Here is a 66,029-nt window from a genome sequence, read left to right on the forward strand (position 1 = left end):
AAAAAAAAAAAAAAAAAAAATAAAAGTGAAGAAACCCAGATGGGGGAACTCCTGTCCTCCAGGCAATGGGTTCACAACATATAAAAAAAAATCTTCATTGCTCAAGGCCCATCTTCATTTTAACCACTACATCCACTCAGAGGATAAATGTATCATTTTAATCCATTTTTTAAGCTTTCTGGATAGAGAAAAGTGGCTTCATAAAGTGACTCATGCCACTTAACACTGTCTAAGAAATGTGGAGAACTTGCCCTCTTCCTTATCACAGGAAGCTGGCTTTTGAGTATTAATACTATATGGCTGTAAGAAAAGAATACAGTGTGTGTATATATATATATATATACATGCATATATGTATGTATGTATGTATGTATGCATATATATGAAACAGATGTATCTGTTTTTAAAGTTAAGTGTGAACATTTTATAGTTCTGGAAAGAAGGCATTACAGCCATAAGTTTTGGTGACTGGCTAAATTAACATATACTGTACCTATTTAGAGGTTTGATGAGGGAGTTTATTCTTAACATAACTTTGCTAGCATTGAAATAATTCAAAGGGTCATTATTAGAAACAAGCAATAAGGTTAGTGTCACAGTTTGATTCAGGATTGACCACTCAATCAGTGACAATAATGCTCTCAATCCCCTCTCCCTACCACCCAGGTAAGGGAAGAGAAAATAAGGAGAGGGAGTTTCCAGAATGAAAACTGAACTAGACATCTTTAATTAAGCAGTAACAATAAAAGAATATATATGTATTTCAGGAACGTGCAAACCCCTATCATTTCCCCCACCCCCAGCAACTCCCCTGGCATCTCCTGAGCTGTGAACAATCCCAAAATGTCCTGGAGCTGCTGGAGAGAGTGGCAGAGCAGACAGGAGCTGAGGGGAGAGTGATGGTCAGGAACACACGGGCCTGGGGAGCAATGGTGAAGGACAGACAGAGTCCTCCATGGATGCCAAAACCATGAAAGGAAGAGACAGAGGAAGGAGAAGAACAGCTTGAGTTCTGTGATCCTTGACTTTATACCAAGTATTACTTACATACATAGTTATGGAATATCTCTGGCCAATTCTGCCATCCAGCTAGTCCACTGCTCCTACAGGAGGGTTGTAGCAAATCCAACAAGTAGAGCAAAGTGTCCTTGGTCTCTAGGTACTAACTATAAACATCGACATATTATCAGTCCACTAGCTGGAAAATGTGTGTGCTACTTAAAAGGGAGTTCACTGAAGGAAAAAAAATAATCAGTAAAAAGAAAATTGGCTTCATCCTATCTCAAACCAGGACAGTTAGGTTGATACAAAATCCATGTTTCAACTTAAGGGCTAAGAGAACTCATTCCATATGAATGTGGGTGTTTTTTGGGCCAAAACACGGGTCCTAGCCCTGACACACTTGTACTCACTGGAAAACCAAAAACATCTATCATGAGCATCTAAGCCTTTACATTAGAATTTCCTTGTGGTGTCTCAGCATTTTCTGTACAAGTTCAGCTCTGTTTTCTGTGTGTGGCTTTTCTAAAATATTCTTTCATCTTCTTGTTTGGTTACTTAAGGGGCAAGACATTTGTCCGTCTATTTATGTCATTGCCTACTGGCCTCTCTTGAAGAACTGTAGAAAAAGTGAAGGCTGAGTCATTCTGAAAATAACTCCTTTTCACTCACAGAGGTGATGCAGAGGTCACTCTATCCCAAAAGCGCCAGTGAAATGTACCAAAAAAATAATTTTGGCCCACTGCACTATGGGATTGTACAACTAAGGTAACAAATCTGAAACTTTAATGCAAATCCATTGACTTCAAGCAACACAGACTAGTGCAACTGAGCAGAATTCAGTTTATGGAGGGAACTGGAAGGTTAAGGTCAGATGAAAAAGGTACATGAAAACACTTCATCATTCCCTCTCCTTGTACTTCCCCAGTGCTACTCAATGATTTGCACCACTGAGCACTGAAGCAGGCTGCTAGTGTCTCTAGACAAGGCTGGCTGAAGATTACCCTGTGAAATGACATTAAACTGGTGAAGCATTTTAGTGCTTATGGGATTGGCCAGGGAGTGCCATACTTTACTCCTGCTGCTAATTTCTCTCTTCTTTTGTCATCTTTCTTACAGTTTTCATGAAGAAAATGCTCTGTTCAGACATTGCAGATAAGATTAGACAGACCTTCACGGGAAGATGGGAAGGACACTTGAGCATGGTCCCCCACATGTCACAGCAGTTCAGTACCTCTGTCCCAGGACCAGGTCCATAATTTCATTTTGAGTTGTAGTTTTGTCTTTTATTTTCTTTTTTTTTTTCCAAAAACATGCCCAGTTTCTGCTGCTGCATCTTTTTCCTTGTCAGCTCTTACTAGAAATTTCCCTGACAGAAAGCAACACAATCATGGCCCAAACTAACAGCTTTCAGTGTCATAATGCCACTGAGGTCAGGTACTTTTGGGCTTCCCCTGCTAGCAGTGCTGAGTACCTGCTGCTAATATAGACAAATGTAAAAGAAGACACACAAAAACAGTAAACCAAACTAAGTATACGTTTTAAATGAATCAGCTCTATCCATCTTTTACAGGGAGGTTTGCAACAGCTCCGGACTTCACTATTGTTATTATTGTTTGTTTGACTAATCTGATAGTCTTCCAACTCTCTAAGCTGCTTTTTGTACTGCTAGAGGTGTCCTAAGCAACACAGGAACAAGTTGCTGTAAAGGTGCGGAGCGTGGAAATTACTTGGGTTGCCCTGTGCTTGTTGTCTTGTGTCTGCAGCAGCTGGAGAGCTGTGCGTAGTCCTTTGCCTTCACAAAGCCCTGCCTGTCTGCTCCCCCCACCTGCAACAGGGCTGTAGGAGCCTCCATCAGAGGTGATTAATTCATTATTGCCACCAACAATAAGATAGATCATGCTTATGAGTCATATTGGCCTTTAATATCTGCAAGCCAGAGAAAAGAAAACTGCATTAATTTATACTCATTATAGTAAATTAACAGACTAGAGCACTTCAGTCCTTTGCATCCTTTTTCTCAAGCCCTGGCAGCAGCAATCTGCACTAGGGAAATGGCAGGAGCTGCCCAGGAAAAGTGAGCAAAAAAAATAGCTGCCTCCAAACCTCTGGGCCTGGCCCCTGGTTTGTTTTCCAAATTAAAAAATAAAAATAAACCATTCAGTGTATCCAAGGAGCTGTTGTAGCCCATTGGCTGGTAGCTTTGGCATAGATATGCATGTGTATGTACGTGTATATACACATATTTATATATATTTGCTTAATGACTCCATCCTACATGCTGAATCACAACACTGGTACTCAGTGACCCATCAACTCCAGTGCCTTCCCTACCAGAAAATGCAGGTACAAGGCTCTATGCCCTGCTGTTTAAGCAGCAATTTTACTTGCATTTAGGCTGGGACTGCCTCTGAGAAAAGCATTGTTCCCTTTGTTGTTTCCTGCCACATCCCTCACCCTGCACGACACTGGCAATGGAGTCCAGGCAGGTGCCCAGAAATGCAAAGCAGGAAAACTGATCCTGCCGAAAACCTGGTCACCTTTTCTTTCTCTTTTTTAACCTAGGATATTATTTCAGAGTAGGTCCAAGTGCTCGTTCTGGTTCACCACAGAACCACACATGCACTTGTGCCAACACAGTGCAGGGGTCAAAAATGAAGGCAGGCAAAGGGACCGCTCTGCATGGTGACAGTAATGCTGCAAATGCAGGTCCCCTTGCGCCCTTATATCAACACATCAGCACTTGTGTCTAGGATGATTTGTTGCCACCATCTTCCTGCTGGCCCCTTCATCACCACTGGTTCCATCCTGAGAACAGCAGATGACTCTCATCCAGCTGCCATGCAGAAGGAAGGGGCTGGCAGGAAGATGACAACAACAAATCAGCCTTGTCCCAGGGAGTTATAAGCCAGGGAAAAGCAGGAACCAAAGCAAGGCCTATTCCCAGGTGCTTCTTTCGAGGCTTTGGGAAAGTCACATGAATCTGCTTTTTCCTCCACATGAACAATAAACACTGACCTATTGTTGAAGTCTCTTTACAAATGTTTGTGCACTGTAAGGACTAGACTAGCAAACATAAAACTATTTTTCCCCCACACTCAAAGTGAAGTCAAAATCTGCTGCCAATTGATTAAATCAAATTAAAAATTGAGCTGATCTTCTCTGTCTCACTTTGTGTACATCCCCTCAGAGACATGGAGCGGGGAATTTCCTTCTCTGTGGCTAAGAACCATCACCTCTGTAGCCTCCTGCTTAAGCACCAGTGGATTCTGCCTTTCCCTGCTCCCATCTTGTGATATTGCATTTATCTGTCTCTCTTCTCATCACCCCCAAGTGCCCTGGAGCTGCCCTGGGGCATCCCCAGCCCCGCAGAGGAACTCTTGAGTTCATCTGGACCCTCCAACAGCACATCCATGTCTCAGCTCTGGCAGCAGGTTCCAAGGAAAAGGGGAAGTCAGCTGAAATACCAGGAATTAGGAACCCTGATAATAAGCAACCAGCAACAGCCAGTGTTTGTGAGCGAAAGCCAGGATTTTGGAAATGCTGATATAGATGGGCTGGACATGAAGCCCAAAAAACAGGAGAACCAACCTTGCAGCCCTTTCTGTCCCTCTACTGAATGTGTCAGGGCATTTCTTGGGCAAGGTTGAAGATTTTTATCCCTAAAAATACATTTTTATATCTAGGCAAGTTTATTGTTCCTAATAGACTCATATTACCTGTAGTACATCTAATACATCCCCTGTCCTTACCAGAGGAGTGAATCATAAACAGGTTTTTGTTTGGAAGAGACCTTTAAAGGTCACCTAGACCAAACCCCTTGCAATCAGCAGGTACATCTTCAACTAGATCAAGCTGCTCAGAGCCCCATCCAACCTGACCTTGTGTCTCAGCACATAGTTTTTATGCTGCCCTATTACTGATGGGAAACTGAGGCACAGAGTGTCAAGGTGGCTGTGGCAAAGTCCCACCAGTGAGAAGTGCCTCTGCCAGGCCATGGAGCCTTTGGAAGAACAACTTACCATGGGCCTTCCTGCCTCCCCAGCATGGAGCCTGTGGGGGAGTCTCTGCCCTTGTGAGCCAGAGATGGTGTGCAGTCCTCCTATGCAGTGGGAGTACCATGTTTCCTTTAATTGTCCTCAGGAATCAATTGCTTGGGAAGGCTGAGAAATCTTGTCCTTGCAGGACTTTGAGCATAACCTGGACAAGAACCTGTGAAGAGCACAACACGTGTGTCGGACTCAGCCCAGTGGCAAGTCCACCCTGAATCAGCTGGTACTTTAATTCACCTGAGCTAAAGCAGCAAAATGTTTCCTTTCAATACAAATGGATCCAGGAAAGAAAAAAAGCATGGCAGCTAGCGGTGGTTTAAAATAACACACATTAAAATACACTGTGGAATATTCAAATGTAGGACTATTACTATGTCATATTGTGTTGTGGTGTGTGATAGCCATAGCACATTAGTAACATGTATAGACACATGTAAACGCACATATTTTATAATGGACAAAAATAATAATATACCATGATGCACCACTTGATGAAACCTGCATTTTTGACACTTTAAAAAATAAGAATAAAAACCCATAAAGAACAAGTTCCACAGAGCTTCTTAGCACTACAGAAATATGTATCTATAGAGTTATTTATTTGTAGCTAGATAAGAACAAACACCAACTAAGAAATGTCCCAGTTTCTTCCCAGTGGCAGTTCAGCACTTCAGCCACCCTCATGCAGGTGAGCAGTGGGGAGGCATCCAAGGTGGTGGGAGCTGGGCTTGGCTCTCAGGGGTTATTCAACACTTCTGTGCTCAGAACTTATATAAAATGAAGCTTCTGGGTATATGTCACTTCCAACCTGCCAGGGGCTGTCTGGCATCCTCCATGTTTCACTGCTTGTGTATTTAGGTGCAACATGTATTTTTTCAAAACTTTCTATCCAGCCCCCATAATGTGTAGCTGGAGTGTTTGACTCCAATACATCTACATGGTAATGAAATCATTAGCCTGGGGGGGCATAACACATTAATGACCTTAGAAATGTTGGTTAAAGTCCAGTACTGATCAAAGAGACCAAAATTTATTGTTATTCCTCTAATAGCCATGTAGTAACCAAAATGAAATCAATTTGATGAAGATAATTAAGCTCCCATCTCAATCACCACATGCTTAGCACATTAGGTGGAATGAGCTTCCCCTGCTACCAATATGACACCATTAGCATAGGCTAAAATACTTCAACACCAGCCAGGAAACACTGAAAAAACCTATTTTTTCTATTAAAAACTGCTGGTTCATCAAAATCTGAATACTCCCAGGAGGCCCCATACCACATACATAGGTCCTGGGTACAGCTCACATGCAGATGCTAGTAGAGGCCTCCCCTAGAGCAGAAGGCTTTGCCTGAGCTGTTGAACAGGCACAAACAGGTCCTGGATATCCCTCAGGAGCCTCTTCCTGTTCCTGGGGGGCAATGGAGATGGACCCCAACCCTGGGGCACTGCTGGTCCCTCCCTGCAGTGGGACCATCAAGCTACAAACACCCACTGCAGGGAGTGGGGTAAGTGGCTTCTCAGTGATCCTGCATGCTCTGTCCAAAGCAGGTGCAGGAGGATGCTGACATGAAGGTCTGCAGGGAGGTTTGGGGCAGGAAGGTGGCTGCTCCCAGAGGGTGATGAGCCTGGGGAGCTGGATTTTCTCCTAAGGCATTAGCCTCTCCTACCAGCTGGGATGTTTGCAGACTTTACACTCTGCAAATCCATACACTGAGCCCTAAGTACAATTATTTTTTCTGAGAGTCCTTTGTATCAGCTTGGTGCTGAGCAGGAAAAGCAAATTACATCTTTGCAGAATACAAAAAACTTCTTCCAGTTCTGCACTGATTGGGCTCAACATTCCTCCTTGCATCAGCTTCATAGGCAGAATATATTAATGCCCACTTTAATCAAATAATGGGAAACCTGATTTGTTAACATATTCATTTACAAGTGGTCAAACTGCATTTCCAGTCTTCTAAAAATTAAAATATTCTGTTTGTGAATATTCAGCTGTTACTCATTGAATTCACTCTGAATGTTTGAAAACTTCAGTAATTGCATGGATTTTAGCAGAAATTACCCATATCTTTCCAGTGCAGACCTTCAGCTACAAAATAACTGTTGCCAGCACTTTGAAACAAAGGTAAAGATTAAGTGACTTAGGAACCTAAGACTGCTTTTTGGTCAAAGCTTTTGAAAACTGCTCTCAAAGTTTCATTTTCCATCTTTTAATAAACAAGATATTTTGTCCCTTAAATCATCTTGCCACTTGGAAATAAAAGTATCTGTTTGCTCAGATTCTAAAATCCTGCAGTGTCCGTATCTTAAAAGCCAACTTTCCAACAGAAAATGATTGCAACATTTCTACACAATTTCTCTCTTCAGATTTCCAAAAAGACCCTTTACAGAGTTGTAGCCCTGTGTGATGCAGGACATTTGGCACAGGTTTTCCAACAGCAGCCATTGACATCAAAGTGAGAAGGATTTTACAGATGCAGCAAAGAGAGGCCCAGATAAGCTATTTGCTTAAAATTAAAGCTATTTTATGTCCTCTCTTCCAGGTGCATCCTCCTTTGTTGCACTCAGAGTCCTTCTTAGGCACAATTTGGATTAAAGTAACCTGTGTGTCCATGTCTGCAATTTCCAGTAGAGCAGGTCTGGCTTTTGCAGAAAGATTTTGAGGTCAAACTAATGGAAACGGGTGGGAGAGAAAGACGGGGAGAAAGGAAAGCAGAAGCACCAGGTCACCAATCCCACCCAGAGATAGTGGTGGAAATGGGTTCCACATCTCCCACTCTGCAGGTTGGGACATAGGTAGAGGATCATATTGCTCCCTGTAGAATTGAACCTCCTAGAGCCCACTCCTGTCCTCACAACGGGCTATGGATTACTGCTCTCACAATGCACACAATGAAAATATTAATATAATAAAAATCCACCTAAAGCTATGAAATATGAAGAGACAATATCTGGCTCAAGAAGGTCCTGCTACTAAAGGCTGGAACAGTATTATTGAGAAATATCAGTACATTCTTGTCCTGTTCTTACACTCTTTTCTAAGGGTATCTGTTGTCTGTTGTAAAAACCAAACAGTGGGGTAATTGGAGGGGTGTTGTCCCAATAAAGCCATTCTCTAATGTTTTATATTAATCTTATGCATCAGGACCAAAGTAGGTATCCCCTTGGGTTTATTCTGGCTTGTTTGGTGGTTCTCATAATTTATTAGACCTTGCTAGACCTTGAGGCTGTTGCTTTGAGGTTTTTTTCATGTTGAGTGACTGGTCTGTGGTGCAAGCAGAAAATGACCTTGAGCAGAAGCTGAGGGACAAGACTTGTGTGCAAGACACTGTGCAGATCTGCCCTAAGTACATCAGGAATGAAGGCTGTAAAACAATTAAACCCCAAAAAAGGTGATCGAACTTTCAAAGAAGAAACTGCATGAATTATTCCTGTGCTTAATCACAGTCTCTGGTATTCTCACAGGAAATACTGTGATGAATAAGCAGAGCAAATTATCAAAATTCTTGTGTAATGAGCCCTGTGTTAATTGCCCCACTGTCCATTGAAACACAAAAGGTACTAATGAAGCACACAGTCTCATCATCCCTGGAATCGCTTTTCTTAGGCCTCTGTCTAAAAGTTATATATCCAGGAGAAACCACAGGATCCAGGAAACTCCAGTAAAAGGACTCATCTCCCATCTGGAAGAGAAATGTCCTTCAGTGGGACCTGAATCAAACAGGCTACATCAGCCAGACTGAACTGTTAGCACGTTGTCAGCCAGGAGCCACAGGTATGAAATCAACCTCAGCAATCTCCCAGGTGTAAAGGTGGTGCTTAGTGCCCCCAGTCCCTCCCCAGCCATCATGCCCTTCCCACCTCATATTCCACACTCGTTCAACTTTTCACAGCAGCTGGAGGGATAGAGGCTGGAATTTTTATCTGTTTCAGTGGTAAAAGTTGTTATTGCTGGAGCTCTGGGAGGGTTTTTGCTGGCTGTTAGTGAGATTTAGGAGTTACCTATCCTACTGAGTAAATTAGCTGTAATGCAGAAACACACCCCATGTGAAGCTCACCAGGGTTACCACAACCAATGACCAAGGTGAGTGAGGAGCGTGTACTTTCAGAGCAGAGGCTGGGCAACAGAGAGGTTCTGCCAATGCTGAGTGTTTGCTATGTATTCACCATGCAGGGGAGTAGAAAGGGGGCACCTGGGGTTTTTCTGGATCTGCATAAAGGTTACGTTGGTCATCTGAACTGAAGCTCACTCTGATTGAGAATTCCTTAATAAACCAATTGTTATTTTGATACACCACCTCTGGTTCTCCAGCCAAATGCCCAAAACCACACAACAAACCTTTCTAATTTTTCCACATCACAGATTTGAGCTGCAGTGAGAACTTGCAGGAGGGAGGAGGACATGGGAAGCATGTGTGGCTGTGCACACACCAGGTCATGGGATGCACATGCCCAATCCATCCCCTCAAACCACAGTGCAATGGAATTGGGTCTGGACAAAAGACTCAGCTGTCTGCTTTTAGTCAGCAACAAGCAGTAACAACACTTCTCCCTTTCCTTAAAACACTTCAAGATCCCTAGATTAAAAGGTACTTCAAGTGCCAAGTGTTTTTGCTTATAAAGTATTTAAGGCACATCAGTTCAACTCACAGAACTCATTTCAAACCAATGAACAACCTTTGAAAACATTTTATGGACATTATTTCCTCTCCAGCCGAACATCATCTCTTGAATTTAGTCTTATATTATGGTCTGATTATTTTCAGAAAGAATTAAATTGGAGGAGGGAAGAAATGAAGGTATTCCCTGGAAATCCTTTCATTTTATTAAAGCCTCTGTTATTGCTTGTGTTGTGTTTGTCCAAACCACTTGTCAAAATTTCATTACCCCAATTTAAAACAGCAGCACTATGTCTAAATGCAGTTATGACTGAAAATGAAGGTACCCTGCAATATTCCCTGAGAGAGCAGAGAACACTGCTTTTCTGGGCTGAGCTCAGAGAAAATAGGCTAGAGATAACAAACACATTCATCCATCCATCAAATATCACGCTACGGAGCAGCGCTAATGTGCTAACAGAGAATTTACAGTCCAAAACATTAGTGAGTCAGATAGGAGTTACTCTTTTTAAGCCAGAAATGACCAACACTAATCACTACAGAATTGATCAAATGCTATTGATCATTAAGGGCCAAGAGTGAGCCTGACCCTCTACGAGGTTAATTAGCAGAAGCAACTTCTCCAAAAGTGCTTGTAAAGAAAGACACAGTAAGAAATCAGCCCTAAAATGCACTAGGCCAACAAGTCACAACATCTGCCTGCTGGCATTACTGGCACCAACCACATGGGATCAGGAGGCCTAGGCCTGGGCCTGGGAGACGAGAAAGAACGACAGAGCCCAGATTATTACAAGGCAGGAGCAGAGCATGTACAAAACCTGGAATATTTAGGAACAGAACAGAAAACAAGCTGTATTCCCACAGATGGCTTTCAGGAGCAGAGCTCTGCACCTTTCTCCTGTGTGATCACTCACCTGAGATCTACAAAAGGGAGAACTGAGCAAAGCCTGTCACCTTAGACTCATGGCCACGGGCTGGGCAGAGGTGTGGTGACCCTGCACCAGCTCCTGGACAATACACATGGGAATACCACAGGATGAATTTCATCATGGTCTAGCTCTGTGCTGTGAGAGGGTCTCATGTCATCATTGATGTAATGAGATGCTGCACAAGAAGTCTGGTAACTCAGAAATTGGGAAAAGAACACTTCAGAGAAATGTTTTGTAAAGCCTCATTAATTTAGCTATAGCAATTGCCCTGAAATAAAAATACTGCTGCACATTTTCAAAATATACTAGTTGTTCATATTTGATCTCTGCAGGCCAAGGTTTATATTTCTTTAATAATCTTATGCTTCAAGACAAACATTTAACTTAGATTTGACACACAGGTATACAAAGTTAAACTCCTTCTTGGGATGATGCATATTTCCGTGTTATTATTCATCTCCAGTAACTGTGTGTTCTTGGTACCAATCAAAAGCAAAACTCATGACTGCAATTCTACTGTCCCCATATAGTTCATCAAGTTTAATTCCCACTCCCCATAATTACTGAGTCTGCTATCATTCTTTCTCTGTAGGAACATATCATCTGTATTAACCACTTACTAGAACTGTATATATAATTATTCCAGTTATTTGAAATACACTGAAAATGCGTGCCAGCACAAAGGTAACTACTGTGAAATTCTGAACAATACATAATAACCAGAGCACAGTCAAGTGTTTCATTCCCACCTAGTGACTTAAATATGCATACTTCTACATTCTGTTATAACTTTTGTTATTGAAATGTGCTGGAGCCTGGTGTTGGTTCCAATAGGAAATGTTCAAATCCCAAATCACCTGAAGCCAGCTCTATCCTCCTATAACAGTAGTTTGGCCCCATTTCAGAAGATTAAACCTGCTTAGCATGTACTTAAATTGATGCTTGAATACTGGTCACTGAAATTGAATAGTTCATGGACTCCTGCTAGCAAAATCATAGGAGTTAGATAAACTAAGAAATAAATATATTGGGGAGAAGCTAGGGACAGCTACACCACAAGGGAAGGTCACAGGGCTGAAGGTGAAGGTGACAGGCAACAATGCCACTGATAAGGGCACAACCACACACCCCTGAGCAAGGAGAATGACTCTGCTCTGGTGATAGAAATGAGAAACAGTGTTACCCATCCTCTCTTCTTTGCCTGAAACCCGGAAGAGGAAAGCTCAGTCCTGCCTAGCACATGCATTTCTAGCACAAATTGTGTCACCATTTCAACCCTCATCCACTCAGTGTCCAGGACAGGAAGGAATGGAGGCTTCATTCTGGAAGGCAACAGAGGGTTGCCCTCTGGGAACCAGTCACAACCCCATCTATTGGACTTCAAAAATGTGACTTTCTGAAGACTGAAAAGCGATTTAGAAGAGACTACATTTTTCTCTTTCTAGGACCTTTGCATAATTTGCCAGTTAGAGGAGCACAAAATAGACCTAAAGACTGTATTCCAAGTTTTCTAAGACACTTCGGAGGTCTGTCATCTATAACCAATATATGATAGTGAAGGTTAATAGTGTCGAGTGGCTGCCATTTAGCCAGGACTAATTTGTGCTAATCACAGACCTAGCTCACAGTGAAGAAAATAAGTATATTAAGGGTGGAAAAAAAGAAATAATTATAGGTAGATATAGGTGGTTTTTCTAATCACATCCCTTTTGCTAGGAAAACTATGATAGCTTCCTATACTTCAGAACTGCCATTTTGATGAATATTTATATTTTGCTGAAATGAATAAAGATGTAAAAATACGAGAGGCATTTGAACTTAACTGTGTGATCTTGCACATATTTTGTGAAGCTCTCCCAGATACTCCTCATTCACTGGGAACAATATTCCAACTTAAAACTTTGCATGTACACCTACAGAGTTGATGTGGGAATGTATCTCCCGTGACACTGACCTTCCACAAGCTACACAAGGTCGATGTAAGCAGGGTGTAGATGTCTATAGCCATTTCAATGCCACCTTTTTGAAGGCGGCTAGAGGGAGGTGAGTTGAACTTTGTTAAAGCAGCATCATTACAACCCCTCGCTGGCACGTGCTGTCAGCCCAGGCAAGGCCTCATGTCTCCAGTGCCAGACCAGAGGCATCCTGACAATGCGCATGGATGGGATGTGAGGGACCAGCCCTCAGAACCCAAACTTGAAGGACGTGGTGTTGAAACCCCAATGTAACCCCTCAAGCAAAATCTTGGTTTCATCCTAAAAGGCTTGCCTGACAGAGTGGAGACAACGATGATGGTCTGTGGCCTGCATGTACAGCGACTGACTTTATAAAACAATTGAGGGGCAGAGGGGGCAGGTCCACTCCAGCTGCTCAGCCTCATGACTCAGTCACAATCATCCTTGCGAAACAAGGTAACTATCCCTATAAAGCAGGAGGCTGCAGTGGTGGGCTTTGGGAGCCTCTGTGACACCAACTTTCCCCAGTGGCTGGCCCAACACTGGATCCAGGACTGGTGATTCAAATATTCAAATACACCTAATATTCAATATTCACCTAATATTCAATATTCACCTAATATGCAAATATAGACCTTGACTGTCATTTCACCTTAATGCCACCAAGGGGTATTGGATAGTCGAGCATTTCCTCTGACTGTGACCTTTTAATCACCCTCCCTAGAAGGGCCAGGTCTGAGACAAAGGTGGGATCCAGCTGCATCCAGGCTCCTCTGGGTCTAATCTGAATCTCCCTGGGTTGCCCTACCCAGGTCATGACACGGGGGCACACAGCACAGGCAGCAGCACAGGCTGTTTCCCTGATTACTCCATGGATTACAATGGCCACTGTAGGCGGGAGGGGAGTGAGCTGCAGGCACGGCAGCCAGGAAGGCCGTGGGATGCTGGATACGCTCAGCTGCAACTCCTCTTGCTGCTGGCTGAATGTTTAGGAGTTTATCCTGTTTAGGGAATTACAAAGCAAGAACTTGGCAGAATAGACAGCATGAGACAAAATTGGCCCATAAGTTTACAGGGCAAGGTTTAATGAACTCTTAGAGTCTGCAGAGGGTACCAGTGCCTTAGGTGCTAAACATGTTGTTTATTGCTCCACCAATTCTCTCTTATTTAGAATTTATACATTCTTTGGCCAACCAAAACAAGTTTTTGAGGATTTGTTGTTGTTGTTCTAATTCAGTAGAAGGGTTTTTATGGAAGATTGATTTGGTACCAAAGGCAGTATTGGAAATATTACTCTATCTATATCAAAGAAAATCTTCTCATAAAGTACATGATGCTTTCCACCTACACACTGCTTTTACAAGCCCAATTTGGACTATCCAAATGTATCTGTCAGATTGTTTTCTTTCTGAAGGGAAAAAAATAAGAAATTTTTGGCTGGATTGAAAAAAAGTGTTCTGGTTCACTTCAAATTCCTCATTTTGTTTGGGTATCTTTTTGGTGCTTAGCTAAAAGAATCCAAGACTGCTTAGGATTACTTAGGTACTTAGGAAGACCATGTTACTTCAAAGCAACACAACTTTTCAGGGGTACAAATTACCTGACGGCTTTGCAACCCCAATACATACTTCTGGGTGGCAAAGTGTTTCTCAATATTACCTGAAAGGCAGCAAAGAGAAAGGCTTCATGCTGTACTTGAAATAAATCCTAAATCAGTAACAGCAAACAACTTAGAGCTGCTTTCACCCATGGACTTTTGCCACTAAACTCCTACCTAACGATTTTTTTTAAAAATTCTGATAAAATCTAAGTCAGGTGCTGCTATGTGCTTTGTGTAACCACCATGTCTTGGCAGACCCCACGTGCAGGCTGTTTTAACTGTTTGCACATTTATAACTACAACAGTTCCTGTGGTAAAGTGCTTGACTCAAGCCTCTGCCCACCACAGAGGTACTCACTGGTGGTGTTGGAGCTACCACTTCCTAGAGGAGCTTGTGTCCAACTGAGCACACAAAGCTTTTCTGGTGAAGAGCTTTCACCTCACTCCATGAAGAGCACAAATGGATAATATTTTTCTGAATGAGGCTCTTCCCATGTAAATCAGGATGGTTCTAGTAACCACTTTTTGCCTAGAGCTCAAAAGGCAGGAGTACCAGGCAAGGGGAGAGCCACTATGCCTTTCTATACAATAAGGAACCTTAACTACTCTGGGAGTGTGTAGAAAACATGGCTCCTGAGGGAATTTGAATGCTTATATGGTCTGTTCTCCCAGGACAGAGGACTGTCCTTAGTAAAGACCTGTACTAAACAGGAACCCCTTCCTGTGGGGTCCTCTGGGCAGAGCCATCCATTGCATAGTTTAAAATTACAGTAATATAATACATGTTGTTCATATTTCTTTTGGAGGCAGTTGTATAATGGTGCTAGCTAGCTGCTTGCATCTACTGTTGGACAGGCATCTAGGGACTGTTTTATTCTCCAGAAATAGTCTATATTTAATTAAATATGAAAATGAGAGATACCATTATTAAAAACATATGAAAAAAAAGCTTCTGTGCTTTTAAAACAGCAAAACTCCACTTACATTTTTTCTAACTATTGTGGGTGAAAGATTAACGGAAGAGAATCAGGTGAGCCAGGGGAAGGGAGGCTCTTTTCTTCCCATCACACACCTAAAATCATGCAACATTCGTAGTTGTTATAAGATATTTTGGTGATAGCATTTTTCAAAGCAAAATGCCACCACTGGCCTGACAGACCAATTATATTCCCTTACAATGTCCTACAGGCACATGAATTATGAACCAACAGAGTTTTGCCTAACTCCTCAGACAAACTGAACATACCTAATTTTATTTTTTCCTGTCTGCATATCTTGGCGTGCCCTCTTCTGGCTGTTGTTCCTAATGACATGTCGCCATGTGCTCAAAGCTCTCTTGCCGGGAAATACTCAGGCCCAGCAGCTCTGCTCACCCAGGGAGAGTTTTTGCTAAATGCAGGTGATATGAAACTTCTGGGAAAAAAAAAAATAATAAAAAATTTAAAAAAGGCAGGCGTGTTAGCAACAGTGCAGAACTTCAGTAGAGTTGTGAGATGAAGGCACATCTCATGCAGATGCTGGAACCTAAGGTGGAGGCTCCAGGAATGGTTGGTGGCGATTGCTGCAGGTGGTTGTCCCAAGCGTGCCCACCCAACTGTCAATGAGTCTTGACACCGGTAGGCAAGATGGTTTGGAGGCCACTGGGCACTGACAACCACCATCTTCTGGCACAAATCAAGCACATATCTGTTGTCCTGCCACAGGCAGAACATTTTCATTCTTCTCTGAAGTTTTTACATAGTTAGGTGCTGATTTACACTTTGAAAATCTGTTTAAAACGATAAATACCAAAATTAGCAGCTCTGCCTTGTGTGTTGTTTATTAAATGATGCAGCTCTTAGGGAAGAGACTTCCTCATTCAACTTCTTTTAAGTGCGAGTAGATTCCTGAAAAGCTGTTCATTTTTAATACAATGAGACTTTCATGTTGAAAGGACCAGGAAACATATGGGCTGGAAACTGCAATCTTTTCCCTGCAGAGCCATTCCTGACAAAGAAGACTTGTTTTCTTCCAATATAAGAAAAAAAAAAAATGTCTCTCTACTCTCAGATACCCTGTGTTGCTCGTGGAGCTACATCAGTGCAAAATCAGTGTCAGAGAGAAGGGATGGGCTCTCTTCTGGGGAAAAATGGTGTGGCCCTATAGTAGCACTCTTGGCATGCAGCACATTTTGTGTAAATGCCTTGGACAAGAGTTGTTCTGAAGATACAAGCAAAGGACTAAGCACTCATTGAGCACATGACAGCCCCAGAGCTTGCAGGCTTCTGGTGGCCAGAACTCACCTGCAAGTCTGGCAGTTGACTGGTATCTCATAGATCCAAGAAACAAAGGACAAGCCTCATCACTTCAAATCCCACCAGTTCAAGTAGTCAGATCCTCCAAGGCATGAGCTTCCTTCCACAGCTCTTGGATACTAAAAAGCCCATCTTATTCATCTTCTGACTGCCCCTCCACAGGTCCCCAGAGAAGGATCCCAACCAGGTCTTCATGTTCCATCACCTCCACAAAACTGGGCTGACCCACATTTTCACCAGCTGCTGGAGGTAACCCCCAAGACCGATCCCTTTCTTTGCTGCACCATGGGAAGCACTGATACCCACAGCCCTGCTCCCTAGAGATGTGGAGCCTGTACTGGAGGCTCCAGCTCACCAGCCACCCTTCAAACACACAACAAAGGAGACTCCTGCCTCTTGTAATCAATAATAGAAAGCATGGCCTCTTTGATAAGAAGACCAGCCTTTCTTATATTTCAATTATGGAAACCTTCTAGGAGTTTGGGGAAGTGGGCCCTTTTTTTTAAGACTTAACCTGATTTCTCAACCTGTGAAAACACCAGTCAGAATCTGCCTGAACTGAGACACTCGCCCACAGCCTCAGCTGAGTCCTCCTGAGATACTCCTGCCCCCGGGTGTCACTGTGCTGAATCACACCAGCTCCTGCAGAAGAAAATTGGCAAAATATGATGTCACCTTCCCTGTCCCACAGCCCGTTCCTCCTCTTCTCTCTCAGGTGCTGACTTTATTCAGTTTTTTCATCTTCTCTTTTTCTCACCTTAGTGATTCAAACCCACCACCTTCCCACCCTCTCACCCTCTCTTGTGCTTTCCATGACAAAGTCAACGTGTCCTTCCTTGGAGTCCTTGTCCCAGTGCCCTGCTCAGCCACTCTCTGCCACCAGCCCTAGCTCTGCTGCTCCTGCAGAGCTTCTGGGGGACATTGGACACAGTCCTCCTGTAGCACTGCAGGATCACATGGCTGGTCTTCTGCTGGGTGACCTCCTTTGCAAACATCAGCTGAGCTCATACACTGATGGCTCACAAACCACTCTCTCTCCAGAGCTTTTAATTCTATCTCTGCAGAGATACAGCACTAACTAGCTCTTGGTCTTAAATGTTCCTTTAATGCACTGTTCATAGATGAGCTGTTTATTGCTGCTTCTTCTGAGATGTTGCCAGTATGATTTTCAAAAAAAAACAACTTGTTTGACAAAATGAATCAAATCATTAAAAACACTATTGCAAACACACACCTGCATCACATAAGGGAGACGCTGCAGTTGAACAACAAAAAAAAAAGAATTAAAAAACAAAGGGTTTAAAAGGCAGATACAGGAGCCCTGCCAGCCTGGTTTTCCTCTAACTGTAAAATCAAACCTTCTGACAAGGGCTGCCATGAAGCCCTAAGCACTAGGCACACAGCACCAAGGTTTTAATGTGGGAAAATCATGTCCAAGTATTGAGAGTTAGACTTGATAAATATTAAGTGTCTCTTCCAACTCAAGATATTCCATGATTGCATAGGAAAGAGACTGTGTAAAAATCCTTGAAGGCATTCTAAAAAATGCCTCTCCCAAAAAAGAGGAACTCCTGAGGGATAGTGCACCACCAGCTTTGCAGACAGCTTGCCAGAACCCTATTTCCTCCACCAGCCTAGTGTAAAAACAAGCTCTTTCTCCCTAGTTTCTACTACCTGGATTTATTTGGCCTGAGCTATAGTCTAAGGCAAAGCTCTTCAAGTCATCTCTGTGTGGCTTCATCTCTCACTGGCATATAAGTTACAACCAAATTTCATTTCACTGCCATTTCAGATGCAGTAATTGACATTCAAGGCCAAGACCCTGTGCTTGCATCAAAGTAAATAAATCCTGTGCACTTGCTCACTTCAAAGAAGTTGCATTTTATGGCCAGAACCACTTGGAGACAAGTATGTACCTCCTCTCTGTCACTGCCTGCTGTTAGTTACACTTGTTTTTAGACATAGAAGATGGTAGCTCATCTGCAGATGAGCATCCAGTGCTGTCTTCAGGTTAAACACAGCAGGGATCTAACTGCAATCCTACTCCTCATACAGGTGGTTTCTCTGAAATATGGCATCCGTTTGAATGGTGAGGGCCCTATAAATGCATGTGTTGAGACTTTATTTCCTCAGTTATGCTAATATTGGCAGAACTGAGAGATTTTATAGTTATATACACACATATAAAAATGTATCTTCACCTAAACCTTCAGTTTCCTTTGTTAGGGAAAACTTATACCATGACTTCTGCATGGGTGAAAAGATGTTATGCAAGAGGAGAATGAGCATCTGAAAAAACATGTTTATTCACTGGTCAGTAAGTAGTTCTATCTGAAACTGATGCAATGAAGCTTCAGGTTTCCAACAGTAAACTCCCAAGTATCCTTCTATGATCTGGGAAGGAAAATAATCTATCTGGTTTTCTTATATTTCAGTAAACTGTACATCTGTGTCCAAGAACTTTTCAGTACGTTAATTCAGCGACAACATAAAAGTATGTATAAAATTAGGGTAAAGTTTTCAAAAGCAGGCACCTAAAAATTAAGTTTCTAGATCTGTATTTAGGCCCATGAATCTGATTTTCCAAACTGCTAACCACCTGCCAGACTGCACAGAACGCTGACAGGAGCTCAGCACTTCTGAAGGTGGCACCACTCAACAACAGCATCCAACTTTTTGACAGCCTTCTGGCAGAGACAGTTTTAGCAAGCTTCATAAAACATGAAAGGTCAAAACAACACATCCTGCAATTATCCACACTGAAAAACAATTCTAATTAATAACGATAACATCACTACTCCCTCTACCCTTAAACTGCAGCTGAAAAGTTTTGCTTTTCCTTAATTTCTCTCTCTTTTCCCTAATACTTTCATCTAAGGCTTTATCACACTATCAATGAAATTTCAGTAGTGTTTGTTGTATACTCTGTGAGATTTTACTCTGTTTGTTAGGATCGCTCACTTTACTGTATGCTCAGCAATTACAGCCTCACAGGACACACGTTGTTCCACAAAAACACTCAGACATGGCAAAGACTTAGATAAGGTTTAAAAAAACAACAAGAAAATTAAAATCAGGTTTCTGCCTTTATCCAAATTAAGCACTTTAGGGGAAAAATATTCATTAGAAGTCTTACATACTAAATCTATATATGCTTAGAACATTAAATTGATGAAGTTAACCAGTTATTTGTTCTCCTTTCCATCAGGTAATGGTTTTGATGAAGGCAAAAAATACCACCTTTGTGTAAGACTGATACTGTCTGGATTCTTAGCTGTATATTTTGCCCAAAAGCCATCGAGGCCAGCTGGAGTCAGAAGTTAGATCACTGAAGACAAAAATAATCTTTCTACTTACTTGGGTTTGTAAGGGAGGGTTTCAAATTTTGACATCTTAACAAAGTGAAAATGTGAAGGAAGGGCCAGTTTCACCTTTCCCAGAACTAATCACTTTTGAAAATACAGCAGCATCTCCTGGGCATAATCCATAGATTTGGATGCCTCTATTTTGGCTTATCTAAAGAGATTCCCTAGCCAATTCAAACTAAATTGAAATTAAAGCAAGTGTTCAGATCATTTTGCTCTGTAATAATGCTTAAGCTTAAAATGCTGAACCGTTCTTTGTAGACTGGCCACATATTGTCAAAGGAACTGTATAACATTATCTCCTTCTTCCAAATCAATTGTTCATTCAAGGCATTTCCAGTCCAGGAGCGACTCCTAATAAACCACATGCCCTGCTGTCACACCTTGAGTTGTAGGATGAAGCTTTAATACTTGCAATCCCCTACTAGGACTATGAATCCTAGGTGTGAATGCATCAGCTACTTGAGTGATCTCAGCACTATTACAACACTTGAAATTGAGGATGGGATATATGTAACATTTTGACTATATAAGCCAACAATTTTTTTCCCAAAACCAAAGGTATGGAAACCAACAACCTATTCTTTAAAAAATGCAAAGGAGATGTTGAACTTCCAGCAGTTCCCGTATCAGCCTCTAGATATAAGCACATCCCAATATCCATGTTTCCCAGCAACCTCAGTTGCTGCTGCTCTTCTCTCTGCATGCTGTCCTTGCCTTGTTCCCATCCCTCCTTTCCCTTCCCCTCACCAAGTCACAGGCAGCCACTAGGCTCTGGCTTCCCATCACAATTTATCCCCAGCTGATCAGCGAGTTTCATCTTTTGGACGTGCACCTCCTCCTAACAACTCTGCTCTCTCAACCTACCTTACTCCCTGAGCTGTCTCATTTTTATTCTTGTTTTTCATTCCCCTTTATTTTTCTTAATTTATGTTCCTCAGCAGCAGTCTAAACACTTTCATCAAAAATTTGCCACTCTAGGTTTCTTGTACGAACATTATTTCCTCTCAAATCATATTTCAAATGCTGGCTCACCATTCTTACTTATACCACAAACTTCAAACTTCTTAGCCTTAGTTTGGACCTATTCCCTGTAACTTTTCTAGCATTTGAAATCATTGTCTACTCCTTTCTGATGTCTCAAGTCACCTACAGCATCACTGCAAATCTAGTTTCTCTCATCAGTTAAGGTGCACAGACTTGACTTGGCCTTCAGTAACCCCAGGCCATTAATATATAAAGCCTTCAGGAAACTTCATTATTAAAAACTGGCATCTTAGCAACTGAAAAAAACAAAAACAAAAACAAAAACAAGACGTCAAAATGCACATTCACATCAAAGTCAGCTCCAAATATCAAGCCTCTGCTCCCAGCACAAGGCTGTTAAGTGGTCTCATTTCCTCAAGCTGCACTCAAGGGTTTCTGTTCATTGGCATCATGCACTGAAATAAACAAATAACTACATTTGTTCTACCCTGGGGAGAGGAGAAAGATGACAAATGGAAGTGGGAGCGGGGAACCACACAAAATCAGTATTGAGCTCTAAAGCAAACACCAAGCATGGCAAGTTTTTGTGGAAGCAGGGGGAACTGTGCAGTTACCAGCAGCTGGAAAAGAGGCCCCAAGTAGCATTAGGCAATATGATTAATTAGCAGTGCTATCAATCCAGTGGGCAGCAGGAACCAGCCAGGCTGAAAAAGGGGTTCCATTTTCAAAATAGTTCAAGCCAGAACTTTTTTCCTACTTTTTATCTCCCTTCTATTTTATTTGCCAACACAGACACTTGGCACCGTTTCAGTTTATTGGAAAGTCTGAATGCTTACATTGAGCTCTAAGCCACCCTTCAGAAACCCCCCAAAATTGTACAAGGAGCTTAAAATGCTAATTCAGGAACTTGGGCTAGATCCTGCAAGTGCTCACCAGCCTTACCTCTACACTACTGAGAAATGGCACCTCCCGTACTAGGGAATATTGTCACTTGGAGGACACTGACAAGCAGCATCCACAGTACACCTGCAAAACCCCACATCTCTCCAGTGTGACACCTCTCCCAGCCACTGGTACATTTTCACCAGGTTTAGTCTGAATTAAACAGGATTTCTTCTGTAAGCTCCTGCAAATGACTTATGTTCTGAAAACTATGACCGGTGGGAATTGGAAAAGGTAACAACACTCCTTTAAAATAAAATATCAGAAGCCCCAGTAATTTTTCAGTGTCACACTTTGGTCTCAATGGAGCATTAAATAAAATGTGTACACCAGTTTAAAGAGCACACCGTGATACATGACAGTGGTTCTCCTGCAGCTCTGCTTCAGGTTACAGCACAGACATACTCCTGAAATTGCTTTCTGTGCACGCTGTTTACAGGTTAAAAAATAATAATATGGGCTTCAACACATACTCATCTTCAAATCCCCTGCCCTCAAAATACAAACAGAAATGGCTTTTAAAAAGGGCATATAACTTAGGTTGTTGGAAGATTTACAGAGGTTACAAGCATTACAAGTTTAAAGTGGTTGCAATAGGCCCTGGCTTGATTTAAATCCCTCAATTAAAAGCAACTACAAAGGAGGGTCTGGTGTTCTATTTCAATCCAGCCCTCACAGCAGTTGTGCCACCTTACAACTTTAGCCTCTTCTCTCTGGTCCATATCAACAGCAACACTGATTAATAATAGTTTTCCAGAGCACTAGCTCTTGAGGACTCAAAACGTGGCAATAAGGGATCCTAAAGCTCACTAAAGGAAAAAACACAGCAGGCACAAAGCCATGTTCTGCTCTCAGGCACTGGCCAGGCAGCACTCTGCCTAGGCATCCAAAACCCAGTGACATGGCTTACTATGACACTGAGCTCTTTAGGATTTATTTCAACATTGTAAAGCTTGATGTTTTGAACAATATGGGTGCAATAAGCAACCAACCTTTACCTTAACCTAGAGAAAAAGTCATGGTAAGGTTCTCCAACCAGAGAAGTTTCGCAATATTTTTGCTGTATTCTAAACACTTAAAAACTGGTTTAGATTTCATACCAATAACAATTTATAGAGCACTGTGAAAAGTTACATGGAGACTTCTGCATAATCTACATAGCAAAAAGTAATTACCTTTTTTTTTTCCATACAAAACTCGAGAAGACAGTATAAATGCAGGTCTGAGCACCTTTTCAGTCTACTCTACTGGCAGCATGACCATTTATGTGCACCACAGAAGTCCTACTACAAGGGACAGGCCTTGCCTTCTTTTAGACCTGTGCCCATCAATCCCTTGGAAATCAACTTTTTAGTAAAAAAGAGTAGAAAGTGGATTAGAAGATCCTTTGACTAGTGTCAAAGCGAAATACTAAGATTAACAGCAACCTTAATGCAACACAGCAGAACAGCAACTTCCAAAAAAAATCCCAGTTGTTGAATGTTTTAATGCCTTTTGAATCATAATAAAGAAAAACATTTTACATCTAAAAACAAATTAGCAAAATAATGAAAAGTGGTTCCACATAACTTAGAAATTCTTTTTTCCAAAAAGGTGGTTTTCACAGATTTAGGCAACAAGTAAGACTTTTCATTTCAGATCCTTCTGATTGTAAAGTACACATAAACTTTGTGAAAACTGACATACGTCGCCTGACACAGGAGCTTGATTATGCTCAGTGATGAGTTTTCAGTGAAATTCTGCACAATACTGAAATTGGAACTCTCTTCCATCTTATGAAATGCTGGACATGGCTCAGTGCCAAAAAACACTCTTTAGAACATTCAAAGCCATGAAATGTTTTCCACATATTTAGTCACTAATATTATTCACTACCACTGCTCATGTGTGATTTGCTTCAAGGGGAATAGCAGCTTCAGCTTAACCTTCAGTACAATATATAAAATTAAACTAGGTGATAGCTAAGTGTTTTGCTGATTTAAGTATTAGCCTGCTCATAAGAACATGGCCCTAGCACCTTGTTTGGTTTATTTTTTTCAAAGTGAAATTGTGTGATCAGCTCACTCCTGGTGCCAGAGGATGGTCCCTCTGGTGATGTTAAAAGGGTGCAGCAATGATGTTTAAACCGCATAGAGTTCAGTGGTTCTGTATTACGTATGTATTAGAGTAGCTTAAACAGACAATTTAGTTTAGCAGGACCAGAACCAGCAACCCTCACCCCTCAGGTAATAAAAGGATAGTCATTGCTCAAGATACTACACATGCAGGCCATGCTGGAGGAAGTGCTTGCATGGGCTGGAGAGACATTTTCTCTTTTTTAAACAGCATCAATCTGGGTGAAGTTCTCTCGGTCAACTAAGAGAAAAAGTGGGTCTTTTTCTTAAATAATTGAGCCAAACTGTGACAACCTGCAACCCAACATCAAATGGTTTTACCCAAGAGCTTAAAAGCCAGAGGGGAAAACAAAACAAAACAAACCCCAGAAACAAAAAACAACCAAAACCAAACTTTTATACCATCCTTTACCCCTTGTTATTAGAAGACTTAAAACTCTGCAGCAGCTTTCTCCAATCACACTAGTTTTGGTATTTTAACATTACTTCAGTACAATTCTGTATATATCTTGTATCTTAAAAAAAAAAAAAAGGAACAATGAGAAAAACACAATGACCTGTACTATATAATACATACATTCTCCATTAAACACTTCAGGCTTCCTCAGTGTAACACTCCAAACCCATTTAAAAAAAAATCGATACATTCACCATCTCATCCCATTGCACTCCAATGCCATTATATTTTACTTAACAGGAGAACCAGTTAATCCATCTGTCTTCGTGTCATTCTGAACAGTGCTGTAGAGGACCTGAGCACACCTACAGCTTCACATGATCATGAGCTAGAGTTCCTAATACTTACTTTATGCCAACCCACCATAAACTCCATTATTCTATTTGTAGAGTCCACCCTGGGCTTACTATCACCCTTCATCTTCCTCTGTGATATGTCAGCGATGGGGCAGCATCCCCCCTTAGCTAAAAAGATGTGTCTGTCTGCAGCAGCCCTTCTGTTCTTTTGAAGATGTCAGCTGCCACCTTCATTTACTTACATAGTCAGCAACAGAGGTGTAACACCCTTCTGCTGGTGCTAAACAGGCTGAGCACAGTGAGGAGCAAAACCAGAATAAGATCATTCGGGAGAAAGAAGGGAGACCTGTGTTAATTATCCCATTTTGCAACAGAACAGGGACTGCAGCAGCCCTTGCCACGGCTGGGACCAGAAAGGGGAGAGATGATGTTTACTTATCACATTGCTCCATTAGCTTTAAGTGTTAATTATCTTAAGGATCACATTTAGCATGATTGTCTTTCTTCTTGTATCAGAGATGGTATTTCAGCCAGGGACCAAAAGTGCTTTTTTCTTGGCTACAGAGAGATTCAACTTATCTTGATCAACATTCATTTTTGAGGTAGTACTCATTTACTTTGTATTGCTGGCTCAAAATAAAAATATGGGAAGTGAACACAATTAAAAGTATGCTCACAGAAGGTATATTAGAAAAAAAAACAACAAAAAAACCCACAAAAGCAACACCAAAAAAACCTAACAACAACCCCCCAAAAACCTTTTTCCTTTCTGGGCAGATCACCAAGAAGAAGCAATCCTTCTTACAAAGGTCAGCTCACATTCACTGGTAAAGTCAAACTTTCATAAATGGTTTATAACAATAGCTATAAACTAAAGTGCTTCAAAATTTGCTTGACTGGTTTTCAGTGACTAGAATCATAATATTCTGGAATTTGTTAGTATGAAATGTTATGATTTTAGAATCACATTAAATAAGAAGGGCAGAATGAGTATTTTTCTTTTTCAAAAGTACAAAAAGCATTCCAAATAAACCTGGCAGTCTATACTCACTACAGTTTGCTTGCATTTTCCTTCTCAAATCTACTATTTCTCCAAGAGCTGGAACAAGAATGGAATTGAAGTTGCACTATATGGTAGCACTAAAAAAAGTATCCCAAATCAGATGCAAACAGAAAAATGTTTACAATCATACAACCAGTGACATTTACACTTCATTTCAAAGTTTTAGCCCTGCAGATTCTTTTTAACACAAGGCAGAAATGCAGAGTCATGGAAAAATGTAACAGACTGCTATATACTCTCTACATTAATTACTTAAGTTTCACATTTATGTCACAAACATAATGCCCTACTGTGTATCTATTAAATGCTAAATAACTTATGAACATTCATGTGCTCTACGCAACAGTGAACATATTGACCAGTGGATGCCAAAATATAAAAGTTCATACACAAGACAAACTAATTTTTTAAAAAATCACATTTTCTGTACAATTCATGCAAACTGTGCACAAGGTGGTAACAAGAACAACATTTGCTGAAGTCTCCACTTCAGGAAGAGCTTTTACAGCAACTGCAGACCAGTACTCAGGGAAGTCTGCAAAAGTGTAGGTGTCCATGGCAACGTAAAATACAAAATTTCTCCCAGCATTTCATTTTTCTTGTAACAAAGCAGGGATGTTGATGTTCCAGCCAATAGCCTGACGATCAAATCCACATGTGAAGAGGTTACATATGGGGTGGTCCTCACACCATGCTGTGCAGCACACCATCCTTCTGTGGCCCTGCAACAGGTCAGGAGACAGCAGTCATCACTTAGGATATATTTGGAAAGCCACTATGTCAACAAATTAGAGCAGCTCAAAATGCAAATTTGCTAATGCTCACACTAGTTTTTACAAATGGTGCTTGAGAATCCCAAAGGTCATTATTATTTTCATCCGTGAGGTAAAAATCTTGGTAACAATGAGACTCATTAATACCAGCACTGGATCCATAACAACAGAAACATACAAACACATGCAGCAAAACTTTTGAGTTTCCCAAAGTATGTTTGCTATCTAATTACATTTTATTTGCAAAAGCAAACTGAGTTTTGATTTTAGCATTTTTATTTATAAAGGCAATCTTAAAATACAACTACTTTGTTATGAACTTGCAAGATTAAGTGTCCACCACATTCATAATTCAGAAAGGGTAATACTATAACAGGAGGAATGTCATACTAAGGAAAAGCAATGCCTTATCTGTTTTTCAAATTTAATACTAATAATGATTTTGACCATCATTTAACTGAAAAAATAAATAAATAAAATTTGCTATGATTTCAGCAGCGTCAGCCTGAATGGAAATATTAAAGGGAAAAAAAAAATACAAGACTAAACCATAGATTTTAATTAAAAATTAAAAAAAAAAAACAGAAAAATATTTAAAAATATGAAGTTTCAAAACCCATTCCTAAAATCTGTCAAGACCTGCTGAATCCACCCAAAAAAGCCTATTGAAGTGACATAATCCAATTAATTTAACTTAGTCTACTTTGCTCTGTTACTGATGCCTGCCATGCCAAATAGCACCACAAATGCACAAAACCTGCTGGCTGCAGCAAGGATAGGTTAGTACTCGCTACCAAATTTCAATAGTTTATGCTCATAAACATGGAAGAAAAAAACCCAAAATCTATCACCAAACCATAAAGTTAGCTCAGAAAACTGACCTCAACTTATTCATCTTTTTTATAGAAAAAATTAAACAGGTGCAACTGAAAAAATGCCCCACAACAAAAAAACCCCATTAAACCTCATACTCACTTCTCTGGTATAATTCATATCAAGACATTAAAACACATTTGAAACACTCTTACTTATGTTTTCCATGTCATTGAGAAGGAAGACATTAGTTTCACTTCAGTTTCACTTTAGAAAAATTAGGACAAAATCCAGCTGAAACATCATTTCCAATGTCCGTAAAAAAACTTCGCAACATGTTACTTATTTGCACGATGGTTGTTTTCAATAACTAACAACAGCATATTTATACAAACAAGCATCTTCCAGCATTTGTTCAGCTTTTAAGCTAGAGAGACCAAATCCTAGCTTTAACCTTGCACAAAAGAACAGACATACTTTAAGGCTATGAACATTCAGTTACCTGTCTATTACTGCGAGGGAGGCGTGCTAATCGCACTCCTGACATGTCAAATAACCTGACCTGTCGGTTGTCGTGCGGGAGGGCGATGATTCTTTGGCCAACACACACATTAATCCTGGACAGAAGAGACAAAAGTAGGTTATGTACAAAACAATGAGCCTAGGAGACAGACAGTGCAAGTTTAAGCTTATGAGAAATGACACAGGTGAATTTTTCCTGTTTAGAATTCACAGGTAAAAAAAGTATTAAACCATTGAGGTGTTTTCTATTTATTAGATGCTCAAACAGCCTTAACATCTGCAATCTATGCAAAAAAATCTCAGAAAAGCAATTACTATACACTGAAAATGATCACTGATTACATCTGCATTTTATAAAAAGATATCTGACCTTTTTAAAAAATCTACTAAATCTCAACTTAATTTTTAGTGACTAAAATTAAATGTGTATTCCGTGAATTAACAGAATAGACTATTTCAGTTCAAACTGCCTGACCAATATCAATATCAAAGCATGTTATGAAGGGCATTGTCCAAATGCTTCTTATACACTGACAGGTTTGGGGCATCAACCACCTCTCTAGGAAGCCTGTTCCAGTGGTTGACCATCCTCTCAATAAAGAAATGCCTCCTCATGTCCAGGCTAAACCTCCCCTGATGCAGCTTTCAACCATTTCCACACACAAAAGAAATAAAGAATTTAAAAAGTGTGAATTAAGAAAAATAGGAACTCAGAGATCTGCTTACCTGTTGACTGCAGAATCTGTACGGATTGTTGCAATAGGAGATCTCATGTTTTTCAAATCCCAAACTTTTACAGTACGGTCATCACTCCCAGAAACAACATTGTCTCCCACAGTAAAAACTGCAGATGTCACAGTGCTAAAGAATCAGGAATGAAAAGAAGGACATCATGCTCTAAAGTTCTTTGTTAAACTAGCATCTGATTTAAAGTTCTATTTTCTGTTCCTGTGTTTCCTTTATAACATGTAATTTGGTTTGTGGGGCTTTTTCTGTTTTGATTTGTTGGGTTTTTTTTAAAAAAAAAAAAAACAAAACAACTTGAAATATTAAAACTCCAAGTGGGTATTTCAGAATAAAAAATATTCTTACAAGAAGCCATGCTAGTGACATCACAGGGCTTGACTGGCCCAAGCGCTAAGAAAAGAAGCCCAACAGCAGTCAGTCACTCTGGGGGCATCACTTCTATTCCACTAATCCTAATATGAGCTAAACATGTCTAGTCTTGAAACCGTAATTCATTTTGAAGTTCTGTATCAATGTCCAGTGAGTTCAACCAACATTTAATTAGTAGCATGCAGCACAATTCTTCCTCTCAAGTGTTCTGAGATTAGTAGTCAAGTTCTGTTTCTTTCCAAACAACTTCTGTAGAACTGCCTCAAGCAGTTGTCATTCACAGCAGATACCAAGAGATCCAAAATGCCGGAGATGTACCTAGAGCTATTTTGTGCACACATCTGAACACGCTGTAATACATATACAGAGCCTCCACCAGTAAGATCTACAGCAATCTAGTAATTTCTAATTGTTAGTTCTATTCCTATTTTACAAGTAGCTAAAGTCTGAGAGTCAGATAAAAAACTAACAATGAGTAGTAGTAAGAATGACCAGACAGTTCTTCAAATTTTACCCATTATAAGGGCAGCCAGAGAAAGACTCCCAAGAATATTCCTAGCAACTGGAAATGCAACATGTTACTTTCCAAAGAAATTATATAAATTATTTTATTTTAGAATTTTATTATCTTTGTATTTTATACTTTGTGAGAACAATATACTCCTGAGCTCAAATGAACAGTTTTCATGATGATGAGCTGATTTTTTTAAACCTTTTACCTGTTATTTCATATTAACCAATTAAAGTTTTAGTACTACCATATCCATTTTAGTACCATGTGAATTCCCATCTCATAACCAGTTATTTCCTGCCCACACAATATACTAACAAAGCATTATTACTTCTCCCTAAAATCATTAGTGAAAGCATCTCAACTCTGTTTCCACACATTTTGTTTAATGACCTATCTTGTAACTTGGGTCATGCACATCAATTTCTCAGAATTTAGTAATTCTAATTTCAGTTGTCAGTTGGTACTGTCACTCTGCTTGTTCTGCAGAAATTTGAATTCATGTCCTATCCAAGCTGCTGATTGAGATTAGCACTACCCAGGCCACAATGGACCAGTTTATGCAAGCCTCTTAATTTAAATTGACACCGAATTAAGTTTTAATTAGGATGAAGACCCACTTTATTCATGATACCAAGTTTCTTAATGCATTATTAGAATGCAGCCAAGCTACCAGGGAGATGATTACAGTAAGAACTGAGAGGTCTTCACCTAATCTTCTGGACTTCATGAACCAAGAGTCAAAAAGTTAAAACACACATGAAAACCACAACAGATGAGTCTCTCATCAAGCACCTCCACATTTAGGAAAAAAACTCATCCACATAGCCAAATTACTGCAGAATAGGGTTGGTATGCTCTTAGAACAGAACTTTTCTTCCACTTGCCTGATCTCCATTAAATTTACCAAAGTCTGCATTTCTCTCCTCATTAGTTTTTATAGAAGCTGCAAAATACCTCAATAAAATTATTCAGACTTTCACTGAATTCTATACCACTGTATCACATTTGAAACAATGTTTGTAAGTTTTAAATTCACTATTGTATCTCTATACTTTGCACAAACATTGGGAGACTTCCCAGTCTTCCAAGTACAAGGAACTGAAGTCATAGAAAAGCTCCAGGTGAGTGAATATACAGTCTTTTAGTATTCTGCTGCCAGCACAAAAGTCTGATCTGTTTTCCCATCACACATTTTATTCCAGTTACAGTTAGAATATGTTGTGAAACTGTCTTGAAATAACCCTCCAATATTGGATGCTATTTTTCCATAACTTCCCAGCTTCTTTCATCTCGATTGGTTCTCTTTCATCACTTATCACTGTCAAACATAGTTACGTTTCTTCAACCACGAAGTTCTCTCATTCTTAGACGTATCATTTATCAAATGCAAAATTTCAAAACTATCACCATGAAAACAGAATGCTAACTCTAAGTTAACTCGTCTCTTACTGGTCCTGTAAAAATAGACTCTCAAAAGAAAACAAAATCTTTTTCTGTACTGTATCCAGTCTAACCATTTCTTCCAATACTATTCGGTACACCAAGAAAGAGTTTGTACAATAAAAGTGCAATGAAGTTCTGCAGTAGCACTCTCTGGTGACTGGAGAGTGGCAGAGAGGCAAAGGGAAGGCTGCTGGGCTATTTCCAGTGATATCTTTAAATGTGCCTTGCACAAAACTTGGCAACTCGGGGGAAGGTTATTGGCACTTCATCATCATCTGAGTAAAGACCAGCTGTGGGTTTTTTGTTTGTTTTCATTTTTTTTAAGTTGAATATACTGAGTTAATATTTTAAAAAACACATATATTTAAACTCAAGAGCATGTTCAACACTACTGACTTAAGAAAACATGGGCAAGGTTTTTTTAGGCATCATGTTTTGTCTCCTCTGCTGTTCCAAACTGGGGAATCTCTTAAGGTGAGACAGATGCATCTGGTCTCTTATTATTGTCTTTTTCTAACTGAGACAAAATATCAAGAAGAAAGGCCATTTCCTACTTAAAAACTAATACAAGATTTCAGCCCAACTAAAGAGGGAAGGCGAGAAGAAAGGGAAGCAAAGTTTGTGTGGGAAGAAAGCAGCCAATATATAAATAACCTTTTGAAAGTATTGCCTCCCTAACCCCACCCACACCACAAAAATTAAAACTTCTTTCTGCATTTTCATGGAGCTATTTTTACTTTCTGTTAATACTACTCTTCAGTTTGCTCTAACCCATCTGATACCGTGGTTAACATCCCCATGGCTAAATTAGTAAAAAGTGTCAACAAAAGATCATCAGACCCCGTGTTAATGGAATGCTAGAAGACATTAGGTTTTTAATAACTCAAAAAGATGACAGGTATTGTAGGACATTAAAAAAAAAAAAAACTGGCAAAGAGGAAGCAGTCTTATGACAATTCAAACTGTAGGTCCCTCAGGGAGTTTGGTGCACTACAACTATTCTCCAGAAAAGCTTCAGCCTCCGCCAAACCCCAGCAAAACTCATTTATCTTGTCATAGGGAGCAGCCGAGCGTGTACTTCCAGCTGACAGTGTGGCACTTCCTCACCACACACCACTGCCTGGCCTCGAACATCCTGCTCCCTCTGTGGGTCTCAATCAACAGAAATACTGTAGAGCTAGCACTCCTCATTAGGCCGAACAGCTGTCTCCCCAGTCACACTGAGACACAAAACTGTTTTGCATAACAATCTGCTGAAATTTCACACATCGGGGAGGATGAGGGGAGAAAAAAAAAATGTTGAAAATGTTGGACCATGAAATGCTGATGCAGAGCCCTAACTGGCAATGCACCACAGGGAAAAAAAAAAAGTTAACACTGTTCTGTCCATTTTGATTTGCAACCTATATTGGGATTTGCCACTGAACACTTGGAGATGACACATTTTCATACCTGTGGAAAGGCACCTACTCAGGAGCATTAACCTGTGCACTGGATGAAGTTCTGGAGAAAATGGACTAAAACACAGCTTCCAAATAAATGTATTCAATATATACCAAATTGTAGTTAAACAGCAAAATTTGAGTGCCTAAATAAGCTTCTCTCATTTTAAGTAGTAAAACTCAAGAACAAAACCTAAAGGATGCAGTATTTGGGGCAGCTTTTCCTGCACAAGAGTTTACTTTCTTTTAGGACAACAAAGCGTATCCCCACACAGAGCAGTTTGCAGCCTGCAGGAAGCCAGGACCTGGGTTTAAAACCTCGAGATCCATACAACAGTTAGCTCATTTTAAAGGGCAACAACTGTTCTGGTCACAGGAGTGTCTGGTCACAGGTGAGGGGCACAGCAATACCTCCATGTCTGACTGTGCATTCAGGTTTCAGAGGTACCAGACACACTTGATTCTCAGAAAAGCGAGACATACAATTCTCTAAGTCTGTCTGCAGATTTATCTCCCATTATCAGCAGAGCTTTTTTTTTTTTCCAAGTGGAGAAATGTTAAGAACAAACCATGAAAGAATTAACACAGAAGGGGGTAAAGCAGAATTCAGAGATGACTGTTAGCACTGAAAAGTCTTTTTTTTAGTGTTTAAATCAACAATGTTTATTCCAGAGATCTGTGTTCCATGACATTTAGAGAAAACTGCCAGTATCTCCTTTCTTCTCTATCTGCCTTAAAATAATAAAATTATACAGAATTGAAAACAATCACTAGCTTTGATGAAAATTACTGAATGGTAAGTTAGTAAATTAGTTAAGGTGCAGGTATCTTTAAAAATCAATTCAATTACATTTATGGTGGGAGAAAAAAGGTTCATTTATCCTTGCATTATTGCTCCCTCTGTTATGTAAGCTTTAGAACGAAAACACACTATAAAATGTTTTGCTCTCTGCAATTGGACACAAAGGCCACTTATTCTTATAGCTTAAACAGTAGTTTGTTTTTTTTATTTATTACTTAGGAAGAAATTTTTCCATGAGGAAATAGCCAATGACAACAGAAAAGGTTGAAAAACATAAAGGAAACACAACTATCAAAGATTATCTTTCAAACTGCTTCTTCATCACTTCAGCAGCTCCATGGTAGTGCTGTAATTTTCTTTACTCACCAAACTATTCAAATACTAACACATAACAACCATCATGGAACGACTCACTTCCCAGAATTTCAAAACAGTGGTTGCAGCATGTTTCTTTCCTATTCAAAGTGTGCATAGTTGGTTAGATAGTAGAGAATTCAGTAAGAGTAGTTAAAACTCCAAGGAGTATTTCCTATAGCAAAGCCTCCTTGCAACTGATTTTCTCTATATCTCTGAATATTCCATTTACAGGAAGCAGGAATTAAACTTCAGGGAGTTTTGGTTATTCTATTAAAATAAAGATGGCAAAAGTTAGTTCAAAACAGAGAAAGTCTAACTGTTGTCACTTAAAAAAAAAAAAAAAAAAAAAGAAAAAAGAAAACGTGAGTAGTTACAGAATCTCTCTAATATCATACCCATAACATCACATTCCCTCTTGGTTTGATGATAGCTTTTGCCTATAAACAGTTTAATACTAGCTTCCTGCAGCATACAAACCCAGTCATGGTACATTTATGTGCACATGCAAGAGCCTAGTAAAATCTTTTTCTTTTCTATTTTCTTTCAAGTAATTCTCAGCAGGTGAAAAGAAGAAATGCATGAATCTACTGAAAAAAAAAACCAAATAACTACCACCAAAAACAATAACAAACATAAGAGGCCATAAACCACACACACACAAAACCAAAACAAACTAAAAAAACCCACAAACCACAAAGCCACATACATCAAAACCTTCCCAAGGGTAATAAACTCCTTATGACCTTACCACCAACTTAACTCTATCAAATGGCAACCAATGATTTGTCAAAACTGGTATAGAGAAGACAAGACAGCCTACTTTTGAAAGCCAACTGGCAAGTAACAGCTTCAACTGTTAGCTTTCTATTCACTGTAACTACAATAAAACTTACAGAAAGTGGTATGCCTAGATCTATACAGAAAAATGGGATAAATATCTATTCTTCAAGTTTATATACATAGATATATGTAGGTATATAAACAAAAATAAAGGAAGGTTTGTCAGAAAGTGGAGAACATCCATAGCATTTGTTTTTCTTGGTACTCATTAGGACAAGAATAGTAACAAAGTTGCCTGGACAACTTTACAATTATAAAGTACATTTTTGTACAAAAAGTTGCATTGGGGGAAGGTTCGAACAGAAAACTGTGTATTCAAGCTGTGAGAGAGAGCAAAGACAGGTAACTTGGATTAGGCCCCAGTCTGTCCTGAAACAGATTCACAAAGAAGCTATCAACATTGGAAGTTAGGCAAATTCAAAGCTGTCTGCTTCAGCTATCAGCTAATAAGGCTGCTAATAATTCTATATAAAACTGTTGAAACCTTAATATGCACTGTTACATGTATTTAATACATGTAAACGAAGAGGTTTTTATACATATATGCTTTGAAGCACAACATAAAAAACCCCTAACCCTAGAGCTTAAAGCCCAGGCCATAATCTTCATTTAAAGAATATGCACGTCAGTGAGGGATCAGAACAGCATCTGAAAGGCAGTTTGGGGGCATTTTTCAATGAAATGCAAGAGCAGACAGAACAAGGTAGGAATACTAACAGTAGTATCAGAATAATCTATTTAATCAGTAAGGCTTGGGGAGAAAACAGAATGTTTCATCAGAAAAAAATTGCATTTCTTACAGAAGCTGGACTGAGAGATCTACGCATGGTGAATGCCTAAGGCATTCATGGATTAGAAACAAGAGAAACACGGTAGACAAAGCACCACTGATGGCATTCACAGCCAAAGCGAAAACGGGACTCCCTTTTAAGGGAGCTAACACTCACTGAACATGCATCCAACTTGTGAAATTTTCTTTGGCACGAAAGTCTCCCTTTGCTGGCACAGCTTTCAGCCAGAGGTGCAAAACTTGCAATTTTAGGACTGCATCTAGTGATGTTTTACCTTCACCAAGAAGGCTGAATCTGAATACCTACCAGTGACCTCCTAATATTCAGACTATCTAGAAAAAGACCACTTTCCAACAGGGATGTCTAATGACATTGCTGCCTGAAGAGCAGGCATTTCCCCCGTCATCACTTGGTCTTTCAAGAACAAGACAGACACATATCAGGGAATGAGAATTAGATCTTGCAGAATGATGTGGGAAATCCAGCTGACCTTGGCAAACTCAAGTGCCCACAAAACTAAAGCAATTATTAGACTTTTGATACAGAATGCCATTTTGACATTAACTCTCAATTCACTAAATGTCAGAATTCAGCCCAGCATCCTAATCAGCTGCTGCTTAAGTATTTTTACATTTTTTAATTTAGATTTTCCAGTAAGCACAGGAGTTTGACAACAGAAAGTCGAAGAAGCAAGACATGTTTGCAATTCTCTAGCTTATAGTCCTCAAGATGAAGGACTCACCATCCAGCTGCATATTCAGAGCAATACAGACAGCAAATTAACAGGAACTTTCTCTTTTGTCCTCCTATACCCCCCTACCCCACTACCAGAGTGAAAGGAGAAGGAAAATGCTGAAAGTGCTGTAAGCCACCCTGTTCATCACTTCATCAGAAATAACATAAGATACCCTTTCAGCAATCTTTTCTCCAAGTTTGTCCAAAAAGTAACACAAATATATAGATTCAACAGCTAATGCACAGTCATGCTTGATATACTCATGCAACTGAACTACGAAGAGCAGTATGTTTGAGATATCATAAACAAACGTAATTTTTCCTGGCTAGGTCAAAAATACCTGCTCAATTATTATTATTTTCTTTTAAGTTAAAAATTTATTTAATCACGACAAGCTGGTGAATATACTGAACAATCAAGAAGCATCAACAAAGGGTATTCACTTAAGGATAGCACCCCAAAGCTGCTTCTGAAGACATTTTACTCTCTGAATGATGGCATTTGCAAGTCCAGACTTGGAAGTCCTGAACATTTTTATTCATGCATTTCAAGAGATATGTGCCAAAGCACTTTGTATCTTTGACAGTCACTAAACAAAACATTTTAACATTTACCAAGGAACTTTTCATGGCATATAAGTATCTACCTACTACTATATAACAAAAGCAGTGTATGATTTAAAAGATGTACATGAACCCACTAGCTAACATGCATCCTGCTGCCAACAGGTTACTCATTTATTTCCCATGTTACTAAATTGTCAGCAAATATTATAAAATCTGTGAAGTATCTGACTAGGTCTGAATAGACTTAAGGTCGTTTTTAAGCTACAAATGGTAAAGATGTTCAATATGAACATTTTAGAAAGCTCCACACATCAGAACACTCGAAGAGACAGGAAAACTCATCAAGCACACATACAAGAGAATGTCAATGCAAGAATTTCAACTATGTCAGCAGGTTGGAAAAAGAATGGCCTCCAGAGCTCTGACAAGACACAGATGTGCTGGGGTCAGCAAACAAAAGCAGAATGATGCAGGAGTGAAAATCACCATGTAAATACCAGTAGCATTTCACTCTTCAGAACGTCATTGCAATTCAACTTGCAGAGCTCTAATCAATAACTTCTAAATTCAGTACCTTTTCAATAAGAGAACAACTGGTGATATTCATTCCCAAACATATATTTTAAAGCGGTATCTGCTGGGAAACAGGCATTGGAATTTGATAGCTCAACATAATTTTTGGACGCTTTAACTCAGGAAGTAAATTCAATTAACATGGAGCAAGTAAGTGTCTAACTGATAATATAAATACAACCTTTTCCCAGGGCCCTGTTAAACATCTCATAGAGGGATTGACTGGGGATTAACAGTACTAGTAATATAAATTCCTACTCAGCTCATGCAAAATCAGACCACAACAACAAATATTTATATTTAAGCAAAAAATAATTCATATTTTCACACCATGTCATTTTTTATCAGTAAGTAAGTAGGTGAGACAAACTGGGCACATGGGAAACCTAAAAGAAAACATGACAAAATACTCTAAACACTCTGGGAGCAGGGCACAGGCAAATAAGTCATGTACTAAACTGATACAGTCATATATAAGAAAAACGTAAACAAGCAATGTTTATAGATTTGAATACTTCCTTAGGAACTTAAAAAAAGGCCTTAATGCACTTTGAAGACTCAGCCAAATGCAGGCTTGAAATGCAGCAGTACTACCAATACACTAAACTTGGTCTTCAGATATATAAATGTCAAAATATATTGGAAAACACACTTTGAGGCAAAACAGGTAACTTGCAAAAAAGAACAAATAAGTTGTAGAGAGGAAAATAAAGGAAGTTTTTATCGTCACCTAAGTATCTATTCATAGATTTTACTCTTCAAAGTAAAATCCAGTAGCTAGAAACTGAAGCTAGACAAACTCAAACGAGGGAGGCACAAAAAGTTTAACGTTTTGACAAACATCATTTTATAGTACAATGCAACACACAGCAAGTGTTTCCCAGTTCTGGATGTCAATTAACTTCATAAAATCATAGTATAACAGAATTCATTTGTATCTCAACACATCAGCATCATTTTCCTATACATTTTATAAGACAATGTGCCATTTTGACTAAATTTTGAATCTAATTCTCTCTTATTCTGAAAATAAAGCTGAAATTACACTGTCCACGGATGCCTTTAGTACTTCAGCAAGCAGAAAGCACAACACTGCAGGGAAAAAACACCTGCCTTCCGGAGCAGTTTTAAAGTCCCGCTCCCCTCCCTCGCATTTCCAAAACTAGAAGCTCCTCTTGGAAGCAGGATTCCCGTGCCGGACGCAGCTTCCCCAGGCAGAAACCGCCTGCCCCGCCCCGATTTGAGGGTCGGACCCCAGAGCCCCCACACACTGTGCGCGTTGGGGGGACCATGCGGAGCGCGGGGCGATGGCGCCACCTGCTGGCGCCGCGGGGCAACGCGGCCCGGGCCCCGTCCCGCCGGCCCCGGTTTAGCTCCGCCGGACGGGACGGCCCGGCCCCGGTTTAGCTCCTCGGTGCAGTGAACAACTCTCACCTCCGGGAGTTTTCCAGCATTCGGAAGAGAAGCGAGTGGCAGGCAGCGCCAAGCAGGGTGCGAGGGAGTGAAACTTAGTTCTGAGCATTGAAGGATTCGGTCAGGATTCCCGTGCCGGACGCAGCTTCCCCAGGCAGAAACCGCCTGCCCCGCCCCGATTTGAGGGTCGGACCCCAGAGCCCCCACACACTGTGCGCGTTGGGGGGACCATGCGGAGCGCGGGGCGATGGCGCCACCTGCTGGCGCCGCGGGGCAACGCGGCCCGGGCCCCGTCCCGCCGGCCCCGGTTTAGCTCCGCCGGACGGGACGGCCCGGCCCCGGTTTAGCTCCTCGGTGCAGTGAACAACTCTCACCTCCGGGAGTTTTCCAGCATTCGGAAGAGAAGCGAGTGGCAGGCAGCGCCAAGCAGGGTGCGAGGGAGTGAAACTTAGTTCTGAGCATTGAAGGATTCGGTGATGGTTTGGATCTGTTGTGAGAAGGGATAATGGGATGGAGGAAAATTTTGGGGGCTACAACACAAACGCTGTATGTTGGCCTCATGATTGAGATGTCTGGCATCTAATTATAGTGGTTTAATGCATTAGGAGTTGATCTAGTGAAAAAAACAGCTGCTCTACGAGCTCTAGACAGCTATGCATCAGGTACTATTTAGCAAGAGGCTGTTAAAGCTTATGGTTGAGGACTTTAAATCATCAGTGTTAATGACTGTAATATCCAATTCACAGAACTGATGCCAACAGCCTATTAAAATATTAAAAACTTGGCAAATTATTCAAATAGACATTGAGGAAAGCCAAAAAATGTCTTATGTGTGCACGTATTTTCCAGTCAACAGACAAAACTGTTCCTTCCATGCTGCTTAACATGAAAATATTGCTATAGCATTGCATCACTGAAAACTGTTTTGCCAACAGGCAGTACAACAGTGGGCCAAAAATAAAATCCCTCAAAGTATGCCTTGACTGCAGAATACCAAACTCCTGTCTCCCCCCTGACTGTATTCTTCAGTAAATACTCATCTTCCATAACAGAACCACCTCTCCAACAAAATGGAGAACTGAACAACCTCAGCCACTCAACACTCAGGTCAATTTTGGGACTCTTAGAAGTTAAGAGTGGTTTTGGTGAAAAGCTTGTGTCAATACTAAGAATTCATAAATTCAACGAACGAAACGGAGACAGATGATACAACAGACAAAACAAAAATATGAAGACAATTAAAAGCTGGAATAAGAGTGGCCTAAGAGGTTGTTAAAGGTCTATTCCAATCATAAAAAAAATAAACTCCCTGAGAGTTTACAGGTTCCAGTGACAGAGGCCAAAATACCAGCTAACAGTTTCTACAGTATGCACCATCACCCCAGACCAACATCATCAGGTCTCAGCATGCATATGGAAAAACACTAATGTCAACTGTGTTCCTTTCTCTGAAAAAATGTCCTGGGACAAAGCAATTAATGAGCTCAGAAGAAAACAGAGGCACCAATGGGCACAAAAGCTTTCATGAGTCGTTCTAGAAAAAGCAACACAAGAGCACAAAAATGATGGCATGAAACAAGTCTAAGATGCAAACCACAAAATGAAGCTTACTCTTCTATCAGGAAGCTACTGATAAGGGATAATAAGGAGGAGGTTACTTATATATAGGTTAGCCAAAAGCTGGAAAAATGAGAAAGTGGATACTGAAACTCAGTCATAAAGCAAACTACACACATGAACTAACAAAAACCAGAAATGTGAAAAATATTTGTAGTGTTTGTTTTGAGCTAGGGCTAACAATCTTCTTTTATTCTGAAGATGGGAGGTGAAATTTGTTTCTGAAACAGTGAAATTCAAACATTCAAAAATCTTAGATGTGCTTCCTTGGGTAAAGTATTTCAAAATGACTCCTGCATTTTCCATTAATCAGAGCCTGATTAATACAAAGGTAAATCAACACCATAACATAGATTTTCATTACTACATTTGCCTATATTCAACAGTAGCCAGTGTAAAAATTTAAAGCCAAAATAACATTAAACATTAACATTTAAAGCTAAAATAACATTACACCCAAACCAGTTTTGACAGGACATGGTAATCAGTGCCCTTACTTTAACTTCTTACGTTATGTACAAATTAGGAGTTTTAGCTTAAAGAGTAAAAAATAATCCTGTTTTGTGGTTTTTTTTCCAGGGGTTCCATAAAATTAACCTTTATATCACATTGAGTATCATGACAAGCAGAGGTAATCTGCTTGATCAACTGCATTACAGCAATATCACTAAACTACAGATCTAGGGAATGCCAGAAAAGCAACCCTCACATCTTAAATTACCTCTAATTGTAAGGAGTTTTATCTAGACTTACCATATAATCAATATCACACCATGAGCCCTGGCTGCTGCTTTGGAAATTAAGTACTGCTGTGTTACATTTGAAGGAGGACAGTTAAGGGTCCCTGTGAAAATCAAGTCTCATAAAACAGAGGAATTAACTTAGTACCTCAAAAAGAGCACAGGAATAGTTTTGTTCAGATTAGCAGCTGAATACATTTATACTTTTGGAACTTGTAAAAATCTGTGAAGGAACTGTCACTTACTCTGTGTGGCCCTGAAAGACATTCACAGAATGGATAGAAGGATCTCTGAAATCCCACAGACGGAAGGTTGTATCGCGTGATGAAGTAACCACAAGACGTTGGGTGGGATGTGTACAACAATGTGTTAGCTCTTGGTCATGTCCTACAATCACAGATGAGAACATGTAAGGTAATGAAAATAAGACTTTTCATTTCCACATACACTTGGAATGAAATGCTGATGATTTTTTTTCCCCAAACAGTAAAAGAATAATAATAGTAACTCTGAATTCTAATTCTAATTCTGCTGTAAAAGTCTAGAACTATATTTAAAAGCAAAAGAGCCTGCTACTCACTTCATTATTAGGCACCAATAGATTAGTGCTACTTAATATATCATAAACACAGCAAAAGCATTTTTTAAGAATGGAAATTTAGCTACTTTCAGTCTAAAAACAACTACTTCATAGGATAGGATATATCACAAGCTTAAAAGAATACAAATTTATGCTTAGAGAAATAACAAGATTGGAATTTTAGAAACCGTTACAATGTTGAGCAGCAGCTCAAGTCTTGTACACACTCAAATCATACTCCAAAGAAACAACTTACTTTTCCCAGTGTTTCTACATCTACAAATAATCCCACATATAAAAAGAAACCAATTTGTCTTTTTGTGAGCGAAAAATACCTGTAAGAGAATGGACAAGTTCGGAAGTCTCTACATCATACAGATTGGCTGTCCTATCCCATGATGCTGTCACAGCCTGCTTCCCCCCAACCAGCCAGTCGGCTGCTATGACCACTCCTTGATGGCTTTTGAGTGAAGTTAATGGGCCTCTGACAGTGGGACAATCAGTAGAACCATCTCCATCTCCATCAGGTTCATCTTTGTCTGAGACCTCAACCTCATCTTCTCCAGACATTTGCTATAAAATGCAAGAGAAAAAAGACTTAGAATAAATGGGAAGGAATGTCTCTAAATTCCATTTTACAGTACAAACACTTCCCACTCCTGTTAATGTGAATCTAGCCTATTCAGGTATTCACTATCAAAAACTCAAGTTGAAGGAGTACCACCAGTAGTTAAATGCAGTTTTAATAACTACTTCATTTTTAAAATTTGTTTCAAACTATTTAGCTCCAAATATATGTCCACTGGACTATCTGTTAAGTCTTTTATATTCCCCTTACTGTGTTTCACAGTATTACTGACATCCCCCTTGAGTTTCACTGCAGCACATGTATCAAGAGACTTTTTCCCTTTACATTTTTACAAGTAGGAAGCATCTAACAGGAAACTGACTACTTTAATCTTTGGAAGATAATTACTGAGATATTTTTATCCATTAGAATCAAAATTACTACATCAATATTTATCTTTTGGTCAATGCACAGTCATCACACAGTGCTGATGTAAACTGGATGCAAAAGAAATTATTTGGCTACCCATGATGCAATAATCTCTAACCCTATTTCATTTACATAAGACAAATACACTTTTCTTTCATGACATTTGGATGTGAAAAAGACAACATTTGTACTGCTCTTTCAAAATGGAAATGCCAAATCAAATAAACTGAATCAAACAATTCCGACTCAGAAAGCTATCTTGTATTATACAGCCATCTCTTGCCCCTACTCAGCTTACTGAGAAGCTCAAACTATAAACTATGTTTGTCTTCACAATTTAGTAAGCATGCTTTTAAGTAAAATACAATATTTGAAAATCAACAGTAAACACTGACAAAAAAAAGCCTGAGGAAAACTATGACTATGATAAGTACTGGCAAGGGTTGATTAGAAATAAAATGTAAAAGTACAATTAAACAAATGCCAAAAGTACAAGTCTTTACCATCAGTTTTCAATTCATAGCAACAGGTGCTTCAGTATATTAAGCTACAATATTTCAGCTAGTTTTAAAAGAATTTCATTTTTTATTTATTAAAATAAATTACTTGACAGTTCATTTACTTACATGTTTATTACCTTGAACAAAAAGTCAATTAATGCACTTACAGCTGCATATTCTATTCTGCACCATAAACCTTTGAAAACATGAAGTGAGTTTATGTTGAAAGAAAGCCTGAAATATATCTGTCAAACTAAAACCTTAAAACCCCACCTTTCACAATCCAGAAATCATGTAATTTTTTAATTATGTATAAATTTCACATTCAGTCTTATCAGAAAACCTGTATCTGATGAAATTGCTGTGCAATTACTTCAGCTGCAGTAAGTTGATTGCTTACATTGCAGTCTGCAGTTGGCTGAGGTGTAGGCAACTGTACTATGTACCTCCAGATGTGAGCTGTCTGGTCTCCAGATGCTGCAGAAGGGGAAGAAGGGAAAAAGAGAAAGAATAAATAAAAGCATTTCCATGGACAATAAAAACAAGCTTTAACATTACATTTGCAATACTGTCCAAGTTGCATGCATTTTTAGCTGACACCATTGCAACCTCTTTGGTAAGCAAGTCTCAACATCAACAGTTGCTCTCCTTGCTTCAATCCTGATAACAACATAACTTGTTATGCAAAATGTAAGTAGCTACTAAATTAATAATTTCTACAGTGAAAATACCCACTTAATACTACACATCAGAACAAATATCACTGCTGTCCTAACATGTAACACTCAAAGAAGGCATCTAATACATGAACAGGTGCTATCGTTTAGGTCATCAACCTTGTATGATTTCTGATGACAATATTCTAGAGGAGGGAAGAAAGTTTTTTATTTTAATCAACTGCAAATTCATCAAGTGACACCAAAGAACAGGACACACAAAAACTTTCAATGGAAATATTTTGCAGAAAAATAGCAGAACAACAATGATCTAGCTATGGGCTGCTTTGTCTGGTTGGTTTGGTTTTTATAAGTCAGTTTAGACAGCAACATTGTTGATGGTATTGAAACATTGACTGAAGTTGGCATACCACCGCAGGAAAATACAAACAGCTGAACTAATCCCTGTTACCCTAGATAGAAGGCATTCTACTCCCTACTTTCCTTTAAAGTAGTCACTGTAGATTAAGAAAGAATCTCTATTTTAATTTCTAACCTCAAAAATAACTATATTCATTTTACAATGACTTACCAATACCAGTAAATTTAACCCAGATTTCTTTAATCCCAAAGTATGTGCCCTAATTGCTGGACCATATGAACCACAGTTACATCAGTTTTCAAATCTGAAGCACTACTGATAATATTCTAAGTCTTGCAAACACCTTTACACTGTCATATTTTTGAGCTCTTTTTTCTGCACACTCCACAACATTATTTCCCCTTACTGCTGGAAATGTTGCCCAGGGAAGCTGTGGATGACCCCTTCCAGGAGGTGTTCAAGGCCAGGTTGGATAGGGCTTTGAGCAACCTGACCTAGTGGGAAGTGTCCCTGCTCACACAGGGAGATGGAACTAAACGATCTTTAAGGTCCCTTCCAACCCAAACCATTCTATGATGCAATAACAAGTATTTCAAAAGGGTTAAGATGCATGACTCCAAGTGTTTGTTTTGGAGCAGACAAGCACTAATGACAATGATACGACAAACACAGATGGAAAGATTTAGCTCTCATTTGCTATGGCTTAAAATATAAAAAAAATTATATCAACAATGCTAGCAATTTACACCTGTTTTTCCGTTATGATTAATACACTCAATATATGAAAAAACAGTACATACCTGTAAGAGCCACTTGCTCAGTTGGATGAAACTTGATGGAATTTACTGTATAAAACAAAGTAAAGTTGTAAGCTAGTGTACTAAAGTAAGTACTTCACACTACTTTATCATTGAAAGTATTGAAAAATCAGGAAGTATTCAGCTTTCAGTAATTTTTTGTAAAATAGAAATTTCTCAGGTGAGATAAAACACAGTGGTATTTTATTTTAATATATAAACCTATGTAATATCAAGGAAACCAGCTATAATTGACTGTACTACATATTTTCTAGCAAGTTATTTGCCAAATCAAGTACAAGTGCTTCATGTTATAAAGGAATAAACAAGCCACATTTAAAAAAAAAAAAAATAATTTTTATAATGCCCTGGACTTCCACAAAGAGAATTTAAGTATCCATAACTATTTCTAACATAATTAAAACTTACTCTGTATGACCATTAACTTTCTGATCATTGTGTAAAATTGCAAGAACAAATGCCTGAAAACCTAATTACACAAATTAGATTTTTCTCTGGAGAATTTAATTCTAATTGGATCTTTGCCACAAAGTTCGTGTGATGTGCCAGCTGAGTTTCTTAACCAAACACACCAGGTGAATAACTGTGTCCCTCATTTTCTGGGCACATGACTCTACACTCCAGGTTATGATCACTCAAAGTGCTGAACTCTCAATAGCAAGTCAAAGCTATGGGGAACCTCTCCACCTTTGGTCTACAAAACCCTGTATTGTTACCCATTTTGAGACAGAAGGGTGCAAATTAGGTGCTTGTCAAATTGGATACCAAAAATTAATATTCACATCAAAAACACTTACTACACTGCACCTCTCCACCCAAGAAGTGCTTTAAAGACACTGTTTCTGAAATATTCTACTGGTATAGAGGAAGGCAAATGCCTATATGGAATAAATAGTTTTAAATTATTAGCTGTCTTCAAGTTTTTAAATACTGTACAACACATTATACATGGTATCACACTAAACAAAGAAGTGCAAATAGATGGTCACCCAGCATCCATACCTTGAATCCCAAATACAACACAGATCCTGCAAAACAGCTAATTTCTTATTATATAAGCTTCTCTTGTTCTGCATATGCATCAAGACCTCAACACATTCTGACATTTAGCTTCTGAGTGTCGTAACTGTGCCTCTACGTTTCTTTGTATGGACTTGTTTATTCGTTTAGCATTTATGGAACTGTCTTAATACACCTCTGCAAGAAAGAATTGTATGACAAAACATTCTCTAGTGGATCTTCTCAACTGACTTGCTAATGGTATTGGCAAACCTGCAAGTGAAACTGCCATAAACATTTTAGTAGTTGTCCAAAACACATTTCTCCCTCCCGAACACATTCTTTTTCCAGTTTTCACAACATACCCTTATCTTACCTGATCCGACATGCCCTACATACTTGGTAAGGCACTTCCCTGTTTCTATGCTCCACAGCAAAGCAGTGTGATCTACAAAGATTAAAAAGTAGCTGTAAACATTGTTACAAATGTATCTTTTTCCACTTGTAACCCTTTCAAAAAACAAAAAAAATGTTTGAATGTACAGCATACCATACAAGACAGACTTCAAATGCAGAACCGACCCAATCCTCTTTATTACCAGCTTATATATAAAATATAAAATCTTTCTAACATTACTACTTAAAACACATCTCCCCCCCAAAAAAGTAAAGGTGCTGTCCCAAGATTGATTTGCAGTAAGCACTGAAAGGCAAATTCTACTTCTGATATTTTTTCTAACTTGTGTACAATGCTCCAACTGTGTATCACGAGATTCAGAAAGAATACAGAAAACATTCAGCACTGAAAAAGTCAGACAGTCACTACAAGCAAGAATTCTACACACAAACTATTTACTTCCTGTATAAAAGCCCCAAATGTGTATAGGTCACTGCAGAGCACTACAAAAACCTAACTTAAAAGGAAATCATTCCAAACGCCATTCCTTTACCCCGCCACACCCCAAAAGAAAGAATTTATATAAACATTTGTAAGTGAAGAGAACCTTAACACCAAATTGGAGAATGGCTGTTTCCAAGTTAAATCAGGACAAAGACAAGATACCACACACAAAGATGAAATATGCCCCCCAGTGGACCCATACAAATGTAACAATTTAATTTGTAAAACTGAGGTTTCTGATCCAGTGTCTTCAGATTCTGTTCCAGCTTCAAAACACTGTCACTTCAAACTGACCAATTCTAACTAGTTATCGTTTATTTCCCTAATAATTTTCCAAAACCACACACTCCTCAATGATACAGTGACTTATTCATTAGTACCAGCTTTCCTCTCAAGTGGGAAGGAAGGATGGCATCTAGTAGATTAATGAGAACTGAAAATTAAGATTTTTTTAGCTGACCCTACATCCTTAGACAAAAGCCAGATGATTGTAATAATACAAGAATATGCAAACTATGACTAAGTCTATGACTTCTATAAAACAAAGGCTAAACATACTATGACAAAGTCTGTGGGTATCTCTTTATACAGCACCATGCAGCTCCCCAACCTGCCTGTTAACACCAACCAACAGGCTAGAGCTGAGGCTAAGGAGAGCATGACCTGCATGAAGTTAACTGGCACAGACTTTAAAAAGGTCAACAAGGATGGCTGAACCTTCTAAAGGTTAAATGCGTTTCAAGGAAACTGCAATTTAAGAATTTTTCGGCAACTGAACTTCTTTAAATCTACTCATGCAATGTGGAACTCAGTGGTGGAGCTCAGTATTCCTGTATGCTTTTGATCTACATTTGATATAGTTTAGGGACTAAACCAGAATTTTCTAAAGATTCAAGCAACACAAAACTTTACCAGCAGATGCAGTTCCCAACACCACTGGTTGAGTTTTCGCCACACTGACATCCCAAATACCATCCCTGTGGCCAACATACTCCTTTACCAGTTGACAGATTGCCCTTGATGTTGTGGTTTTAAAACTGGATACAATCTGAAATAGCAGAAAGACCAACATTTTTTTTCCATATTGACCAACATTAAGTATCTCACAAATACAAATAGATACTAACTTTTTCATAATGGTTCCTTCAGTGTTCTGACAGTTCAGGACTGTCAGGATTTGACATTTGATGGTTGGAAAGTGAGTTTGGATGCAAATGCACCTCAATTACTTGTTTCTCTTTTTTTTTTTTTTTTTTTTTTTTTTTTTTTTTTTTTTTTTCTTTTCTTTTTTAGTACTCGTCCCCCCCTTTTTACAAAAGGCAAGATAAACTACTCTGTACTACAATAACACAACCTCATTGGAGTAATGAGTTGTACAGTGTGCACTTCCCATCTGGTTTTGGTAAAGGACTAATTTTCAAACAAAACATAAAATACCCCAAGAACTTTCCTTGCCTATTCCCAAAGAAGGATACATCTGATAATGTAAAAAGATTATTTATGCAATCCAGTGTAATGTCTTTGAAAAAATGTACTACTAATAATTCTAGCAAAATCTAGAAACATTCCCATTTAAAAAACACTTCTGTTTTTCTTCAAAACTGCAAAAAGCTAATCAAATCAAACATTAAACCAAGAGCATATGCCCATTTATTGGTGCAATAAAACTTTTTTTGAAGATATGTCAAACTCATCTAAGCATTTGATAAGCACATTTCCTCAAAGTCAATACTGTTAGAGGAAAACAGAGAAGACTCATTAAACACAAATTAGTATGTGCATAAGTAATACCAAATAAAAGGAACAAGTCTAGCAAAAATGGTAACCCATGTTACCAAAAATGCCACTATAGTACAGGAAGGCTGAAAACACTAAATATCTACAAAAAGGAGTTGCACCTTTTCAGATGAAAGCAGTGTGAAATACTTTTAAAAAACTGTCTCTCTGTAATACTTCCAGAGACAACTAAAATAAGAAGCAGTGAAAAATTACTTCAATAAGAGCAAAACCACCTTTAAAAACACTCTACTTTTACCCGCAAGTCTTGAAGGTCATAATTCTGTGTTGAGAAAGACTGTCTGAAAAGCTTTGTTAAAACTGAAACAAAAATATGACTTTGATTTATCAGTGTTTTCTTCTGCATGCAATTATGGGCAGGTATCTATCTGACCAGCTAAGTCAAAACCTTTAAATGTTTCAACACAAATCACATTAAGACTTATCCACAGCTTCATAAAAGTTAGGAAATTAATTAGGTCTACATTTCAAATACAATAAACTAAGGTTAAAACCCTGTTAGTTTTTTTTTATCAAAAAAGGTCTTAAGTATGTCATGAAAAATAATTACTTCCAAAATTGTTTTTAAAAATAATATCTGCAAGAGTATTCAAAATCCTGAGCATGTCAACTTTCCAATGATGAACTTATAATATCCTGTTTGAATCCCAAATTAACAGCTAATACGCATTTCAGTTTCACAGTAGAATAAAGAAAAAATATTAAGACTGCATTGAAAATCAAATGGGTTAATGGTAAATAGTATTCGTTCAACCACACTGGAGAGTTTCATAGGCTTTGGATACAATCCTACAGATGCAACTTTCACACTTAATATAGTCCTAAAACTAAAGAGTCATGCTTGAGAAGTGGAACAGGAGAATTAAGTAAACAGTTAAGGACTAATAGAGCACTCAGCTCAAATTCCAAACCTGAAGTTTTTCAACACTCAACCCCATATTCAAACTACATTTGCGTTCTGTCTAATGTTGTGTCAAATCCCCATGCAAAGGTTATCTAGGAGAAAAGCATGCACAGATTTTACAGAACTGCTGGACAGTGGTTTCATTGACCATTTAATGGGAAGGCTGTGAAACTGCTTTTGGAGTATCAGCATTCTTGAATTAACACACAAAAGATAAGAGTTGGAAAACATTATCTAACACTAAACACCCACATACACACATTTAACACTTTTTCTACACATTTTTTTCTTCTTCTTTATTTCTTTCTTGTTGTCCCTCACCTTCATATAACGGTAATAGTGCCTTGATTACTCCCTGGTTCTTTAACAATACATAAACATTTTTCCAAAAAGGAAAGGAAATACTTAAATAACATGCAGCTTGCTAAAAAGAGGCCTCTGCATTGCAGTGTTTTTAAAGTCACTTCAGCAGATCTCAGATTTATCATATACAAATGCAAATAAGCAGCCAATTGCATCTTGACTGTGTTCCAGCTTAGTCTGTCCTCTTTTATAAAACCACAGTTTCATGTACTTCCCTCTGCAGGGAAATTTGTTAATACAGAAACAATTATATGCCATGTAAACAATTGAAACTGAATACAAATTGAAACAACTGCATGGCAAGTGAATTGAAACACACTAAAAGTGTCTCTTAAGAGGACAGGACACATTAGAAATAAGAATGAAAACTTGGTCAACTCAGGACCGGTCCAGCAGCATTACACTGTGACTGATGAACAGAATTTCCTATGGAGTAACATTAAACAGGAAAGTAAAAAACTACATCTTCCAAAAAGTTGTATTCCCTTAACTGCTGGATGAAGAAATACCTTCCTTTAAGAGTCCTCTTCCTGATACAAAAGAATCAGAGATCCTGGAAGTTAGTTTATACTGCAGCAGGTTGTATCATTTCACTTTACTTTAGGATTCTGCATAAACTGTTAATATTTTCCTGATGTCTTTGCAATTGTCATTGCCAGGGACTGTCAACAACACCAGTAACAACTTGTCATAAAACCTGAATTTCACATAGCGACTCCCGCATCTACAAACAACTGCAGTTAAATTACAGGATCTTGTCCATTAACATAAAAAAATATATATATTTAGAATAACAAGCACTAAGTCTACTTTCTCTTCAGGATTTGGACACTGGTGGATAACCCCTGTTGTTAAAAGCATCATTTTCCAATATAAGATTTGCCAACTTAATATAGAAGCTCCTAACTCAGCTGAGGGATTAAAAATTTCCAGGGAAGGAAAATTTCTATGAAGGACCTGAATTAAGAATGTTTACCTCAGCATTTTCCCCAAGAAAATTAACACATTGCTTTAGTTTTAGCATATTTTAACAATGTTAAAGCAGTCAAGTGCCAGTCTTCTCATTAAAACTAGCAAATATTGAAAGCTCTTTTCAGAACAAATAGTACAGGTTGGCAATCAGAAAAAAGTAATTGTGTGCAATGACACAAAACAATCAGTTTGTAAAATTAAAGACTCTTCTACTTACCCACAGGGAAAAACAAAAACTTGGAAAAAAAAACCACATCAAAACAAACTTCTGACAAGTTTTTAATCAGGCATACAGTAACAGTATAAAGGATGATGGGTTGAAAACTCATGATCCACTCCTGCACTGAGTTTGGAACACACCATGTTTTTGGAGAACAGCATTGCTCATTCAATGCCTATAAAATATATAGGCATTAGAATTTCAAAGGTGCACAACTCCTAAAACTCTTCAAATCTCATTTTCCCAGACAGTGTGTTAGGGAACTCTAACTGCAACCACACTATTTTTACTCTTCAACTTTCAGACTACTTAACAGATAGGATTTCCAAGAAACCTACAGCCATTCCATAGCCACACATTAGCCTGCTATACAGGTGACCACAGAGGATCTTACATAGCTGGTTCACATACCAGACCCCACTGTGCTTTTCTCACATTTCATTTACCTGTAAAAATGTATCATGAAATTATCCTAAGACATGGCAAAAAGAGCAGCAAATAAACTCCCTGTGAAGACTGAAAGAGGAGAGTGAAAAACAAAAATACCAGACCAATGCAATGTGCAAAACAAAAAACATCAGAAAAGGTGACTGTGCCAAGGGAACAGGGAAAAACGATCCCCAGCTACTAATTCGCAAGGCTTGCAAGATAAAAGGAACAAGCTGTTCCAGTCTCACAGCTAAAAAATGTAATTTTAACAATCCACAAAACCCCTAAGAGTACACACATTGATGCTCACTTAAAACTCCACTGCAACTGCAACACACAAATCTTTATTTAGAAATTCACTACCTACTAAGTTCTCTATTTCCTTCAAGAAATTTAATTTCTTTAGTTCTCTTTACAAGACTAATCGCAGGTACACACACGTGCACACATTGTCTTCCCCTCCAACATTCATTATTTTAAAAAAGTAGCAATTATTGGGAAAATGTAATACAGTGTGGTTGAAGTAACGCGTGATGGATTAATCCAAGATAAAGATAGTGTTCCTCATGAGGCAGGTTTTCTCAAAGAACAGCACTACTCAGCTTCAAGAAACCACAATTTACAACTTAAAGACAACCACACTATCTACACATGGATGAGTAGAGGCTTAATTTGCTTCATACCTTGCTAGTAGATGCCTTGTAAGTTGTCTTTAATTTCTGAGAAAGCTGACTGGTACTATGACTGGCTGTTGAGACAAATTCAAAAGAAGACATTTCAAATACAACATTAGCTTATTTGTATAAGTAACTGGCTCTAAGTTTTAGCCAGAAAAGTACACAAAAAGTAAATTCAAAAACTCTAGTTCAGGATTCTTTGTGGTTTTCTTACCTTTTGCTTTCAGCTGTCCTTTGCTCAGTTCAGCTCCATCAACTGTCTGTCCTTCACCTGCTAAACGCTCATTCAGTGTATCAATCTCTCTACGTACTAACAATAACAAAAATTCACATTAATATAAAAAAAATGAGTATCATTAACAACATAAGTAACATACTATTTAAGAATTGTTATAGTTAGTGGGTAATCTGTTTTATGTTAAGGACAGGAAAAGATCAACTGTGATTTTATAAAAGCAGGTCTCACCAAGATATCAGACTCATGCTGAATTTTCTGTAGATCAACCCTGACCTAGGTTCCAGGGAAAGTATTAGTAGCTTCTAATCACTGTTACTTTTCCTAATAAATGTGGCTAAGGATTAACAAAACAGCTTCTATGAAATACACGCCACACCTGATTCAATCAAATTCAACAGGAAAACAGAAAACCTGCATCATCATATATATTTCAGCCACAGAATTAGTAAGTAATTTCTTGACAAATATTTTATTAATCACGTAATAGTATTGTCCCCTGAAAGCCTGTCTACTGCTAAGAGTTTTGGTAAGAAAGGTAGTGAAGCAAATTTTAAGACTTTGAAATACATTACAGATGAAGAATTATGTATACATTTTACATTAATATGTTTCAGACACACTAAATAGACTCAAAATATTTTCATTGCACATAAGACAAAGCATGTATTTGTAACAAGAATATACTTTTCTGTCAATTACTTATAACTCTCACCAGTGCTATTTCAACACAAAACAGTGATGGCACAGCTAAAACAAGTCAGGTACTTGTAAGTTATTTCCAGTGGCTGGGCTGCTTCAAAATTGCTCAACTTGGATTTCAGAATAAAACTTGATTTTATAAAGAAAAATTTCAGTTATTTATAGGGCATCTTTTTCTCAAAATCTTGGCTGATACTCTTAACTGTTCTCCTCAGGTGAATTCTTATTAAGATTTGCTTTTTCGCTGTTTTTAAGAATATGTCTAGCTCTGTCTTTCCACAGATTCTGAGGACTTCTTTAAAAAAGTCACTCACTCCAAGTTTCTGAAGCTGGGGGGGGAGAGGAGGCATGTGTGGAAATCCCTACTTTTCTTGCTGCCAGCCAACTTCACCTTCTTCGCTCAAGAGTGAAAGGAAGATGACACACATCAGTTCTCACTACTTGTGTCAAAGAACTAAGAAAGTGATTTTTCTGAAAAGGTACAAGCCTCATCTTCAGCTACAAGTTCAAAGTAATTCTTACACTCACAGAAAAGCTATGATAATTACAATACAGTAGCCAAGTGTCTGAATTAGCACTACTATATTCCAAATCCAAACAATTCATAAATTGCTGGAAAAAAAGAGATACTCACATTCTAAATTTTCAATATACAGGTTTTCAAACTCCCGCTCTATTTGTCCAAAAAGTTCAAGGAGTGTATTGCGTACAGAAGATGGTAGTTTAGAATCCTAGAAAGTAAAATGTTGGGGTTTAAATTTTTCTTCATATAGTTTACCTTCAATCTTAAGCTGATTTTAACAGTTCTATCACCCTGCAAGGAAGAAAATTAAAACTACTACTAGTGTAGAACACAAAACAAAAAGCACTGTGCATCATAAAATTATTCATTTTGCAAACTTTTTATATTTCAAGGGACAGAATTGAAATCACATTTTTCTTTTTTTGTTTTTTAAAGATAATTAAAGAAAAAAGGTAGAAAAATATCTATATACAATGTCAAGGTTCAAGTTAAAGAAGAACAAATACCTTTGGTTAACAAAGTTAGTTCAGAAATTCACTAGGTTAGGAAGTTGTCACTACAAAGCACCTTATTACCAAAGCTTGAGACAAACTAACCTTTTAAACATATTTTTAACATTGACCCATTTTTTTCACTAACCAGAATGAAGAATGAAGGAAACTGCAACTTCTAATCATTCCCTCCCCAGATATTATTCAAACATCGTATCTTCACAAAAAGTATTTTGAAGCAAGTTCACAGAGGAGGGCTGATTTTTTTTTTCATTGTAATCAACATACCAATTCTGAGGCACAAAAACATGAATTTAATAGAACCACTAAGACAGGATCTATATGATCTGAGCTCAATACACAGCTTGACCATAAGTTTATGTCGGCAAGTTAAATTAAATTTTCTTCATCTGCCTATAAAACAGAAAACTACATTTTCCCTGAATAAATGCATACCATATCCAAAGCAAGGAAGGACCAATTTCTGCTGGGAAGCAAGATTCTCACTGTATCAACAATTCTGTTATCAGTGTTGAGCATTGAGTAAAGCAGGAGGCAACGGACTGCAGTACACTTAGAACCCAGTACTAACAAACATCTTAAAATGTAAAGCACAGTGTACTACTAAAAAACATTAAATTAGAAAGGAGAAACTACAGTCATTACTCTAATAACTATAATCAACTAATCCACTCTAGTATGGATTAAAGGATGAATCATCCTTGCTCACTATGTAAATAATTTCTACTAAACCTGTTCTATTCTTCAGTTGCTGATGGACCACAATCTGTAAATTGGCTTACTGCACTTATTATTTATCTAGGTAGCCAGCTATAAACTTTTTAGTAAGTATTCCACTTAAGTGAGCCTTAACCTAACAACAAAAAGATCAACTATTCCTTTGTAGCATATATAATCAGTCAACTCAGAATTCAGTACAACAACATCTTATTACTGGACAAATCTGTAAATAACGAAGCTGCATTCAAAAACTAAGAAATATCTACGCGAGGAAACAAGTTACCAAATTTTGAAGTGAAATGATTATGGTATCATGCATGCCATATTATTAAGATATCAATGTTCATCTATCAAATATACAGGACATGTGCCTAACAGCAATATCTACTTTTTTTAAACCAAGCAAAAGTATGTAATTTCAAAATCTTGAAATCATCAGCTATGAGCAAAAAAGGAAAATTGAGTCAGCTTCTGCCACAGCACAAAGCACTATTTCAGGTCTAGAAGTACAGAAGAAGCATTACTAGAACAGCAGTACAAACGCTAGCACAGGACACTACTCAAATCCAAGTGAACTTCATTATTCAATGCAAGTTTAAGGATGACTATAGCTTATTTTGTACTTAAGTCTTCCAGCAAACCTAAAGCAAAAGAAATTGGTTTCATTCATATAAAAAAACTGATTCAATTAGGGAAGCCTGTGCATACTAGCCATCAGAGGGCAGCACACACCTTCCCACCAAATCAGCATCTAAACAATCAGAAATTAATCTCACTCATGTTTATGTTCACATAGACAAGATTATTGTCTTCAGAAATAATTAAAATGGCCTATAATGATCCCGATTTTATAAGTTATTTCTGAACATCAATTTAAAGAAGAGCAAGAAGAACCACTAACAGCCATGACACAGAGGATATCTGCTGTGTGCATAATTCAGTTTCATACCAGTTTCACAGCTACTTTAAGCTGACAGAAACACGCATCATGCTGAAAGAAGTGGTCCTATGCTCCTTATGCCCCACTAGGATATTCCTTTTGGCATCTTCACTGCCTCTCCCTTGAGGCAACACACTTGTTCATGCATTCACAGTCAATCAGAACATGAAACAGATCCCGATTAAAACTGACTTGAAACAAAACTGATTAAACAGGAACACTGTACAAATTAAATACTACTAAGTAATACACGAAAATTAGAATAATTATTTTTTACTATTGGGTTCAATTACCCAATAATTCCACACAACAATGTTGTGAAAGAAACTTTTCTATTACTTTCAAAACAGGAAAGGAGATGTAATCAAGATTTTCAATCCAATTCTCGGAGCCTGAAAGCATAAGCAAATCTAAACTTGTTCTAAAGTAACTAGAACAGCATCCACCACTTCCTTTGCTCTCTTTAAAGTCAGATTTAAATTAACTTATTAAAATACTATGCAATGTTATCTCTTTATCTGCAAAAGTACTTATCTAGATCTTACGCAGTTTACTGCCTCACTGTGAAGGGACATTAATACTGTCTACTTGTTAGAATCTACCGCTGTTTCTTCAAGGTTAAAGGTCCACAAAATTAAATAAAATTAAACATCAAACATGTAAATATGACAGCATAATACACTTACAGAGCTTGAAACAAATCCTAAAACAGTTTAAAATCTTGTTTTACTGCAGAGAAGTGATAACATGCCTCGAGCTCTCAGCCACCCTTCAGTTCTTTCCCAAAGGCTGTGACTGTTGCATCATCTTTGCCAGTCCCGCATGAACAAAATGTAGTCAATTTGACAACAGTTTTCAAACTGATCCTTGCTTATCTTTGGCAGCATTACTTCAAACACTCCCTTAGGTGTTCAGGAGTCTTACCTACAGTTAATCTCAATATTGTTAAAATGGCCTCAGATGGCATTCACTACACTGACTAACATGACTAAGAAAATTAGAGAAGTTTGTGATTTTTATTCTTTCTCTGAAGCTTAATACACAAACAATCACCCCTTCATTTGACCCAAATTAGAAAGAAAAAAACAAACAAACAAAAACTGAAGTTAAGCATATGCCTTTAGCAAGCTGACACTATTTGTTTACTTTATGGAAAGGAATGCAGAATAGCATTCCCACTAATACATTCACTGTCAGAGTTTCACTAACATATTTTGGTTTACTCCTATTCCTGAGTTACTATTATTCCCAATTCAAACTGATGAAATCAAGAATTGATCTTCAACTGCGGGGAGGGAAGGTGCATCTAAATAATTAGGCTACTTCTTTGTGATTCTTCATGGTATTATCATTCCTGTAAGAATACACAAAAGCCAGACAAAAGCTCCACAAGTCTTTATAGGACCTGAATCATAAAAATGTTATGGAAGTTACCTAAGCAGCAGTATGTCATCTTACCTGCCCTTCCAACATGTCTCTCTGCAGTCCTGCCCGTTCTTGCTCGGAACTGTTGGTTCTTCGGATTGAAAGACTGTGTGATTTACGTTTCTGCTTTGCTTGGCGAGCAGATGCACAACTTCCACTTTCTATTGGCATTACTTCAAAAAAACAGCTTCACGGAGGGTCCTATGATAAACTAAGGACAAGTATCACACTTTACAAATTGCTTTGCCAAGCTAACAAGAATTTTTGTTGGTTGTTTTTTTTCTTCAAAATAGAAATATTTAGTTCTAATTAATTTCTGAGTTGTTTGGGGTGTCATTAAAATGAAGGGATCCCTATTACTTACAGGTACTCTTCAAACAACATTTAGTTCAAAAACATCTATGCATATACATAAAGTGAAATCACTTTTGCATTACTTATTCATTAGCTAACAAACCTCCACAAAAGGAAAATAAATACCTTACTCATTTTGGAGAACACTAGCAGAGACAGCCCCAAAATGCTTCCAGGAAACAACTATTATGCATACTATATTTCACTGAAACGCATGCAAAATTAAAACCCAGCTGGAAAACAAAAGCAAAAAGGCATGGTAATTTAGGGACACTGTCAGGTTAAAAATTATGCAAAATTAGGTGTTAGTATACAACGTTTAATAGATGTGCTTGTTTACACATACGTAGAAATTTATTTTAATTACATACTTTCCACCATTTTTGACAGCCCACAGTTTCACTTTCTTGGGCACAAAAAGTGTCCATGAACTTACGAGAAGAGTGGAAGTGCACCTGACTTACCAGGCTGTTGTTGCTGTTAATTTTTATAAGCTTGTTGAAGTCAAATATGTAGTTAAATATCCTTAAAAACACCTGACAGTATCACCAATTAATATTACCATGCATGATCTACTGCTTTCCCGTGTTTAAGAAAAATCAAATTGTTTGATTTCTTGCATAAACATGGTGAATATGTTCTTTACTGTCAAAATCTTATTTTTTTACAAACATTTAATTATGCATTTTTAATTAAACCTGATTTTCAACAGAAATTATTTTTAGTTTCATGGGGTACCAGTTTAACATTTCAGATGTTTTAAGATTGATTACTCAAAATTTTTTAATCATTAACATTGATGGCAAAATAAAAATTCATTCTCCAGCATACATGATTTCTGAGACAACAATTACAACTTAAAATAGCTGCAACAGTCTGCAGAGAGATAGGAGAGCAGAGCTGGCAAAGCTAACAAGGCAACTGAGCTTCCTTTTAAATAAGCTCATCAAGAGAAAAATTAAACCAAACCCAGGGCCACTTCCAATTTAAGATCTGCCAACACACTAGATCTCAAGCTAGGAATGAGCACCATCACAATTAACAAGTCTAGGCATTAACCAGTTTGATGGTTTTGACATGTTTTGTTCAGGTTTTTAACATATTCATAAAGCCAAGGAAAAGTACAGCTTACTAAAAACATGGTATGCACCAGTAATAAAAACAGCTTTGAATTTGCTTTCATTTTTATATCACAAAATGAGAATACAAAAATATATTTAAATTTGTATCAAAATAGGACTAGATTTAGTTAAGGTTTTGTGCCCTTCTGGCCTCAAATTTTCTCATTAAAAAATCTGGTGTTTTAATTGCTTTTGGAACACCTGAGTTCCAGTAACCTGACACCAATTCCACAGTGAATCTAAAATAAAATTCAGGTTGCACCAGTATCTTGTACTGCACTGAATTTTTTTTTTATTTTTTTTTTGCATTTCCTCTGGACTCTGCACAGTCCTCCCCGGCACCTAATCCCATCAGAGCTTTTTATGTGTGATTAATCAGTAGTAACTAATCAGCTATTCTCACAAATTAAAGAAGAAAGAAGAGAGAGAACTACCTAGCATTGGGTAGTTTCTTATCTGACTTAGGTTTCTTTTTTTTTTCCACTATGGCAACATTCCTCTGCCACAGGAAACAGGACTGAAATTATAAAAAGCCCATCCCATAAACAAGTTATTGTCTATTGTCTGGGCTTTGCTAAGTATCTTTATATTCCCAGACATACAGTCAACAACTACGGGCAGGTTTTCAGTGCTTATCTCATTTCTGTTTCTTTTCAAAGTATGATCAGATCCCAAACACATGAACATTCTCTTCTTTTCCACCCTCCTTCCTATCACCCTTGGGAACCACTCTTCCAATGGCTTTCAGTTTACTGGTTTCTGCAGTGTTCTAATTATTTTTAAGGCCCAAAGCACCAAACTCTACATGCACATACAAAGACATGTTAAAGTTTTTTATCTATACATACAGTTACATATTACCACATCAACCAGTTAACACTGTTTCACTCAAGATCTATGGAAAAAAAAATATATAATATATTCCTAAAATATAATATTATATATTCCGAAAATATAATATATTCCTAACAGATTTAGCTCCTGAGCTGTAGCTCTACAGAGAGATGTCAATATGGTTTATGCCTTACCAGGCATTGCTTTAATTATGTTAACTTCCACCTGCTTTCTGCTGCCAAGCTACTTCTTCTTTAAAGGACTTTACCAAGAAACACACTTTCCTGCATTGCTTCATAGAATGGTTTGGATTGCAAGAGCCTTTTACAGGTCATCTAGTCCAACCCTCCTGCAATAAGCAGGGACATCTTCAACTAGATCAGGTCTCTCAGAGCCCCATCCAGCATGATCTTGGATGTTCCCAGGGATGGGGCATCTCCCACCTCTCTGGGCAACTATTCCAGTGATTCCCCACCATTTTCGTTAAAATTATTCCTTATATCTAATGTAAAATTATCCTCTTTCATTTTTAAACCACTACCTTTTGTCCTGTCACTATAGGCCCTGGTAGAAAGTCTCTCTCCATACTTCATCTAAATCCTCTTTATGTATTGAAAGGCCACAATAACTTCTTCCCAGAGGCTCTTATTTTCCAGGCTAAATAATCCCAACTCTCTCGGTCTCTCTTCACAGGAGAGGTTTTGCAGCCATCTGATCATTTTCATGGCTCTCCTCTGGACCTGCTCTAACATGTCCATGTCTTTCTTGTACCATTGGCTTCAACTGCATACAACTGGCTTTCTCAGCTGCAAGGACACATTGCTACCTCCTGTCTGATTTTTCACCCCTAAGTATCCCCAGGTCCTCCTCTACAGACCTGATCTCAATTCATTCTTCCCCCAGTCTGTATCAATATTGGGGGTATCCCCAGCCCAAGGTGCAGGACCTTGCACTTTGCCTTGCTGAATTTCATGAGGTTGGCATGGGCCCACTCCTCAAGCCTGTCAAGGCCCCTCTGGATGTCATCCCTTCCCTTAGGTGAATCAGATGCACCCCTCAGTATCAGTATGCACAGATTTGGCAGCTATACATTCTAGTATGTGAAATTTAAAGGGACACAGTCAAATGCATGAGATTACATTTTTACACAGTGAAGTTCTCACGTCAACTAAACAGAAGTTTCTACTTTCACAGCTCGTAAGCAAACACAAAAGACCAGGTATGAAACACCTCCCATAACAGTATCTACTTGGTAGCAGCATTTCACCTGCAGCCAGCGTCATTGCCAGTAACTGCACTCTCCTCATGCACCGGCATGACCACATCACTCATGCACTGTTCTGGAGAGAGCAAGCATGCAGGCTCCTCCCCAGGCTCTGCAAGAGGGTGCACACAGCCATAGCAAAGCTGCAACCAAAGAGGCAAGAAGCAGGCATGTGCATACAGAGGTTAGGAAGGAGTAGCTGAAGGGGACTAGCTTCACTGCCTTTAATATTATTCTGAATTCCACCAAATAGCCTCATAAACTTTCAGTAAGGGAACAATCATTAAAGAGTTTTTAGAACCAGGATGTAAATTGCATTTTTAAAAATGACAGTGTCCCTTTAAATATTAACTTCACTTTGACAATTTCAGAACTATCTTGATGTTAATTGTAACAGTAACAATTTACAGGTTTTTCATGAGTGAACTCCACAAAACAGATCCTTGGCAATATGATGCTACTAAAATAAATAAGGTGCTCATTTCTAGCAATTACCTGATTCCCCTTATTATGTAAGGTTTTCAAACAGTGAAAATTACCTGTCCAGAATATCAGTGTCATGTTACATATCCTATGAAAACCATATTAAATATTGATTAGTAAAACAGTCAGTAGTATACAAACCAGTCAAAGTCTTTCAAATTTCTGCAACTTTTGCAGTTAGAACACACCACACAAGGAAAACAGGGTGAGGGAAAACATCAACAGGTCAAGGTTAAGCACCAAATCACAGTCAAACATTGTAAGCTTCAAAACAACCCATTATATATTGTTAATCAGATACAGTTAATCATAACTTTTCAGTGTTATACACAGTTTCTGAAAAGATCCATTCACTACATTCACTGCCCTTATACCTAGTAACTCTACAAGTGGGATGCAAAATCACTATGAAGTATGAGACTCTTGCTTCCTGAACCAAATGAAGCTCAATTCACAAAAGCTAAAAACAATCAAGAGTAAAAAAAGCTGAACTAAAGTGCTTCCAAAATAAGTGTTGTGTTAGTATATTCCAACAAGAGTGGCAGTTCACAACTACTGTATTACTTAAATTGAGGAGACCTTCAGCTTTCTGCTCAATCATTTAGGAAAATGCTAAGTTTGCAGTGTTCTTCACACAGTGATCTGTCGCAGTCCCCAGAGAACAGTACCAATGAGTTTCTGACAGTCAATCTGCAGAAGTAGGGGAGGAAAACGTGTCCTAGAAAACATCTAGACCATAGGTGATTACTACGTTCTGAATGCAAAGATACCTCGGTATTTCAGTTATGCTGTTTAATTAAACTCAGCATATTTTCAGTGTGTTAAATTAAAGTTCTGCCACCTACTTCTCTGTAACAGATGTCTCAGGGAATACTGCATCAGAGTAACAGTAAAGAGCAGGTGTGTAATCAGTTACTGTTTTATTCAGCAACAATAGAGATATGGCACCAACAGGGCACACACTAGTCTTGCTGGACTTAAAAATTCACTGCAGCAACCAACCAATTCTACTTGCCTCCTACTTCTACACTTGAACACACAACAAGCAGACTACTGAAAGGAAAGAATTCCTGGGCTACGCATGCTGCTGAAGGCAGAAGAAAATCTGTTTGGAGAACTGTCAGAGCACAGACAGGGTGGCTGCGGTTTTGCATTTCCTTTTTTGTCCATTCAAGACAACACACAAGTTGGAAAGGGAAAGCATAAGGAAGTTTCAGCAACATCTCTTACCCAAGATCTCCCTGTTCCATTTTGTTTGGAGTTTAGCAACAGTGATACTTACTGTTTAGAAAAGGATCAGTTGGAGGAAAAAAAAAAAAGCAAACCAAACAACAACACAACCTGGAAAAAATGTTGTTGTCTTTGTGTGTTATCCAGGTCTCTCACTGTCAAATATGATTTACGACTTGCAACAAAATTTTAGCATATACAACAGGAGAAGCAAAGGTTTTTTTCAACAGTCATTATTGTCCTGTGCAGTATTAAAACTTTAAGATAAAGAGATGCCAATTCATATGTTGGGTTTTTGGTTTTTGTATTTTCACAAAGTGGGGAGGGAAAGGGGGAAAGAGAGGGAACTTATTACAGTTATTAAGTTCTCAATTTCAGGTAACTCGGTTTGACAGCATTGGGAATGTAAGTATCAAAGTATGCCACTACATTCTTTATTAATATGCAAAAAAATCCCATTTAAAGGAATAAAACTTCAATTTTGAGATCTTCAGTGAACAGTTTGTTTCAAGGATGCTGTACATTCAAGCCCATTAATTCAAAGCAAACTCCAAGAATATGCCACACTGAGAAAGATCAAGCTAAATAGACTTCTTTGTAAGACTACTAATTTGATTGATAAATATTTAGGAAACAAAACCATTCCAGATCATCACAGATGATGCTAGGACCACTAATAAGTGTGCTCCAACCTCATGAAATCCAACTGAGGGTTACAATAATATTTTTTTCTAAATTTAGTACAGTATGCTTTCAAACAAAACTGGATGTTCCTCAAAATCTAAACAGGGAAAGCATCCATCACTGAAAAGGTGACAACCTCCCTTCAACAGAAGGCATAGTAAAAAAGCTGCACCAATGAATTTTAGGTATGTTATACAACTGGAAATCAATGACAAAAGCTTTAACACATTAGCGAGTATCTACTCTGAGCAAGCTTCTAACAGCAAGACTGAAGCATAAGCTAACCTAGTTTTACCGCTAGCAAGCTTTGATCTTGCTAATTCAACTTTGTCAGCAAATACTGCAATCACACCAAAATGCAGTACAGATCTAGCCTGCCTAACAGCCTATTAGACAAGAAATTACACTGTCAACCATGCAGACTTATTCAAACTAATATATATAGCAATTATCAAGCTTGGATTATTTTTTTTTTTTTAATTAAACATAGAAGAAACCTGCCTGGGTCCACTAATAATCATCACACCAAGACTTAATAAGTGAAATTGCTGATATCCTGAAAGCATAAAACTTTCCCTGGTCATCTGCATCACCTATGCTTGCTGAGTGTACTCACTGTTACAACTAGCTTAAACAGCACAAGGTACACAATCATCTTACATTTAACACTACTTTGTTACCTATAAGCACATATAGTACTTGTTTTATTTATAGGTATTGATTAGCTGACTTTATTGAAGCATTCAACAAACAGCATCAGGTCCTGCTATCTTACTGCTGGTTAAATCCTAAAGTATGTTTGAAAGCTACTTTATTTCCTCAGCTGCTTCACAGACATTGTATCTCCCATTCCTGTATTAGTAAATCCCTAATAGCTTAGAATTAGTCTACATGCACGCACAGGTACACAAATACAAGACCTGAGGGTGAGGAATGCTAAGTTCAAGAGCAAAGGTGGTTTAACCAAGTATTTGTTTAAGAAAGCACTGCACCACATTCAGAGGCCAGAATTCTACTATGATAGTCTCTAAACAAACAATATTTAGGTACTCATTATCGATGTACAATATAACAATTTACTAGATAAATTGATGTTATGCTTTTATGCAACAGAGTGGCCTCTAATGCTCTTCACTTGGGAATATATTACTCATTAATAAATCAGAATCTTTTACTGCTTAAGACATCAACAAAGGCAAGTAACTCTGACACTAACTATAATACATTTAGCAAGCTTTTCTGAAGGACCAATAAATATCCTTTGTACAGCACATTCTTGAAGCATTTCCTCATACAGCCTACCAAAGGTAACTACCAGATCTTCCAGCAGCATGTGTAAGAGCACTGCAAGTACCCAGTCCTTTCATCTTGACACACTAAGACATGCTCAAAATAGTCAGTCAGTATTACTGAACAATGAGAAAATACAAATAATTCTAGTTTGTAATGAGATCACCTTAATTCCTGTCAATTCCTCACCAGTCACACATGGAGTAGTAACAAACTTTCCCCCCACAGAAGTTGGAAGCAGTGGCTTCCAGGACAAGCATGGCCTTCACCTCACAAGCCAAGCTACTAGTCTCATCAGCTCCAAGACTTAAAAATTCCACTACATAAAACGATCCAAATCTCATCTCAAATGTACAAAAGGCTATACCACTTGACTTCTCCTTACCTGAAACATAGTAGTTCTGACTTACCATTTCTGGATTTTGTAGAAGTAAAGCTTCTTTTAAGACACTATCATCACACTCACAATATTTCTTCTATGACTGTACTAAGATTCTCAAGCACTGCAGCCCATACAAGAGACTGTTTATTTTAAAAACAAGTTCTGAATTTAGAAGAAAGATGGTGGAAGAGCACATCTACAAGAGGTACCTTTAGATTTAACTTGATATACCTAGTTTAGGGACAAATGTACATATAAACAACTGGCACTGAAGAAAACAAAACAAACATAAGCAAAAAAACCCACCACACACACCAACAACAAAACAACAACACCACCACAAAAAACCCACCACAACAAAACAACAATCCACACTACAGTGGTCTCTACCTTAAATTCTAATGTTTGGTGCAGGGACATTTTCTTAAAATAATTGTTTAGGTCTACAACACACAAAGCTACATTTGAAAGTATTACATGTTGGGGCTGACACACAAGATTTTATCTAATGTAAACTACTCATTAGAAAACATACTCAAGGATTATTGAGGTTACCAGCTAGCTTTCAAAAATATCACATAAGAAATACCAACAGCAGACTTTCTTGGAAAACAGATTCAGAAATTTGCTCAAAGAGAAACACACTGCTGTGGAGTTGCAAAATGGGTGCCTGAACAATAAACATTTGTGTAATTTCAAGGTGTACTCAATGACACTGAATCACTTCAAAGAAGCTGTTCCACCAGTTCTTTACATAAATCTTCCATGAATTACTGTTACAGGAAATATACTTTAAAACACTACAACAAAACAAACTCTGACAAGCTGGAAGATGTAACAAGAGGGATGAAAACATCAGTAGTTTTTCTTGCAAACACCAAGATGTCTTTGAACTGTTGTTTTTCTCATCTTTGCACAGACACTATCTTTTTATTTAATTTCCTTCTACTCAACCTCTGAATACAATGAACATATTATGTCTTCCCTCAAATTTGTTTTCACTGTTGTAGTTCAGGAAAAGAGAGAGATACTGCAAATAGTTCTTTATAGACCTAACTTTCACCCATCTCAGACAGTTCCAAGTCATCCTCCAAAGCCTAAATCCACCTTGTCCCACCACAAATAGCACTTCCCTTCCTCATGCAGTTGTGCCTCACTTCAGGGAAACTGAGTGTTTAATTTTCACTTCATTTGTACACATGTCACGGGGATCTGAACTCAATCTGTAAACTAATGAGGTACCACACTTGGCTTGGCCCTTAAGATATGCGGTAGCAAAAACAAGGTTAGGGAGCTGAGCCTCCTCAGCGGGCACCCTGGGTTTCACTGCCTGCAGACCTGGAACCACCCCTACAGCTTCAGGCTGGAAGCGAAAAAAAACAAAACCCAGAAGTAATAAT

General features: G+C 38.4%; 1 protein-coding gene across 1 annotated transcript; it reads right to left on the bottom strand.

Annotated features, from left to right (window-relative positions):
• Nucleotides 1-25,884: 25,884 nt before the first annotated feature.
• WDR37 (WD repeat domain 37) lies at nucleotides 25,885-57,158 on the bottom strand. Its single transcript, XM_010007000.1, has 13 exons — nucleotides 57,021-57,158; nucleotides 53,502-53,598; nucleotides 52,145-52,240; nucleotides 51,937-52,001; nucleotides 47,481-47,616; nucleotides 46,044-46,115; nucleotides 44,651-44,695; nucleotides 43,213-43,289; nucleotides 41,651-41,888; nucleotides 40,981-41,122; nucleotides 28,512-28,646; nucleotides 27,766-27,880; nucleotides 25,885-26,399 (listed from the first exon to the last, which is right to left on the bottom strand). The coding sequence occupies exons 1-13, from the start codon at nucleotides 57,156-57,158 to the stop codon at nucleotides 26,268-26,270; spliced, it is 1,488 nt and encodes a 495-aa protein (XP_010005302.1). The 3' UTR covers nucleotides 25,885-26,267.
• Between the last annotated feature and the right edge of the window lie 8,871 nt (nucleotides 57,159-66,029).

Source organism: Chaetura pelagica, unplaced genomic scaffold, assembly GCF_000747805.2.
Source record: "Chaetura pelagica isolate M959 unplaced genomic scaffold, ChaPel_1.0 scaffold17, whole genome shotgun sequence".
NCBI classification, from domain to species: domain Eukaryota; kingdom Metazoa; phylum Chordata; class Aves; order Apodiformes; family Apodidae; genus Chaetura; species Chaetura pelagica.

Bases quoted from the DNA above. Each gene is read 5' to 3' on its own strand.
- WDR37 (XM_010007000.1), bottom strand. From the start codon at position 57,158: ATGCCAATAGAAAGTGGAAGTTGTGCATCTGCTCGCCAAGCAAAGCAG. The intron at 28,647-40,980 runs GTAAGTGACAGT...CTGATTCTTTAG, and splicing joins GTCTTTCAGGGCCACACAGA to CACTGTGACATCTGCAGTTT. The intron at 27,881-28,511 runs GTAAGCAGATCT...TCTTCTGTCCAG, and splicing joins ACAGATTCTGCAGTCAACAG to GATTAATGTGTGTGTTGGCC.